The sequence below is a fragment of the Oncorhynchus tshawytscha genome, linkage group LG26, assembly GCF_018296145.1.
Source record: "Oncorhynchus tshawytscha isolate Ot180627B linkage group LG26, Otsh_v2.0, whole genome shotgun sequence".
In the NCBI taxonomy this organism is placed as follows: Eukaryota; Metazoa; Chordata; class Actinopteri; order Salmoniformes; family Salmonidae; genus Oncorhynchus; species Oncorhynchus tshawytscha.
In genome coordinates, this window is record NC_056454.1 from 12,327,385 (window position 1) to 12,388,374 (window position 60,990).

Sequence of the window (60,990 nt, forward strand, 5' to 3'; positions counted from 1 at the left end):
TCATGTCAGGTAGTCCTGGGGCATGGTCCTAGGGCTCAGGTCCTCCGAGAGAAAGAGAGAATTAGAGAACGCACACTTAACTCTAAGGTAACTCTAACGAACTTATCCTCTGCAGCAGAGGTAACTCTAGGTCTTCCTTTCTTGTGGCCGTCCTCATGAGCGCCAGTTTCATCAAAGCGTTTGATGGTTTTTGCTACTGCACTTGAAGAAACTTTCAAAGTTCTTGAAATGTTCCGCATTGACTGACCTTCATGTCTGAAAGTAATGGACTGTCGTTTCTCATTGCTTATGAGCTGTTCTTGCCATAATATGAACTTGGTCTTTTACCAAGTAGAGCTATTTTCTGTATACCAACCCTAACTTGTCACAACACAACTAATAGGCTCAAAAGCATTAAGGAAAGAAATTCCACCAATTTAACTTTTAACAAGGCACACCTGTTAATTGAAATGCATTCCAGGTGACTACCTCCTGAAACTGGTTGAGAGAATGTGAAGAGTGCAAAGCTGTCATCAGTGCAACTAAAATATATTTTGGTTTGTTTAAAAATATATATATTTTTAGTTGGTTACTACATGATGTGTTATTTCAGAGTTTTGATGTCTTCACTTCATAGTGTACACATTGTCTTCTACAATGTAAAAAAATAAAATATCCCTTGAATGAGGTGTGTCAACTTTTGACTGGTAGTGTGTGTGTGTGTGTTACACACATTTAATAGGATGTCTTTGGGAGGGGCTTTCCTGGTAAACAGTACAGATGGTGTAATAGGAATTTCCAAGTGAACAATAGAGAACAGCAGTCGCAGATTTAGTCAACAAAAAATCAACAGGTAGACAGAAGGAGAGCAAATGTCTAACTGGCCTCTTGGAGACGGGCACTTTTCTATATACTAATCAGACAGCACCAAATGTTCTGTAAACACCAGCCTGAGAAGCGTGTAGGAAGTCAATAACAAAGTCAGTGACTAAAATAAAGTGCATTTAAAATCGGTGTGTTCGCAGTCCTTGTACCTCCAGTCTGCGTCAATCATTATCAACGGCTACTACAGAGAATAATCCTTAACATTCCACAAGTCTAGTGACCATTAACCCGCACCTTGAGTTTCACAAACAGAACACTGGAAATGATGTGTATTACAGGAAGGGGAACTGTATAAATATGCTTAACATTGTGTTAAAGTGTTGTGGTTTTATATAGAAGTTTGTATATTTTCAGCCAGTTGTTTTGACTTGTGAGCACTACTTTCAAAACGATCTTCAATGTCATCCATTTCGTATATGTTACGTCCAGCAATTCGTATGACCTGTTACCAATTCCAATTTCTACAATATTTTACGACTGTGTAAGTGCTTTCACTATGAAAGGGATGAGCGTGAAACTCAATTGAACCAAACATTTGACCTATTGATTGTAAGGATTACTTGGCTTCCTACACCAGGTGGCGATTAGATGTTTTGTTATGCATGTATAAACTGTAAAATTACACATGGAGTTCAAAAACATAACCTTGTCTATTTTTTTTTTAACCTTTTCAAGATCCTGTTCATTCTCCTTTAATCGCTATAAACTAAATATGAACTTTATTAATCTTGGAGACATCTTAAAGAGTTTCCTGAACAGGTGATGTCGCTCTCTGCCCAAATTATTATAGCTTACAATTAGGGCCTCGAGTTTTTACTGGCCAGGTGTCATGGTCGGGAGGATAAACTCAGAGCTGTAAGCTTACTTGCCCTCAATCCACTCTCTCAGAATATCTCAAGGACCATCTGGATGTGTACATGTCCCAGTATCCCAAAGTACGGATCGTCCGTCTGAAGGAGAGGCAGGGCTTGATCCGAGCTAGGCTGGCAGGAGCCGCCATTGCCAAAGGTAACCAACCACATCCTGCCGTCACCGCTTTCTCATTCATTTGTTTGATGTATAAACAAAATATCCTATACAAATAATCTCAATCCTGTCCTCCCATGTATGTGGCAGCCAAGCGTCCCTGTGGGTTTTGTGTTTGTCTTCAGCGGTTTTGTTTGCATTTCTCACAGGTGACGTTTTGACCTTTCTTGACTCTCATATCGAATGCAACGTGGGCTGGCTGGAACCTCTGCTGGAGAGAGTGTACATGGACCGGAGGAAAGTGGCCTGCCCAGTCATCGAAGTCATCAGTGACAAGGATTTGAGGTAATGTGTTATTACCATTATACATTATGCCTGCGTCCCAGAGCCCCATGGGCCCTGGTCAAAAGTAGTGCACTATATAGGGACTAGGGAATCCTTTGGGACGCTTCCTGGGCCATATGGACAAAAATGCATATCAGGATAAATTGACTGAATTATCATGATAAATTGAGCGATAAATGTATAACATTGATGTGCATCAGTTACTTTTCTAGGTGCCTCTGAATGTTGTAGCTATCAATTGTCCCATTTAGTATTAGCAGCCTTATTCCATTCTCTAGTGTAGGCTGCTTATCGTAATTATGAGTAAAATGTCCTCGGCGTAGTCGGTTCGGTCGGCGTTGATCATTTTCGGTTTATGGTTCTAGTTTGAGTTATTATTCAACCTCATTGTCCACATTTTGGTCTGTCGGTACGCTGTGGGGGGCACAATGTCTCATAGTGATATTTCTAAAGGTCTATGCACCTAGTGGGCCATTCTCGCTCGGACAAAGCTCACTTAGCTGACTATGTCCCTAGTGTTGCAAAATGTGCGACGGGAATGGTAGCTTTGTGTGTTACCTACACGTAACACATTAGAACGCTTTTATTCACAGCTATCCGTCTGACACGTTTTCAACAACCTTTGACCGCAAAGGTTCATATTGGAATTACCTGTCTACATTGGTGTTAAAAAGAGAGAGTGATCACCATAGAGTTCTCAGCTTCTTTTTATACATCCAGATCTGATGCAACATCCTGTTTACTGGAAGTCGGTCCTTGTAATGTTGATTTCAGGCTCCTGTGTGATTTAATCAGATTCATCTGAGTTATGTGCATTTAATTCCCTCATGCATTATTCCTCCAGTAGTGTAATATTTGGTTGATTATGTTTTGTGTTTTTACAGCTATGTGTTGGTTGACAACTTCCAAAGAGGCGTGTTCAAATGGCCCTTGGTGTTTGGGTGGAGCACGTTATCAAAGGACACCATCAAGAAGAATCACATGAAGGATTCAGATCCCATCAGGTAGTGCTGTATTTCCTTACACCCCTCGTGACTGTTCATTCACACAGTGATGGTTGCAGATGAGTTCAACAACATAAGGGCCCTGTTCCAAAACCATCGATCTATACATGATTGGATAGGTCAAAGCTAGGTTACGCTTACTTATTACTTTCACCAATCCAACCAATTGAGATCAGTGATTACTTGAAGGAAGGGGCCAAGGTCTGACTCATATCCTGATTCCTTTGTGAGCGTTGATAAGACCTAGGAGGAATGTTGTTTTTGTATTCTTCACTTTCTCAATCTTTTTGCTAACTGGGTTGTATTCATTAGTGTACACTGTAGCAAAATGTTTTGCAACAGAAAATTAAAACAAGTATTTGTAATTGGACAAGTTCAGGTAGTCCTTCCCTGTTTCAGTCCATTTTCTTCCGTTTGGTGCCTAATGAATACAACCCTGGACTGTGTTTTGTTCCTCAGATGTCCTGTCATGGCAGGAGGCCTTTTCTCCATCGATAAGAAGTACTTCTATGAACTGGGCTCTTATGATCCTGGCCTGGATGTATGGGGTGGAGAGAACATGGAGATCTCTTTTAAGGTAAGTTGTAGAACTGGGCGATATGGACAAAAGTCCATATTGTGATAAATTGTCTGAATTGATGCAATAATGATAAATGGAAGGTTTACTTTTAACATTAATGTGCACCCCAGTTGTTTTTGTAATGGTAATTTAAACCAGAGTTTGCTATACTGCTACTTATTGTAATGAACGATATCAGCAAAATGCCTGGGTTAAATGTGTCTAATTGCCGGTTTATCATCCCAGCTCTAGTCATTTGGACACATTTTCCCATGTGTTATTAGCGATTAGTCCGTTTGCAGATCAATTTGAACAAGAGGTTTGTTATTCGACAACCTGTCCCAGGATTACACCGTTAACTCTGACTCATGATCAAGGCTGCTTCGCAAATGGCATCCTATTCCCTACATAGTGCACTACTTTCGCCCAGAGCCCTATGAGAAAAAAATAGGGTGCCATTTGGGATGCTTCTCAAATGATCTGATCACGCCCTATGTTTTTTTTTTTTGCAGATTTGGATGTGCGGAGGTGAGATCGAGATCATCCCGTGTTCCCGAGTGGGCCATATTTTCCGAGGCGAGAACCCGTACAAGTTTCCCAAGGACAGGCAGAAGACGGTCGAGCGTAACCTGGCCAGGGTGGCAGAGGTGTGGCTGGATGAGTACAGGGACCTGTTCTACGGCCATGGATACCTCCATCTGCTGGATAGGAGTATCATCGACATCGGCAACCTCACAGACCAGATCGAACTCAGGAAGAAGCTTGAGTGCAAGAGCTTCAAGTGGTACCTGGACAACGTGTACCCAGACATGGTCGCTCCATTGGTCAAAGCTGAGGGGCTGGTAGGTGTACTATTTTTACAGTAGTAAATAATATTTAATGGATAAGGTTTACAGTATGATGCTCAAAGCGTTTAAATGGTATGTGCCTTATTGCTGCAGTTTATAACTACATTTGACACTTCTAATCATTGTCTTTTTAAGTGATTTAAATTTTTTTATTTATTTTTAATTCATCAATAGGAATCTAGTTTTTGCTTTTAGGCTGTTTACCTTAGACTATATCGCATTGTTGCTCTTTTTCGGGGAAACGATTGTTACTCTTTGTTTGTTTCTCCAGTTAAATTATCCCTCATCTCGATGTTGAGAGACAATTGTACTTTTTTTCTGGGGGGGGTTGTTTTCTTGTCTCCTCTCAATGCCTCTAACTCAGACAGATGTCAATTGTCCTCTTATCTGAACAAAGAGTGGCTGTTTCGTCAGGCTTGTGACAGTTCTGTCAGCATGAAGGCACAGAACGAAAGAGAAGCCTTTCCACTGTCAATATGATGCAGTGACACTACCTATGTAAGCAAATTTTATGACTGCTCTAGGCATTGTCATGTGATGTTATACCTGTGATCCTCCTTTGCTAGGTTTTCAATCGTGGAGTCAGAAAATGCCTCGCTCTGCAGGATGGCTCCCTTGCCTTTGAGACATGTGATCTCAGCAAGCTGGTAAATACTCCCAGCTTCCCCATTTGATATGAAATGCTTTTGTTTAATGGCTATAACGCATAGCTCCAGATGTGCTCACTATGGAATTCCTGTTTAATTCAACACACACCCAACCGGTCTTGAAAACCCCCGTAGTTGTCATGAAGTCTAATTTATGATCGACACTAAGTATGCGTCCCAAATTACACTCAATTCCCTAGATGGTGCACTACCCTACGGGCCCTGGTCAAAAGCAGTGCAGTATATAGGTAATAAGAGAGCCTGCATCCCTAATTGCAAACTCTACCCCTCTGTCCCTAAACCTCAGAGTCAACACTTCAATTACACCTGGATGAGGCACGTTCGCCAGAAGGATGTCTGTGTCACTGCTCATGGCAAAGGGACCAGTCTGGCTCTGCAGGCGTGTGACAACACCAAGCCACAGCTAAGATGGCTCCACAAGGCCACCAACTCTGCTCTGGTAGGTTCACTTTACAATGGTTGTTTTCTGAATCTTGGTTTTGAGGTAGAGTATTAAGTCATTCCTGAGCCAAGCCGCTTATAAGTGTCAGCGTTGCATGCAGCATATTTCCAGTGTGTGAGGAGGAAATTCAGCAACTCTTTGGTGGATGGCAGATGTTGAGAACGGCTTCGTTACTGTTGAAACCAACTGTTCTCGTCCCGTCGCTTTCATCAGGGTTTTTGCACATGAATTCGCAACACCTTGGTTGGAGCGGGAGGTAGCCAGCAGTGTTCCTTTCAGTTGCTGGATGAAAGTTACCATTATGCTGATGGTGATTTCAGCGGTATTCCCCCTGTGTTCTCTTTGCTCAGGTGGAGCACCTCATAGCGGAGCATAGTTCCCGGCGTCTGTGCCTGGAGGCTGGGGCTCTGGATGACAGCATACAGCTGAAGGAGTGCCAGTCTACCAGTCCCTACCAGAAGTGGCAGTTCACACATTACCACACTGTGTGATGGGAGTACAGGGCTACAGCACTGTTCCTGCATTAGAGATTGACACTAAAGTACTTGACTGTACTCTATGCATTTGGATGTGTTCAGTGTATTTCTGCAATGGGATATGCATGGTGCTGCTGGTATGTTGGTGTGAGGGTGGTGTTGGGACGTGCAATGCTTTTTTACTTCTCCTTTTTATCATGATCAAGCTTCACTTAGAATTTTTAATTTTTGCATGACTGAGGCCCCGGAATGATTAGAAAGGACAGCTGTTACACAGTGTAATTACAGTTTTGTATTTGATGGCATAGTTTACTGGTGTAGGCTATACAAATAAATAGTAGTTGCATACTCGTATACAGTGGCTTAAAGAAGTATTCACCCCCCCCTTGGCATTTTTCCTATTTTGTTGCCTTACAACCTGGAATTAAAATATATTTTCAAGGCAAAACTGCTCCAGCTCCTTCAAATTGGATGGGTTCTGCTGGTGTACAGCAATCTTTAAGTCATACCACAGATTCTCAATTTGGGATTGAGGTCTGGGCTTTGATTAGGCCATTCCAAGACATTTAAATATCGCCCCTTAAAGCAACACTTCAGTGGTTTATCAGTATGCTTAGGGTCATTGTCCTGCTGGAAGGTGAACCTCCATCCCAATCTCAACTCTCTGGAAGACTGAAACTGAGACTGTATTTAGCGCCATCCATTCTGACCAGTTGCCCAGTCCCCGCCGATGGAAAAACATCCCCACAGCATGATGCTGCCACCACCATGGGGATGGTTTTCTCGGGGTGATGAGGTGTTGGGTTTGCCCCAGCCTTAGTGTTTTCCTTGATGGCCAAAAAGCTCAATTTTAGTCTCACCTGACCAGAGTAACTTCTTCCATATGTTTGGGGAGTCTCCCACATGCCTTTTGGTGAACACCAAACGTGTTTGCTTATTTTTATCTTTAAGCAATGGCTGTTTTCAGGCCACTCTTTCGTAAAGTCCAGCTCTGGAATGTACGGCTTAAAGTGGTCCTATGGACAGATACTCCAATCTCCACTGTGGTGCTTTGCAGCTCCTTCGGGGTTCTCTTTGTTGCGCCTCTGATTAATGCCCTCCTTGCCTGGTGTGAGTTTTGGTGAGCGGCCCTCTCTTGGCAGGTTTGTTGTGGCGCCGTATTCTTTCCGTTCTTTAATAATGGATTTGATGGTGCTCAGTGGGATGTTCAAAGTTTCAGATTTTTTTTGTAACCCAACCCTGAATTCTCCACAACTTTGTCCCTGACCTGTTTGGAGAGCTCCTTGGTCTTCATGGTGCCCCTTGCTTAGTGGTGTTGCAGACTCTGGGGACTTTCAGAACAGGTGTGTGTGTGTGTATTTACACTGAGATCATGTGACACTTAGATTGCACACAGGTGAACTTTTTTTTAAAACAACTAAAAGTGTGACTTCTGAAGGTAATTGGTTGCACCAGATCTTATTTAGGGGCTTCATAGCAAAGGGGTGAATACATATGCACACACCACTTTACCGTTTTCACTTCACCAATTTGGACTGTTTTGTGTGTGTCCGTTAAATGAAACACATTTAAATTACAGGTTGTAATGCAACAAAATTGGAAAAATGCCAAGGGGAGTGAATACTTTTACAAGGCACTGTGTGTACGTATGTATGTGTATATAAGCTCTGTGGTTTACTCAAATTACTGTGAGCTTGTTTATAGAGGGTGTGACTCTCTTTAGCTTTATAGCCTACAGTTTACTTGCCGTTAGTCAACACCTCCACTAACTTTTCTGTGTGCGCCAGCTCATGCTTTTCACTAGTGTACTGTTGGTTTTACATGCATGTTCACCAGCTTTGCAAAAAATGAATTCTCATGCCTTGGCAAATCAATCACGAATGTGCCTTTTGATTATTTACATGAGTATTTGTTTCCTGCAGATGTCCTATATACAGTTGAAGTTTCAGGAATTGTATTTCACAATTCCTGACATTTAATCCTAGTCCCTGTCTTAGTTCAGTTAGGATTACCACTTAATTTTAAGAATGTGAAATGTCAGAATAATAGTAGAGAATTATTTCTTTCAGCTTTTATTTCTTTCATCACATTCTCAGTGGGTCAGACGTTTACATGCACTCAATTAGTATTTGGTAGCATTGCCTTTAAATGGTTTAACTTGGGTCAAATGTTTCAGGTAGCGTTCCACAAGCTTCCCACAATAAGTTGGGTGAATTTTGGCCCATTCCTCCTGACAGAGCTGGTGTAACTGAGTGAGTCAGGTTTGTAGGCCTCATTGCTCACATGCTTTTTCAGTTCTGCTCACAATTTCTTTTTATAGGATTGAGGTCAGGGCTTTGTGATGGCCACTCCAATACCTTGACTTTGTTGTCCTTAAGCCAACTCTGGGAGTATGCTTGGGGTCATTGTCCACTTGGAAGACCCATTTGTGACCAAGCTTTAACTTCCTGACTGATGTCTTGATGTTGCTTCAATATTTCCACAATTTTCCTTCCTCGTGATGCCCTCTATTTTGTGAAGTGCACCAGTCCCTCCCGCAGCAAAGCACCCCCACAACATGATGCTGTCACCCCCGTGCTTCCCGGTTGGGATGATGTTCTTCGGCTTGCAAGCTTCCCCCTTTTTCCTCCAAACATAACAATGGTCATTATGGGCAAACATTTCAATTTTTGTTTCATCAGACCAGAGGACATTTCTCCAAAAAGTATGATCTTTGTCCCCATGACCAGTTGCAAACCGTAGTCTGGCTTTTTTTATGGCGGTTTTGGAGCAGTGGCTTCTTTCTTGCTGAGCGGCCTTTCAGTTTATGTCTATTGGACTCGTTTTACTGTGGATGTAGATACTTTTGTACCTGTTTCCTCCAGCATCTTCACAAGGTCCTTTGCAGTTGTTCAGGGATTGATTTGCACTTTTCTCACCAAAGTGCATTCATCTCTAGGAGACAGAACGCATCTCCTACCTGAGCGGTATGACGGCTGCATGGTCCCATGATGTTTAGACTTGCGTACAATTGTTTGTACAGATGAACGTAGTACCTTCAGGCGTTTTGGAAATTGCTCCCAAGGGTGAACCAGACTTGTGGAGGTCTTGGCTGATTTTTTTCTTTTTTTAAAATCTTGATTTTCCCATGGTGTCAAGCAAAAGAGGCACTGAGTTTGAAGGTAGGCTTTGAAATACAGGTACACCTCCAATATACTCAAATGATGTCAATTAGCCAATCAGAAGCTTCTAAAGCTATGACATACTTTTCTGAAATATTCCAAGCTGTTTAAAGGCACAGTCAACTTCGTGTATGTAAACTTCTGACCCACTGGAATTGTGATACAGTGAATTAAACTGTCTTAAACAATGGTTAGAAAAATTACTTGTGTCATGCACAAAGTAGATGTGCTAACCGACTTGCCAAAACCTATAGTTTGAACAAGAAATTTGTGGAGTGGTTGAAAAATGAGTTTTAATGATTCCAACCTAAGTGTATGTAAACTTCCAACTTCAACTGTATTTTAGCACTCCATTTGACCGCACAATTGCCCATATCTGTTTCAGTGCCAGATGGCTGGATATTTTATGCCACTTTGATTTAATGTAAATAGATCTGTTCTGTCCGTGTACCATTTTTACTGTTTGAAATATCATTTTGATGTACAAATTTAAATGCATGCAGTGTGCATGAGTCTGTGTTGGCATTACATATCACAGATAGCTTTGCTAAAGACATCTGACATTTTCTTTGAGATAAAATAGTATTGCATTATGAGTCAGCTCTGGGTTGAAGTTTTCCCTAGGTACAGATCTGTGATCAGCTTCCCCTCCCCAATTCTAACCTCAATGATTAGTGGGGAACATTTCAAACTGACCCAAGATCAGTGTCTAAGGGCAACTTCACCCTTCACTTTATGGCTCGCCTGGTATAATAAGAGCTGCTTGTTTTTTTTACCATGGTTTTAGGTTTAGTGCATACTGTGTACATTTCTTTAACAATAGAGGGAACTGTTGATACCAAAGATGAACGATGGGATTTTCTTTCTCCAAACTCACACACATCAATGTTAATTTCCTTTTAATGAATAGATATTAAAGTTTTCTTTTTCCACAAAAACAGATATTCCAGGAGAACATGTACGCTGTACTCATGGAAATATTACAGTGTTATAGGGGTTTAACATTATTAGTTGGTTCAGTGCTTATAGCCTAAGGTGTGTGTGTGTGTGTGTGTGTGTACATTTTAAATAGCAGAACTTTACATATAGGGTTGATCACCTAAAATTCAGATTTGCAGTGCTTAGCAAAGTGTATTGAAATGTTTACAGGCCAGTCGCCCCTGGGGAATGCAAGTTGTAATGTTTTGCTAGTAGGATTATTAGCTCCCCAAGCCTCTTTTAAAAAAATGTTATTTTTATCTGCTTATCAAATACCTGCCTTACATAATCAAATGTTCCCTGCTAATTTTCTAATTAAATAACACTACTATGCATATTGAGCTCCTCTCAGCAGTCATTCCAAGTCTCTGAGAACTCTTTACATGTCAATCATTCTTTTGGCTTCAGTAGGGACTTAACATTACAGTGAAATGTCAATATTTGAAATCTGATACACTGAAAATCTGTTAGGATTGTGTATTAGACAGACTTAACCAACGTCGACAGGTGATCGTTATTCCAATTTGCATAGCGACTGGTTTAGCATGCCCCCATCCAGCTCCATGCAGTTGAAGTAAAGCTGCACCATCTTCAAGATATTAACTTGATGTAACGTTATAGATTCATCCTGGACTCAAACTCGTCGATCTTCTGGCGAGTGTTGCCTTTGCGTATCTTCCTGTAGGAGACAGTGCTATATTTGGAACTGGTGTTGTGGTCGGAGGATTTCTGATGACGGGGCCGGCCAGACTTCTGTCCTTCTGAGGACTGGGAACTTGTACCCTGACAGGCCAGGGAATCCTGGGAACCTTTGTCTGTGTCCTCCTCATCCTGACTCGCACTGTTGGGCTCGTCACCAGAGGAGCATGGGGCCTCTGCCGCCCTGTATAGCTGAGGTTCCTCCGGTACAGGCGGGGGAGTAGTAACAGGTGTCTGCTCCTGTGTATCTTTCACCTCCATCTTGTGTGAAGCAGAAGCTTAAATGCAGAAGTACACATGTGTCACTTGTTCTCAGAACAATTTTAATGTTCTGAGTTCTCTCATTATAGTGTACTAAATAATATAAATGTGGTTATATGGTAATTTTACCAAAAATATTCATTGTGGAATGAATGCTGGATTATCGATACTGACAATTTTACTTTGATTGTATGGAATATTCTCCGTATAATGCTGAGTTCCTTACCTTTGTTCATCAATGTGTCCTGTCTTGTATGTTTTTGTGGCTCTGCAAGTGTTTGAGTTGGGATTTGTGCCAATGTTTCTGTCTGGACTGTCTGGGGCTTAGTTCGGCCACTGGCGGTGTGATGTGGCCCAGTATCACCCTTACCCGAAAGGGTAGAGCTCCGATGTTCTCCTCCTTCCGTGATGGGATCTTTCCCTGTTCCATTCTCCATGACTACACCGGCTGTCTCAGCCTTGAGTAGGCTCACCTTCCCATTCTGTGGTTGAGCTGATTTCTCAGTGGACCCACAGACCAAGGGACAAGACCTTCCTTCCACATCTAATGGAGCATCACCCTCATCATAGAACACAGAGTCATCTCCCTCCTCCTCCTCCACAGCCTGCTCCAGAGACTGGATGGCTCCCAGACTCATCCCACTGATGATCTCCACCACCTGGGATGCCACCCTGTTTGTATTCCCCTCCATCCCGTCCCGGTCCAGTGGAGGAGGATTGCTCTTTTCTCTGTCCATAGTTATTTTTATCTCCCTTTTGTGGTGTTGAAATAATCAGACTTCTCCGACTTCGTCAATTGTCCACCTCCTTTTGATTTTTCCCGACGAGCATTTTGTCATCGCAGTTGCCAGACAGTTTGAGCATCTTCAGCCGGCCAATGCGGTCATCCATTGTGGTCATCCAATCAAAATACTCATTCTCGGTCCTAGTTATCCCGTTGGCTAGTAAGGGAGAGTACCATCCTGCATTTTAATCAATGATGTGAGGCGAGAGCTGTTTTTTTTTTTTTTTTTTTTTTGTGCTAGTGTGCGATGTAATTCTTTAAGCATGTTTGAGCCAGTGAAGAACAGAGGTTTTGTGTTGGCCCAACAAATGGCTCTTTGTCTGTGTGACTTGGACAAGTGAACTGATTGTACTGATTTGTTTAGTATAATCCATCCTGAGTGACCACCTCCCCTGTGCCATTCTGAGACCAGATGAACGTTCTCCTGTAGGTTTACTCATGTGGAAAGCAGGGTAAGCTACGGCGTTGAGGGCACATGTTGCATGCTTAAGGGTCCCTTAAGAGATGGCAACAAGAACACCTACCATTGCTGGTTAAGTTGCATCATTTCATATCACGTATGACAGTAAGTCGCTTTGTATAAAAGCGTCTGCTAAATGGGATATTGTCACTCTTTTTATGCAGCTATAAGGTTTACATTCTGTATGCTCTCTAATTCTCTTTTTAGCAGCTCTTTTTTTGTTTACTGTCTTCTCATTTGACCCTAAGCTAACAGAATGTAAGAATAGTCTATCAGTATAGAGCTGTAGCCTGACCACCCTGTTAACCTCAATCTAAGCCGTAAGTACCCCCCTCCCACCTCTTCTACGTTAACATATGGAATTTTTAAAGATGGTCATACAATGGATCATTTAGCTATTTGATTTTAAATTAAGACCCCTTTAGGTCCCCCCCCAATTTTTTTTAAAAGTTATTTGATTAAAATAATTTGGCCTTTACTATTATAGCCCATAGAATCACATTGAACAACACATTCATAAATAGCAACAAACAAATCATGAGGAATGTTTAAGTGTCTGTCCTATATCTAGGAGATATACGAAAGCTCAGGAAATGTGTGTGTGTATACATTTTTTTCGCCGCAAAACTACTTCCATTTGTTACTACGGGTTACCTTCACAAGTGTCGGGACTCGTCTGGAGGTCGTAGAGAAACAGAACACCATGTTTTTATTAAGGGGTTAATCTGGTCTCCCCTGGTCTGGAAGAATAAGCATGGAGTGCTTAGTGAAGTGAATCTTCTGGTGTAGGTCAACAGTATATGTACATTTCCTTTAACTGTCCTACTTATATTTCACAGACACACTTATCAACAGCAACGTACAGGAGCAAATGGGGTTCAGGTTCAGTGCCTTGCTCAAGGGCACAATGAGATGTTTCTCCTAGTCAGCTTGGGAATTCGAACCAGAAACCTTGTGGTTACTAGTCCAACACTCTTAACCACCAGGATACCTGCCGCCCCACTTCAGAACCCCACTGGCATCACATTTGGCAAGATATTGTGAACCTCATTCTCCTTTTACAGTGTGGCATTGTACTGTATGTTCTGATATAATTCAAAGTCCTAAGCATTTAATGCTTGCAATGCCATCTAGTGGATGTTAATCAGTTTTTTTTTCACACAGATGTACTTAAATAATAGAAGGCAGTATGAGAGAGAGAGAATATGTAAATAGTTGGTTCCTAAACTGTCGCTATGCACTTTATTTGTGTAAAATTATACAGTCACTTGTCTTCACAGGGAATTTTAAACGTCTTTTGAATCTCAATGAAAGCAGCAAATGGCACACATCAAGCATACATTCAAAACAGTTGAGTATCATTCCATGGCGCACTGTTAAAATGCCATGAATTAGAGAGAAGACGGTTCTTATTTGTAGTATAACTGAAAGTAAGTTGTAGATAACCTGAAACTTGGGTATGGGTACAAAAATAGTCAAGAAAGTAGCTCCTTCTCTGCCCACATCCTGTTTTGAACTATGAAGTTAGCTACCTGGTTAAAAACTCACTTTTTAGGTGACAGACTTGCCGCTAAATTCTTTCATTGCATCCATCAAATATGCAAAGCATAACACTTCTCAAGTTATATACAAGCAAAATATTTAATTGAGGAAAATCATGGCTTTTCATGCATAGTTGTCACCCTACATACAATGGTAACATTTTTGGAAATGGCAAGTCAATCTTTGTTGCACTGTCTGCACACACATGAACTGAGTTCCTGTGTTCTATATTCCAAATAATTGTTACCGTTAAGGATTAATGCTGTTTTCTCATTACGAAAATTGTGCATCACGTATACAGTATCTATAGATAACTGAAGGCCTTTGTCAAAGGGATATTTCTCTTTATCCCAATAATGTTCACTGAGTGGCTACTCCTGAGCCAGGGGCACGGTGTCCATATTGGCAATGCTTCAGTCTCAGCAGGAAATGTTTGTATTGAACATCAGACACAGACCTACTGTAGTGTTTGTTCATAGGTCAGGTGTCCTCCTCCTCCACTGAGTGGTTGAATCCAGGGATGAACTTCAGGATGTGTTTGCGGACACTGGCTCTCCTAGCCTTCCTGGGGAGTGTCCCGAACAGGGAGGAGGCTCTGGAGGGGTCCCAAGAAGAGGAGGAGAGGGAGCCACTGCTGCCAGCCAGGCTATCGCTACGGGGACGGCTGAGGCTGGCCAGGGCCCTGGGCATTTCCTGGGGGAAGTCTGTGGAGAAGAAGCAGCTATCATCTGGACTGGCCACATTGCAGGGGCTGGGAGAGCTCAGATCCCCAAACACACTGGCCAGGTCACTGTCCTCTGTCATCCCACTCCGGCAGCTACTGTCACTGGAGAAACGGTGGCCACAGTGGTCACTGTGTCCAGACGGCGACAGTAGAGACATCAGGGAGTCCATAGAGGGGTGTAGAGAACTGTCATTCAGGTTACCTGGAGACAAGGGAAGGGCAGTTAGTTGACTTCAACCACAGTATTCATATGCACTGTGACGGATGTGGTTGATTGACAGGACATTTTTATATCAATTACTTCTCAGTTAATGCGTCACAATGACAGTAAACGAAGCTCGTTAATGCACCTCAGCGTTTACTTGTCATTTTCACATCAGCTAATGAGACAGGAAGTTCTGTGGTTTCACAGCTGGGCAAAACCCCTCACCGTGCGTAAGGCGTTTTTCCTGTAATGTGAGTGCTTGCAACTCCACCCATTTCTCTCCCAGGGTATGCTGTGTGGACAAAAAACATAGAATGACATGATAATTAAACATGATTGACTCCGCTATACAGTACTGAACATAGCCTCTATAATAGTGTGTTTCCCTGTGACCCAATTAATCTACATTATGATTTGTGCATGGAATTGTGTAGTATACTTAAGCAATAAGGCCCAGGGAGTGTGGTATATGACCAATATACCACGGCTTAGGGCTGTTCTTACGCACAACGCAACGCGGAGTGCCTGGATCTAGCCCTTAGACGTGTGGTACAGTATATTGGCCATATACCACTAACCCCCGAGGTGCCTTATTGCTATTATAAACTGGTTACCAACGTAATTAGAAAAGTAATGTTTTTATCATACCCATGGTATATGGTCTGATAGACCATGGCTTTCAGCCTTCAGGGCTTGCACCACCCAGTTTATAAATAGCTATATGGAACCGGTCTATAGTTTTGTAATGTGTGCTCTTTTTATGGGGGGTGGAGTTATGTGGTACTGCACAGTGCACACCACCCATATTTCCCACTATGATCTGTTATTGAAGCCAAACATCCGCCCTGTCAGAGAGACACACCTTGAGCAAGCTCATCTTCTTCTCCAGTTCAATCCTCTTCACCACCGTCCCACACACCGTCTCCATCCTGAGATTACACAGAGGCAAGATGAGCACAAGCAGACATACACATCCTACTGACCCTTCTAGAGGATAGAGTAGCTTTATGTTTCCTAGAGGGAGCTATTCAGCAAGGTTGAAACCAAGGCTAATGCCAATATCAAGGTTTTAGAAGCATTTTTATATGTTGAATGTTTTTCTCACATTCTTCGGAGTTACAGACATTAACCCTTTGGGTATCATCGCTGGTTTTACTCACTGTAAAAAGTTGGTGGATTCTCGAATCAGGTCAACGATGCGCTGATGGGTCGACCCCTCAATGCTGACCCCATTGATGGTGACGATAACGTCACCTACATGCACAACGACAGCGAGAGGAAGATGGAGAGAAAGCGAGAGCGTGGGAGATATGTTCAAAGGGTTAACACGCAAACAACCAATCTTAATCTCGGCTGTGGTGCTGGAAGTTTGACTGACCCAAAAATCAGCATGGTAGAATGATTATTTCTTGCTAAAGATATTGTAACGAAAACGTCGACCACAATAAAATGCGTGTGGGAGAGCTAAAGAGAGACAGCGAATGTGAGTAGTTAGGCGTCGACTTGTTGGCCTTTCTATACGTGAAAGTTAGATGTATTGTAATGAGTGTAGCGGGGACATCTCTCTGTGTGAAAACTATACTTGCACAGCGTTGAAGCTGAGTCTGGGCCATAGGGAGAGGAAGTGGGTGGGTGTCTCACCGGTGGTCAGGCCTGCACTCTCAGCCGAGCTATCGTCCTGCACCTTGCACACAAATGTGCACATCTCCACCGCAGTGCTGTTCTTCAGCTGCACACCATATGTCTACAACAAGGGGAGTCACACTGTCACTAGGCCGGACTAACAATGCAGTGAAAGCATTTAAAAAAAACGTATTTAAAAATGTATTTCTTAATCAATTCTAAAAAAATATTTAATTGAATTTGAAAACGGATGAAATGTCTTACCTGAATTTCAAATCCAAACGTCTCATTGTCTTGCTTTTGCATTATGACAGTAGTCCTATATGTTCAGGAGAAATGGGGTTACAGACTTGTCCTAACTTGGGTTATTAAAGCACAAATTGTATATTTATCATAGTGTTAACAGTGTAAATGTTATTACAGATGACAGAGGGCTTGTATTTACCTCTGAGGGTCCGAGTAATCCACCAAGGAGTTTGAGCGGGTTCTGTTGGACTGGAGAGTCAAATGTATATTTCATATATGTGTTCAGTATATATTTTAGAAATACAACTGTGAAAATAGCTATTCTCAACCTGGTCACAGCACATGTATTTCATTCCATGTAAAATAGACTAGATGGACACCAGTCTCTTTTATATTCTCGGTAAGAAATTTGACATATTTTCATTGTAAACATATACATCACAGGTATTTTTCATGCTTAGTGAACTAGTTTGTCCAAAAAATTTAAATTTGTCAAAAGGCTTTTTGTCCTTGCAAGTTCTCGGTTTTGTTGTGGTTGTACAGTACATGTTAATGCAAACCTCTCTGATGCCACTCTGAAACCGTTTTATGTCGTCTCTACTAACATCAATGACCTCTAAGAATACTTATAGCGTACGTGACAATTGATATACAGAGTAACTGTTAACTCTATCCTGTTTCTCTCAAAGCTTTCTCGCTTACCTGTTTCCAGTCTCTTGGCAGAGTCCCAGGAGTAGTCCCCCCATTCTGACTGGGTTTGTCATGGCGTCCCCTCAGAGAGCCCCGATACCATAGATGACCCTTCTTCCGCGGAGAGACCTCCATAATGTAACTGTCCTGGCTGCCCTGTCGCTGGAGCCCATTGAAGTTCATGGTGGAGTGGAGCTCGCTCCCTCTTCACAGCGCCATAGTGTAGCTCTGGTACAGCTAGTACAGTAGAGTAACTCTGCATGTGTTGTATGTGGTGTGTCCCTGCCACTGCTGCGCAGCTTAAAGTAAATGTGCCAAAGCGGAAATCCACACCATGCGATTATGATGCTCCTGTGTTAGCCGATCACAGCCCTTTGCTCACTTTCTTTCCACCCTTTTGTGTGTCTTTTTATTTTTCTTGTGTACTGTTCGTCTGCTCTGCTGTGGCCAGGAAAAGGAAAATCGGTCATACTTTTTTATTCTCTTTTCAAACAGCCCCCTTTTTTTGTGCAGTCTGTGCGATTTGATTTATGGTCTGTCAGAAATCAGCAATGCATGAAAAACTGCCACCTCTGTGGTCTAGACTAGCATCAGCACCTGCTTCCACTCACTCCAGTTTCTGTTTTCTGAATGGGTTGGAGTCAACCTGAGCCTCTCTGGTCCGCCAAGCAAAGAGATTTGTCTTGTGAGGACAGACAAAAGCAGGCTTTCGCTCGGGGCTAGAGACTTGCTTTACAAACACACAGCATGGGTCAATGGCTAGAAGGCATCAGACATGGTTTGATCCAAGAGGAAATCACACACAGGCCAACAGTCAAGACTAAAATCAATGTCAGATATGTGAAGTGTTGACAATTTTTCTATTGTTCTTTGATAGTGAAGTATTTTTTTCCTCATACATTTTTACAAGATGTATTTTATGATCGTACAGACAGTACCTTATCCATTCAAGCACCCCAGAACTTTGTGTTTGAGACACAAAACAAATTCATTAGGAATTAGTCAAATAGGAACATCAGAATGTCTCACACTTAATTTTTTTATTTTTAAAGTTCACCCTATGGATGGGCTCTGGTCAAAAGTAATGGCTTATGTAAGGAATAGGTTTCCATTTGGGACAGGCCCAATATGAACCCTCTGGTAATACCCTCCTCACGAAACAGACCAATGAACAGCAGTGTTGCCTCATTGCATTCCCCTCTGGCCCATTGAACATGTGACCCTTAGCAGTGCCAGCGACCAAGCTCCCACGGGACTGTCTGGCCAGTAGAATCTCCCTCCACTGTAACACTGTACAGACAAGGAGATCTTCCCAAATGGCACCCTATTCCCTATATAGTGCACTTCTTTTGTTCAGGGCCCTGGTCAAAAGTAGTGCACTATGGCAGCCCAATTCTGATATTCTTTTCCACTTATTGGTCCTTTGACCAATCACTACAGATATGTTACAGCTGATCTGATTGGTCAAAAGACCAATTAGTGGGGGGAAAACGATCAGAATTGGTCTGCCTGTCTAAATGCAGCCTAAGTAAGAAATAGGGTGCCATTTGCGACGTGTCACATGAGTTGCAACAAGAAATGTAATTATAATGGTTGTCACCCTTAACATATTGCAATACCTCACCATCAAGACAAATGTGTAGAACAAACAAAAAGTCCCAACATATCCGCACTAATTCAAATTTTAGATGATGCCGATCGGCTTTAAGTTGCTGGGATATTAATTTACCAATTATCTGAATGTAGGAAGTTTACAGTCAGTTGTTGAAATAGGCTTTGCCTAGTTGGAGATTCACTCCTGTCCTGCCCTTCAGTGTGAGACTGGAGCAGTGGAGTTTTATAAAGTGTGTGTACTACTGGAAGTGGTTTTACGACACAGTTTTATCTCAACTCTGCAGAACATTCAAATCAATTATTTTGAGCACATTAACACTTTCTCAGGAAGTCACTTCACCATTGAGAAAACCAAAGCCTGACTTCTGAAATGTTAAAATTTTTAAAAAAGCCACATCTAAATGAACACGTTATGACTGTCCATGTTCTCAGTCACTGTGCCGTAGAATCGAGTGGAGAGTCAGTTAAACCCAAGCACAGCACATTCAGGAGCGGCTGACTCATCTGAGTAGTGCTGCAAACAGCCAAGGTGGCAATGCTTACTTCCTCCAGTTAACGGACAAAAAATATGTCTATATTTGTTAAGTGCGCTGTAATGCTTTCTGAACCACAGATTCATTGCAGGGAAAAATAGATAGTTTACCTGAAATGACAATTTATTGTGTATGCCAACGAAAATGCTCTCATTTAGGAAGATCAAATCGTGCCCTGATTCTATCATAATCTGTCATGGGAATTACACTTGGTAAAAATGATGAAATATTAAACTACTCAGAAAAATCTCATGTTCAATGAAAAGTTGTTTATTGATTCACGTATTCATAATAAATAGTGTAAAACAATCCAATGACACATCATATTGACAGATATCATGTCTGAGTTCACAACACTAAATAGCTGTATTTTATTTATTTAACTAGGCATGTCAGTTAAGAACAAATTCTTATTTACAATGACAGTGAAATTGTTGTTCTGCCTTGTTCAGGGGGCAGTACGACAGATTTTTACCTTGTCAGGTCTAGCAACCTTTCGGTTACAAGTCCAATGCTCTAACCACTAGGCTACCCTGCCGCCCCCAGTTACTCTTGTCAACAGAGAACGATGCTAATTGATTGGAGGATGACATTTCCCAGCATTAATCCTTCTTTATGAAAGTAACATCGCATTCCCAGAGCAGGCAAAACATCCAATCGTGTCATACACAATCTTCAAAAAAGATATTTGACCAGAAATTACACAAATACTCTTTTCTTTGGAATGACTGATGGTCTTAACAGAAGCAAATCTATTCTGATTTTTTTTTTCTCCACTTACGGGTCTTTTGACCAATCAGATCAGCTCTGAAAAACAGCCTGTGTGAAAAGATATGATATGATTGGTCAAAAGACTAATTAGTGGGAGAAAATATCAGTATTGGGATGCCTGTGTAAACTCAGCCATAGAAACTGACTCGCCTGTAGGCCTCGACACATGACAAAAGCATGACTGTATTCCAACTTAGACAAATAACATTTGTTTGTCCACAGGATACAGGCAGAGCACTAAATACTGCAATGTCAATATAGATTTGAGTTTTTTTGTTACATAATTTGTCAAATAATTACACAGATATTGAGTGAAACAAATCATTGTTTTTACATACAAAATGTGATTGTAACATTGACTAAATGATACGGTTATATGTGCAGCAGAGCAGCGAACCGGTCATTTACACCCCATGAAGCAACTACAGAGGCTACATTGACCATGCTTCATAGATACAGTACTGCCACCATCCCATCCACAACACAACAGAGTAAATCTACATACAAGTAATTAAAAGCCAGGGTATGGATCAGTAAAGTGTATTATTGATATGGATCAGTAAAGTGTATTATTCTAAAACAGCACTCATCTTAAACAATCTCTGTAATGAATTGGAGACTTTGTTTTTTTTTTAAGTCAAATGACACCACAGACAATACATATGTACATTGGCAACATGTCTGTGCTATAATTCTGATTGAACATGCTTCAGGCCTAAACAAACAGAGCACCAGGCCTTCCCTGTGGTGTACAGTAGACACCCACACAATATTTCCATTCCTAAGCCTGTTATGGAAAGGGTTCACAAGCCAGATCTCACAATGGTATTAGGGTTCACATGAGCAGCCTGAACAGTCCTTGTTGAAACGTACGGCTGTGCTGACGACTCACTGTAAAATTCCTCTTTTAGTAGATAACCAACAATGAATTAAAAACACATTTTTGACTGAAAAGCATTACAAGGGGCTTATCATATTCCAGGTGATTAACAAATGTCAATAAAAAGTGACCGTGTTTCTTGATAACACAAAAGCTCTAGCTAAAAAACAATTTCATGTGAACAATTTGAAAATGTTCAGTCATGTATATTATCTTGGGTAAAGGGTGAACTGCTTGAGTAACTTATAACAACAATGTACTGCATGAAAAAACTTATCTAAATGAAAAGATATTAAAATAAAGTACAAAATGTATATATTTTCACATTGGCCTTTCAGTGTCTCTACATAGTGCAGCATTCAATTACAGGCCTTGGATATACAGTATAAATATATCCCTATGAAAGTGTTTCCATAACTATGTATTAAACAACAAAACCATCTAAATATACTGAACAAAAATATAAATGCAACATGTGAAGTGTTGGTCCCACGTTTCATGAGCTGAAATAAAAGATCCCAGAAATGTTCCATACGCACAAAAAGCTTATTTCTCTCAAATTCTGTGCACAAATTTGTTTACATCCCTGTTAGAGAGTGTTTCTTCTTTGCCAAGATAATACATCCTCCTGACAGGTGTGGCATATCAAGAAGCTGATTAAACAGCATGATCATTACAAAGGCCACTCTAAAATGTACAGTTTTGTCACACAACGCCACCGATGTCTCAAGTTGAGGGAGGGTGCCATTGGCATGCTAACTGCAGGAATGTCCACCAGAGCTTTTGCCAGATAATTTAATATTAATTTGTCTACTATCAGCCGCCTCCAATGTCATTTTAGAGAATTTGGTAGTACGTTGAACCGGCCTCACAACCAAGGACCATGCCAACCCCGGACCTCCACATCCGGCTTCTTCACCTGCGGGATGGTCTGAGACCAGCCACCCGGACAGCTGATGAAACTGTGTTTGCATAACGAAAGAATGTTCTGTACAAACTGTCAGAACCGTCTCAGGGAAGCTCATCTGTGTGCTCCTTGTCCTCACCAGGGTCTTGACCTGACTGCACTTCGGCGTAAGACTTCAGTCGGAAAATGTCACCTTCGATGGCCACTGGCACGCTGGAGACGTGTACCCTTCACAGATGAGTCACAGTTTCAACTGTACCGGGCAGATGGCAGACAGCGTGTATGGCATTGTGTGGGCGAGCGGTTTCCTGGTGTCAACGTTGTGAACAGAGTGCCCCATGGTTTCGGCAGGTTTATGGTATGGGCAGGCATAAGCTAAGGACAACAAACACAATTACATTTCATCAATGGTAATTTGAATGTAGAAATACCGTGACGAGATCCTGAGGCCCATTGTCTTGCCATTCATCCATCACCTCATGTTTCCGCATGATAATGCATAGCCCCATGTCGCAAGGGTCTGTACAGAATTCCATGAGCTGAAAATGTCTCAGTTCTTCCATGGCCTGCATACTCACCAGACATGTCACCCATTGAGCATGTTTGGGATGCTCTGGATCAATCTGTATGACAGTGGTCCAGTTCCTGGCAATATCCAGCAACTTCGCACAGCCATTGAAGAGAACTGGGAAAACATTCCACAGGCCACAATCAACAGCCTGATCAACTCTATGCGAAATAAATGTGTTGCGCTGCATGAGGCAAATGGTGGTCACACCAGATGACATTTATGACAGATGACACTAGTTTTCTGAGCCACGCCCCTACTTTTTTTCAAGGTATCTGTGACCAACAGACGCATATATATATTATCCCAGTTATGGGAAATCCATAGATTAGGGCCGAATCTATTCGTTTAAATTGACCAATTTCCTTATATGAACTATAACTCAGTAAAATCTTTGAAATTGTTGCATGTACATTTTTGTTCGGTGTAGTTCTCTCTCCTGTAATATAACAAAAGTTGTGCTTCTCAGAGAAGAAGCGGGTGTTAGGGAAAATACATCTAAATCATACATTATTTGTGCGGTTGTGTTTAAAAGAGACAATCTGTGTTTGCTACATAGTTGTTTTTTTAAACTTTTATTCAATTGATGATATTGACTCTTGAAGAATATAATTTATACATTTTGTCATGAGCTTAGTAAGACTGTCGTACCACATCAGAACCGAAAATGCAAGCTTGTTTTACTCCATTGTTTGTAAACAAATGCAATTGTTTGCATTGTATAGCCTCAAAACATGGTGAAAACTATAATTTTGATATCATGGATGATCCGTCGTTGCATCCACACCCGTCTATGAATTGGAGAGTAGTTACATTTCTCCATCTCCATCCCTCAGCTGTTGACAAAAACAGGGGTGGGTTGGCAGCTTTGTCATTGTTACACCTGCAGATTGCACCCTTAAAAATCATATTGGACTATGTTTGACTTAAATACATAGTATAGTTGAAATAGGCATTATTTTCAAGTCTTATATAAAAAAATATATATAGATGACAAATATAATAGGTTGGGGGAGGGAGGGGCAGCTCCCAAGTAACAATTATCTTTATGGGTATAGACCTTGTGTGTCCTGTACAAATCAGGCATAGCAGTGAGTGTGTTACTCAGTAACATTTAGCATTTACAGTCATTTTGCATGTTGCCTAGCACTACATACAGTATAATATGGCACAAAGCGTTCAATATGCAACTTCAAGCTTTGGGCACTTAAAAACATCTGAGGTAGCAGAGGAAATCGGTACATTGTAAATCATCCATCTTCTTCTGATAGGTCACAGTTTCATTTCCTGTTCCTCTGGATTGGTTGATCCAGTTCCAGGCAGTCACACACTGCAGGGCTGGACAGGAGTGTTCCCTGCTGAACCGCAGCAGGCTCTATTGGCATCACAAAGCTGAGCATGCTCACTGCTGGGTCGTATTCATTAGTGCACACCATATAGGACTGGGCGATATGGCCTAAAACGCTTATATACATCTTGATTTAAAAAAAATATTTTCTTTAAATAAGCTTTGTTGCACAATTAAAAGGTCAAGACACCGCATTTCAAACGGTCAGGAATAATCTAATGAATTCAAGACTTTTGAAGTTATACCTAGGCTAAATATAAGCCTTCCACAACCATAAGACCCATTAATAATTACATTGTTTTATCAAATATTATTTAACCTGTTTGTTTGCAATAATCACTGATCTGGCTTTCAAGTCTATGAAAATGCCCTTTTTTTCTTTTCTTTACCTGAACCATGCACTAAAAATGACCAACTTCTCTTAACAGGCATTATAGAAAATTAAAACAGGTCTCATAAACAATCTCTCAAGCACAAGCCCACGCGCTAGTGAGTAGCCAGCTAATCTCTACATTTAAAGTCTAGCCAATGTGGATCTATTTACTTGCTAGCAAGGTAGCTAGAACAGTTGAACTGTTCTGAACACAACCTCCTGTCCGTCTCCAACTGTTTGAACAGCATACTAGCCTGTCCACTTTGTTCAGATGTTGGAATCAAGTGGCCTACCTTATATAAAATGCAGCTTCTTATGCTCATTGCACATTTATAAAGACAGACTAGGCTCCTAGCGGAACTTGGTACCAAGTGTGACAGAAAGTGTGCGTTAAATGTTCCACAATCATGTTCACTGATCCTCCAGTTCTAGGAGGGTCTGGGAGTCGAGACATAAAAAAGGTATCGTTAGAAAAGGTAACTTCTCCTCTGTTACAGTAAAATAATGTCTCATTGTGTTTGGGTGTCCATGTGACCAATTCTGTAGGACCAACCCTCAAATGCAAATAGAACATCTTTAATGTTCGACGTGAATGGCATGGGGAAAGGCTTGTGTGTGTGTGTGTGTGTGTGTGTGTGTGTGTGTGTGTGTGTGTGTGTGTGTGTGTGTGTGTGTGTGTGTGTGTGTGTGTGCAAGTGGGAAGGTGCAAACAGCACAGAAGGAGTGAAGGAGATGAGACCAAAAAGACTTCACGAGAACAAGCGGACATGAACGCTCATAAAACAAAACAAATCTTGATTCTTGCAATACAGGCATTTGTAACACCGTGCTAAAACCTACATTTACTAACCACAACAAAACCTTTTGTAATGAGAATGTCTTATTGGATAGGTTTAGGTAGTCCCTCCCCATTTGATTTTGTTTGGTTTCTAATTAATACGACCCAGCTGAGTGTTTGTTTCAGCGTGGTCTTGAGGATGCTTTGCTCCAGACCAATAACAGTACATTCTGGTGCGCCAGCCAGTGGGCTAGCTAATCTTTGATGTCCTTGAGTACAGTCACCTGAGAGACGGTTTTCTTGACTCTCAGCGCGGTGAGGCGAGCTGCAGCGTTGGCATACCAGCACTCGCGCATCAGCTTGCCTATCACACGCAGTGCCTGGTGAATCAAGAAGGATCATGTTCAATCAACAGGTCAAAATTTTACATTTTTGGCTATTTAGCAGACACTCTTGTCCAGAGCAGAGCAACTTGGAATTACAGTAAGTGCATTCAAATAAGTTAGGTTAGACAGCCCCATAGTCATTGCAAGTAAAACCTTCCTCAAAAACAGCAGTTCAATTTACAGAGGTACAATTCTAAATGCTAACCAAGCTAATATACAATAAGTATATTGTATTCCCAATCTGACTTCAGTCGGCCCTATGGCTCTGTAGTGGAAGCTAAATTATTATTATTTTTTTTTTTAAATCTAGGGTTGTAAAATTTGTCCAAAAATTCCTAGGCTTCCCGTTCTGAGGATTCACGGAGTTCCTGTTTATTCCCTACCGATTCCAGGAATCTTCCAACCGGGGTTTCTGGAAAAGCTGGGAAAGTTGCAACCCTATCCCAGTCAAAAAAAAAAAATCTCTCACCTCACAGCTCTGCCACTGGTTGGGAATGTTGGGTCTCAGTTTCTGGTCACAGACCATCTTTCTCATGTCCTCCACAGAAGGATCTGAAGGCACCATATCATAGTAAGGCACCTGAAAATCTTCTTGAAGTCCTGTGGGTGGGGGGGAAACAAGCACATTTCTTCATTTCCCTGGCACAAATGTACCATCCTTCATCAGTTCCATGGCAATATGAGAAATTGTGTTTACTTAATATCAGTGGTAAAATTATAATTGAATGATATTCATTAAATGATGAATCACTGAATAAAGTATATGCATCGCCTACCCAATAAACCAGTAACTACATCAATCACTACTCCAGTGTCATTTCTCTGAGTGCATTAGCTGCACAGACTAGACTTCCCGACTTCCATTTCATTTGCTTAATGTTGCTTTTGTACTAAGAGTTAAATAACTTGAAGGTGTCGCAAATGGCACCCTATAGTGCATACAGGGAATAGAGTATTAGCTTCAGCTTTAAATACTGCCATTTCTAGTAGCCTTCCATTGTATTTGCTTCCGGTCGCTTTTGTACTAAGAGTTTTAAAAAGACGTACCCCTGATGGAACACCGCCTTGCCAGTTCCCAGAATACAAGGCCCAGGGAGTAGATGTCTGCCCGCTTGAATGACTCAAAGCTGCCAATATTGATCGTGTCATCCAGCAGTTCTGGGGCCATGTACCTGCCGAGGGAGGATGAACTCGTTAACTACTAACCAACAGGGTATTAGGGGGAGTGAGTCAACACTGACGCATCTGAAGACACTCAACGTCCTGGCAGAGATACACAGACAGGCAGGGTTGGAAATCATCACCATCCACCCGCCAAATGAGAGTATAGTTTGTCATCGGCGGGTAAGAATGTACTATAGCTATATTTCACACGCCATGTTGGCAGGTGGTCACACAGAGCATTTGGGAACTGTTTTTTTTCTTCTATCCAAAGCCCACACGTAGTGGTTTGTCGAACTGACAAGAAAGGCTACTAAAAGTGTGACTGTCGTTGTTTCTTGGACAGTGTTCACATGCTAGGTTGTTTATCAAAGTTAGTTTGAGTTTGCTGCAACTGTCTGCTGCTAGGAAGACATCGCAGTCAGAGATAATTTTTTTCTTCTCCATCACAGACAAGCAAGTGCCTTAGTTGCCACAGCTGGTCCCTTAAAGGGCCAGCTGAACATTTTTGTCTCACCTAATGACTGTGCTTGATTGAGGATGGTTCACTCCCAAAAATGTTTATTCATTAACCTTTAGTCGTTGCTCTCTCCTGGATTTATTATTGTGCTTCTACATTTCTACTTATGAGAACATCATGTACTTCTTGTACTGAACTATAATATTAAATAAGCTGCATCACTCAGCATTTTGTGGCAGGGCAGGCACTTTGTTGATTCTTGATGTTCAGCTGTAGAACTGTTTGGATTAATGGATCGAAATGATTCATTTTAACATACATTGCTTAAAAAGAAGCAGGTCACAAAAATGAAAGGAAATTAAGAAATATAAACCATTACTTCTTACTAGTAATACATTTTTGGGGGGGTGATTTGTGGTGTAATACATTTTGGACAGTAAAAGAATCTTCCACCAGTGGCTGTTGGACCAAAAAGTTAATTTCCCACCCTGCAGACAGGCAGCAGGCACACAGAGATACACAGACAAAGACATTTTATTATTATTATATAGACAGAAGACAGGGCTCCATGTGAGCAGCGGTCCAATCACTATATTAACAGTTAACAAACGGCACATGGTGTCCTAAAAATAGGAGCTCTGAATGATGGAGGTAGCGCGTGGAAGAGGATACCTGTCGGCTAGCCATCAATTTCATAAACAAACGAGGGCAAGGGAGATGTTAAGTCTTGGATGCATCCCAAATGGCACCCTATTCCCTAGTGCACCATTTCTGACTCGAGCTGTGGCATTTTGGACACACTCAAAGTCAACGTGAGACCTTCCTGATCGTCGGCCAATATTGCTCCCTCCATCTCTCTAAAAAGGATATGAAAAGATAATACTAATAATTGAAAAAGTTGATCAAAGTGACCAATAGACAAGCCCATGGTATTTTCTCTCAGTTAAAAGCTGCCTAGTTACCTCTTTGTTCCTACTCTGTGATTGGACGGTATATCAATGATGTTGGTACTGGAGTCGTGTTTCACAGCCAATCCGAGGTCTGCTATGACAGCAGTCCCATTCTTCTTCACCAGAATGTTTTTAGACTTGATGTCTCTGTGGGCAATGGCAGGTTTCCCTGTAAAACACATCACAACTCATAGTTTTATTACATGTCATTTCAATAACTTGCTAAAGTGATACATGGGTGTATTGTCACTGTTGTATGGCCCTTGCAAAATACATGTCTAGTGCTATGAATGGATGCACACATTACAACATAGTTATTCAGAGTTGGGTAGGTTACTTTCTAAATGTAAACTGTTACAGTTACCTGTCCAAAATTGTAATCAGTAATGTAAGTTTTGGACTGCCCAAACTCAGTAATGTAATCTGATTACATTCAATTACTTTTAGATTACTTTCCCCTGAAGAGGCATTAGAAGAAGACAAACATTATGTTACCAATTGAACAACATCTATTGCAGGATAAAGCAATGTTAAAGTTAACAAAGCTGGCCATATATGGATGTTAAATTTTACTTTATGGGTTGGTTATGTAGGCTTCCTCTAACCCATCGCTTTCTACTACATAATAATAATAATACAATTAAGTTCTATCTTTACATTAAAAACCAAAGTCTATCAGAATTCCAGTCATTCCAGTAAATGTTATACCCCTTGATCTTCAAGAATAGGACTTGGAAATATGGAAGTATAGATTAGCCAAATTGTTTTACCTGAGCATAACCCTAAAACTAAGGACTTAATAGCCAGCCCTACTCTGTTGTCCATGATTTTGTTGTCATGGAGGACTGATTGGGCTCATCGATTCAGGTTGAAAAATAATGCTGCCCTCATGGAATGGCATGCTTTGAGCACTACTGAAAAGTGCTACTTACATGTGAAAAATGAATGCCATATGCTGCATTTGCTATAGGCCTATTGCTTACCTATTTGGTGGTGACAATTTGATATCTTGATAATGTACAGCTTTTTAAAAGGGCAAATCCACAGATGAAACAATAACAAAATGGTCACCCCTGTTTTGGTAAAAAACTGAGGGATGGGCCTGGAGAAATGTAACCACTCTCAGATTAATAGACAGAGCTATGGATGCAAGGACTGACCATACATAATGTGCTGATGCTTTGATGGTGACACTGTCTGATTTTTTTTAGAATTCAAGGCACACTTAAACAGCATGGCTACCACAGCATTCTGCAGCGATACGCCATCCCATCTGGTTTGCACTTAGTGGGAGTATCATTTGTTTATCAACAGGACAATGACCCAATACACCTCCAGGCTGTGTAAGGGCCAGATGACCTGGCCTCCACAAACACCAGACCTCAACCCAATTGGGATGTTTGGGCTGAGTTGGACCACTGGTTGTCCACTGGTTTCAAAAACAATGATTGATAGGCAGCTTAAACTTCTTGAACTCAACCATTATTGGCTTCAAATACACTTTAAGATTTCTGAACAAACATCCACAACAACCACAATCCATAAGTCGCAAATAGCTAAATGACAGAGCAGCAGTGTGATTCACGTTAATGCGCCATGTAGATATCAATAATACGGGTTATCTGTGTCGCCGTAGACTACACCACTGCTGTCATCCTTAGCTACAAGCGTTTATTCAAGTTGGATAATCTTCTGATGCCGACAGCAGTCGCACCATTGGAAGACATAGTTTGGGCTGTAGCCTACAAAAGCCTGATTACAATATTTACAGTTACCAGTTTTTTGTAATCCCTTACATGTAACGGACTACATGTACATGTAATCCGTTACTCCCCAACCCTGGTTATATTTCATGTCTATTCAATAACTTGCTAACATTGACTGATGTTTGCTGTCACTGTTATATAGCCCTTGCAAAATAGATGCTAACAATAGATTAACAGTAGTACTGTGCAAACATGTTAAAGAAAAATAATTCAGAAGAAACAATTTGTATAGAAATAAGGCTCTTTGTGAATGCAACAAGCTCACATCCGCAAGTAACTAGCAACACAAATAAGTGTGCTTTGGAAAGTAGCTTTTCTATGGTTGTTCTGTTATAAAAGGAGGCCCTCGCCAAGTCCCTGTAATTATAGTTCTGGCCTTTGGTGAATCATTATTTCCACTACAAGAATACATGCCAATCCTGTGGGATGTTCAATAGAATATCTAAAGTGGAAATGGGATCAGTCCAAAACTAGACTGACAGATACACAGGTGTTCTATAGTTATTGAAGCCTATACCACACTACAAATAAGCCTTGTTGTGCGTGGTATATCTGTGGACCTGTAGGATACAGAGACTAAATATGCTACATTATATCAATCACTCTGAATCTAAAAATGATAGTCATCTTAAATTCCCATTACGGGAAGGTAAAGGTGCCAACACCTCACCCTGAGTGCCAATGATCTCCATGTGGAGGTGTGCCAGGCCGCTGGCGATGGACAAGGCCAGAACGATCATGCCATCCACAGACACTGTGTACCTGTTCAGGTAGTCGAACAGGGAGCCGTGCTCATGGTACTCGGTCACCAGCCACAGCTGGGTCCAAGAGCCGTTATCTGCAGAAGACAGCAAAAGGGCATGGTCATACACCTGGGGTTAGTGTACAGTCATACTTGAGAACGCTTCTGGTCACACCTTAAAACAATATACATGACATAAAATGTAGTTAGGGCCAGGAGCTTTTCCTGCTGAAGTCACGACATAGTCAAAATAGCATATCAAGGGCAGTTATATCAAGGATGCGTCCCAAATGGCACCCTATTCCCTATATAGTATATAGGGCGCTGGTGAAAAGTAGTGCACTATATAGGGAATAGGGTGCCATTTGGACCAAATATGTCAATAAGTTCCTTTGTTATCAGCTGCAATGAATCCCAGGATATTCTCGTGTCGGAGCATGATGGTCTGATAGATCTCTGCTTCTCTGAACCAGGACCTCTCGTCACGGGATGAAAAGATCTTCACCGCAACGTCCTCCCCTCGCCACTTCCCTCGCCACACCTCCCCGAAGCGGCCCTTCCCAATGGTCTCCTGCAGCACGATGGTCCGAGCTATTGTCCTTTGTACTAGCAGTGGTAGCCCTGTAAAACAAAACAAAAATCAGTTTAAAATGCTAAGTGCTAAGTTTAAAATGCTAAGTTGGTTATGAGGTCCATCTATCAGAGCACCATTACCTGCTCTCCCCTGTGCATGCTTAAATAGAATCCCCATTAGAGACCCATGGACTTGATGGGGGATGCCCATTGTAGCGATCATGTTTCTATGACTGTACATTGAACCATACATGTATAGACTCTCTCTTACCAGAGCCTGAGCCGGAGGTGCTCATATCGTAGATGAGGTCTTTAAGACACTTATCGGGGGACATAAGACTTTGGTCATCCAGGGGCTCCTCCGCATCATTCTTGTGGGCCCGGTTGTAGGCACAGGGCTGGCTCTGCACCACACACACACCCAGCAGGATGCTCACACAGAGCAGGGTAGAGGGTACCAGGATGACTGCTGCCAGCTCCAGTCTGCCCCAGCCGGGCTCCTCCGAAGGCCTCTCTACATAGCCTACACAGACACAGCAACATACTGTAAGTACACTATGTAAGAAACAAAGAGGGTCTTACAATAACAAGACTTGATCAGTAGATGAATGTGCAATGGCCCCACACATTTGGGGATATAAGGTTTAAAAAGGTGGATGGGGATTTTTACATTAGGGATAAAAAAAATTAAAAAGACTTCCTGAACCCAAATCATACATAGGCTAATACTTCATTATTTCCATGTCCTCTAGTGGTGATTTCCAACCACTTTACACCCATTACTACCAATAATGTAGTCGTTATACATGCTGTTGCAGCTTCTGATCAAAATGTGAAATCTCTACCAAAACAAATTAAAATTGTATTTGTCAAATGCGCCGAATCTAACAGGTGTAGACTTTACCCTGAAAAGCTTACTTACGAGCTCGTTTTCAAATGTAAGAAAATTAGCATATAGAAAATAGTAACACAATAGGTAAGGAAGCTATACACAAGGAGTACCAGTACCGAGTCAATCTGCAGGGATACAAGGTAGTTGAGGTAATACGTAGGTAAGGGATCAAATGTATTAGGCAATCAGGATAGATAATAAACAGAGTAGCAGCAGTGTGTGTGTGTGACGTCAATGCGCATGTGTGTGTGAGCGTGCGTGTCTGTTGGAGTGTCAGTATGTCTGAGTCTGTGGGTAGAGTCCAGTGAGTTTGCATCGAGTGGGTTAATGCAAATGACCTGAATGCCAAAATAGAGGTTCTCAAAGTTGACCCATTTTGCATACCACACCCTACATCCATGTCTTCATCACTGAAAAAACAGTTGAGTTTGATATAATTTGAAAGCTTACAAACTTGGTTATCAAACAGTTGTATCATTTGACTAAATGATTTTTTTAATGAAAAAAATGTGTCAACATGTATGTTGTAGCCAAGAACCTATTTTACATCATCTGAGGTGTCCGTGTTGTGCCCGTCATCGGTAGAATGAGCCTATCCCAAGTTCAGACCACTGCAATTTAGCCGGTACACTATTGAAATATAAATTAAATGTAAATGTTCACTTCTAAATATAGCTGTGAGCAGCAATGACCGGGACTCACAGGATGACAGAAAGGACAAAGCAAGCCCTCTAGCATGTAGGCGCTACCTTCCTTTATGGACAATCAGAGGAAGCATTACCATGTTTATCTCTCAATACCACAAGGGTGACACTAGTGAAGTTTAGTCTAGTATTGATTTTCTATACCAATTCTGTGGTCAATTTGGCTAATGGTTTAAGTTAAGGAAATCTTTTCACTGTTATTTTCAAAATGTCTTCATCTGCATAATTTTAATAATTCATTTTCATGAGACAAAGTCTATCCTATGGTGCCACTGTTGCCAATGACGTCTATAGTCCCACCAACTGGTCTGGTGCAGCTAAGGTTGCAGTGAATTTATATTCACACAGCTTCTAAGGACATATACATAAGACAAACATACCAAACATGGCCTCATGTCCATCGGTTCAGTTCTCATATCCCTGGTGTGATATGGTGCCATCTAGTGGTGTAGCGTGGACCACTTTTAATGCAGCAACTAATCATTCTCAAATTCATTAGGCTAATTACACTGAACCAAAATATGAATGGAACATGTAAAGTGTCCCATGTTTCATGAGCTGAAATTAAAAAACCCTGAAATGTTCCATACGCACAAAAAGATTATTTCTCTCACATTTTGTGCACACATTTGTTTTACATCCCTGTTACTGAGCATTTCTCCTTTGTGAAGATAATCCAGTCACCTGACAGGTGTGGCATATCAAGCTGATTAAACGGTATGTCATTATACAGGTGCACCTTGTGCTGGGGACAATAAGAGGACACTCTCAAATGTGCAGTTTTGTTACACAACACAATGCCACACATTCTCTAGCATTGAGGGAGTGTGCAATTGGCATGCTGACTGCAGGAATGTCCACCAGAGCTGTTTCCAGAGAATTGAATGTTAATTTCACTACCATCAACTGGCACCCCTGCTCAGTTATGTGAAATCCATAGATCAGGACCTAATCTGATCAACCAATCTGATTTATGGTTCATGAGAAAGATTTTTTAAGTATACATTGTTTCATTAGCATATGTGCATCTATAGTTACAGTGCGGCCATATTTGAATGCAACAAAAACAAATCTCAAAACCATTAAACACTGATGTAGTGGGTCTAAATACAAAATATGTGGAGAATCTGACGTATGGTTCAGGGGGAGATGATTGCAGGCGATTTTCAGCCTTCGCGTTATATATGCAAAGAATGTGTTAATAGTTTCCCTGTTTTAAAAAAAAACATAAATACCAAATTCAGCGTGGTTCATCTTAGGGATGTCCATGATAGCAATGATAAGTTTCAAGTTGATACGCCACTGTGGAGTGGATTTAAATGGACACATAAAAATCAGATTTTTGATTTGTAGATAAGTCAGCCATCTTTTTACCCAAACTAAGTTAATACGTATCATGGGTCTACATTCCGAATTTGGTGCCATTTGGTCCTATGGTTTATGAAAATAGGTTTCATAAAGGTTTTCCCAAATGTCCAAGATGGAGGAAAATCTATCCTGATAGACATTATGGGTCCTTGATGCAAATTTCTTCAGCATGAGGAAAGACACCTACATACATAGTTTCAAGTCTCTAGGTTACACGGGCAGATATGAGGGTTTAAGAGAGACTGCTTATACAAGTGCCACCTATTGGCCAATCGGTGCCACTTTTTTTTACCAAGTAACTCATGGCATCTAGTTTCTGTGTGCCAAATTAGAATCTAAGAATAACAATAGGTTCATAACTTCGCTGTGAACCCCTAATTACTACCAGAAAGATGGCCACCGGCCCACCCTCTGTTTAATTTAAACTTGAATGGGAATGTCAATTCTATTATCTATATTTCTATGATTTCAAAAGGTTTCCTATGGAAGATTGACAGTTTAATTTAAAACGATATATATTCTCACTCAAAATCAACATTGGCTGATGTGTTGACCTCCAACCATCTTTGTGGTACAATTTGAAATGTGAAATTAAAATGTTATTCACATTTTAGTACATTAAATCAAACAAAACATGACGCCCACCCTGTATTCAAGAGCATGCGGTGGCTCAACCGATGGTGAGCACAACAACTAAAATAGGGTCTACAACATACAGTCAGTGGCCAGTTTACTAGGTAACTGCTCCGCCCACAACCGTAAGGCTCTCCAGAGGGTAGTGAGGTCTGCACAACGCATCACCGGGGGCAAACTACCCGCCCTCCAGGACACCTACAGCACCCGATGTCACAGGAAGGCCAAAAGGATCATCAAGGACAACAACCACCCGAGCCACTGCCTGTTCACCCTGCTATCATCCAGAAGGCGAGGTCAGTACAGGTGCATCAAAGCTGTGACCGAGAGACTGAAAAACAGCTTCTATTCTCAAGGCCATCAGACTGTTAAACAGCCACCACTAACATTGAGTGGCTGCTGCCATCATACTGACTCAACTCCAGCCACTTTAATAATGGAAAAATGTATGTAAAAAATGTATCACTAGCCACTTTATATAATGCCACTTAATATAATGTTTACATATCATACATTACTCATCTCATATGTATATACTGTACTCGATACCATCTACTGCATCTTGCCTATGCCGTTCTGTACCATCAGTCATTCATATATCCTTATGTACATATTCTTCATCCCCTTACACTTGTGTGTATAAGGTAGTTGTTGTGAAATTGTTCAGTTAGATTACTTATTGGTTATTACTGCATTGTCGGAACTAGAAGCACAAGCATTTCGCTACACTCGCATTAACATCTGCTTACCATGTGTATGTGACAAATAAAATTTTATATGATTTATTCCTGCGACCATTCACTTTTCAGCCCTGTTTACATGTACAGTAGGGGAGTGCAGAGTATTCAGACAAAATTAGTAACGGATATGGAGAATCTTCCGAATACGATTTTTACACAAGTATGTTTTGTAATTATCCATGATCGTGATTCTCAGCTGCCAGCACGCATGTTTCTTTCACTCAGTGTGAAGTGCTGTGTGCTATAAACAACTATTGGCTAGTTCTTCTGTCTGTAAAGAAAGGGGCGGGGTATCGGTTGAGCCTGCTGCAATGATTGGATTATAACAAGCCGCTCTGGCTGTACCTTTCCTTGTGGCGCTGCACTGCATCGCAGCGCTAGCTGTGCCACCAGAGACTCTGGGTTCGCGCCCAGGCTCTGTCGCAGCTGGCCGTGACCGGGAGGTCCGTGGGGCGACGCCAAGACAAGATAGTAATTACTAACAATTGGATACCACGAAATTGGGGAGAAAAGGGGGTAAAATTGAAAAAATTTAATAAAAAATAAATCTTGGTGATATGTCCAGTCAGGTCCATAATTATTAGCACCCTTGATAAAGACAAAAAAAAGATAGGGTAATATTGGCACCCTTGTTTTCAGTAACCTAGCACACGCCCCTTGTGAGGATAACTTTGTCGCCGTTTCGAATCCAAGTGCTAATGTTTTTTATCAATCTCCAGGCAGTGCTCTGACATGACATGAAAATAGAGCTCTTTGGCCACGCACACCAGTGGTGGCATCAAAAAAATAGAAGCATATGCAGAAAAGCACCTCATACCTAAGGTCAAATATGGTGGGGTATCTTTGACGTTATGGGGCTATTTTGCTTCCACTGGTCCGGTGGCCTTTGTTAAGGTCAACAGCATCATGAACTATACCAAGTATCAGGACAATTTAGATAAAAATCTAGTTGCCTCTGTCAGGAGGCTGACACTAGGCCACAAATAGATATTCCAGCAAGACAATAGCCCCAAGCACACATCAAAATCCACAAATACATTTTTAATTGACCACAAAAATCAACATTTTGCAATGGCCATTTCAGTCTCAAGTCCGCTTGAACCCCATTGAAAACCTGTGGTTTGAATTGAAGATAGCAGTCCATAAGCACAGGCGATGGATAACATGGAGGAATGGTCTAAGATCCCTCCCAATGTGTTCTCCAATATCAGAAACATAAGGGGATGGTGATAGAGTATTGAAAACAGGGATGCCAATCATTTTGACCCCTATCTTTTTTTAGATTTTCTGTATTAGGCTACTTGTTCAACCACATCTATTTCTCTGAGAAATTGTATTAGTATAACATTTCCATATTTTCAGGAGCATACAATATAGCTCAGTATTTATATTATTTATTTTATACAGTCTTTGTTGCTCATCTTTATCAAGGGTGCCAATAATTATGGACCTGACTGGATCTTGACTCTGAAATAATCCATGTACTGCCAGACATAATCCTAATGCAGTGCAAGTATAACCTTGTCATTATGTTTAAATAATGAGCAGTTGACATTTTACGGTCCTTCATCTTTTTTCAGTGGGTGGATGGGGACAATTTGGTTAGGAACAACCATTTCAGGGACAACATCTCCTTCTCAAAACCTCACACTTCGATAACATTAAAATGCTAGAATTCCCATGGCACTACTAGTGTAATAAAGTAATACAAAATGATGTCATAATAAAGTAATGGAAAATAATGCACTAAAGCAGTATTCTTTCTATGTTGAACAGTTATTTTTCAAAGTTGAAAATAGCCTTAATATCAACAATACCGAAACTGCACTCAGCGTAGAGCTGTTGTTACACAACTTGCACGTCATTTTAGCTGCTTGCAACAGAGTTGCTTTTCTATTGCTTTGTGAAACAACCCCTGTAATATTCATCTGTGTCAACATACTGAATTGTAATTGGTTGCATTCTACCGTCATATCATACTGCACTGATTGGTTAAGACTACCCAAGTCATGAGGTATTTTCTGTTGATCATGACCGAAGACATATGAACGCGCCAGTTATAGCTAGCTAATAAAGAGCTATGTTGTTTTATAAAGACCCTGTCATGCTGCATGTTATACAAAGCGTGCAAAACAAGACACCCCCCTGACACTAATAAGCTGCTCATCTGAAACTTTAACTTTCATCTGGATCTATCCAACCTTGATTGGCTGTTGCTTGCAACTAGTTGCGCAAATCAAACCTTTGTCACATGATCCATTCGAAGGTTCAGAATTTCGACCAAGTTGTCATGTCAAAGCGGTCAGTGCTGTGCAGCACAACCTACGATCTGCGTTGACAGAACAGAGACTAGCACCACAGATAGAACAATGAGACAGATATTTCACCGGATGTATAGATGTGAAGCATCCGCTTGGCGTTTCCACTCACTACCAAATGTGGTAGTGAGAGGAAACCTCACTAGCCGGCAATGGGAGAAGATAGATTTTACTGTATTGAGATGGATTTTGGCTGACATTCTGCTAATTGAACTGTGAACTGTGTTAGCTATCTTAGTTCGTTGCTAGTGTGGTTAGCTTGTTGCTAGCTAGCTAGCTGTCTTGGTGATTGCAATGTCATTTTGGCTAGCTAGCAATATTTTACAGGCTGCATGTCTTATATATCCTTGCTGTTACAATAACTAAATGGTTGGATAAACAAATCATTTGTGAACCACCAACGTAATGCAGCAGATGACATGGGGTGAGTTTGGAATTCTCAAACAAGCAGCTTCAATTTGATTGGCTCTTGCATGCAAATTTAATCGCGGTTGAGTTGCGGTCAGTAGCCTAGTGGTTAGAGCGTTGGGCCAGTACCCGAAAGGTTGCTGGATCAAATCCCCGAGCTGGCAAATTAAAAAGCTGTCGTTCTGCCCCTGAACAAGGCAGTTGGCCTACCGGGGAACAGTGAGTTGTCACTGTAAATAGGAATTTGTTCTTAACCGACATGCCTAGTTAAAGAAAAGGTTACATTTTTTTTAAATGAGTTGCTTCATGTAACAGCAAAGTTGCTTGAGATGTCACTTGCAACCATAGGAGGTTGGTGGCACCTTAACTGGAGAGGAAGGGCTTGTGGTAATAAATGCAACTAAAATTGTATGAAGTTGCTTTGTGTTACCCCAGGCGAAAGCTCAAGTGGTGTCATGTTTGTTTGACCTGGTGGCCTTAGCTATCCCCAATACAGCAATAGTCTTTGAGTGTCCTCATCTAGTAAGATGTCTTGCAACATCCACAGAGTGAGAACTGTACACAGAGTCAGATATGTGAACACAAGTCGACAACCCAAGTCAAGTATTTCATAAGATGTCTTTCCCTTTTACCTAAAAGCCTATTCTATCACATGTCCCAGTAGAGCAAAGAAAATCACTCAAGGAAAAGTGCAAAACAACAGGAAATCAGCCTCTAACCTCCATTGCCCTACTGGTTAAAAGATACTGGAATGTTTTTCAACATGCATATCAGTTGGATGCACTTGGGACATATCTACTTCCCCATGTGCTTTGAGTAGGATAGGAGTAGGATACTTTTTGTCTAATATTGGGAGGCAATTTTGTTAGGGAAGCAATCTCATGTCATTCATAGTTTTTGACAAATTCAAACCTTATCCAAATCACAATACCTCTATCTCAATGTTTATGAGACGGTATGAAAATAGGTACATTTATAGAAATCAACATCAGCTTTTTGAAATAGAGTACCTCGTTTCATTTTTCCCCAAAACACAGACGGCTCCAATGGTTTACCTCAACATGGAGGCAGTCATTCTGACAAGACAGATGCAGTATTTTACATGCACAGACACATGTTACTATACATTTTCTGTATGTTTTTACATTTCTAAAAGGAATCTTTGAAGAGTAGCCCTTGGTGGGCTAAAAGAGATCCTAATCGAATAAAACATCTAACATTCCAACTGTAATGGGCTAACGTCATCTCATCTGCCCTTTGCACTTTCAGTCATGTGGTCTACTCTTTACAAAAATAACCATAAACATAGCAGCAGTGGTGTAAAGTACTTAAGTAAAAAAATACTTGAAAGTACTACTTTAGTAGTATCTGTACTTTACTATTTATATTTTTTTGACAACATTTACTTCACTACATTCCTAAAGAAAATTATGTACTTTCTACTCCATAGATTTTCCCTGACACCCATAAGTACTCGTTACATTATGAATGCTTAGCAGGACAGGAAAATTGTCTAATTCACACACACTTATCAAGAGAACATCCCTGGTCATCCCTACTGCCTCTGATCTGGCGGACTCACTAAACACAAATGCGTAGTTTGTAAATTGTCTGAGTGTTGCAGCGTGCCCCTGGCTGTCCGTAACTTTAAAAAAATACGAAAATGGAGCCATATGGTTTGCTTAATAAACTCAGCAAAAAAAGAAACATCCTTTTTCAGGACTCAAAGATAATTAGTAAAAATCCAAATAACTTCACAGATCTTCATTGTAAAGGGTTTAAACACTGTTTCCCATGCTTGTTCAATGAACCATAAACAATTAATGAACATGCACCCGTGGAACGGTCGTTAAGACACTAACAGCTTACAGATGGTAGGCAATTAAGGTCACAATTATGAAAACTTAGGACACTAAAGAGGCCTTTCTACTGACTCTGAAAAACATAAAAAGAAAGATGCCCAGGGTCCCTGCTCATCTGCGTGAATGTGCCTTAGGCATGCTGCAAGGAAGCACAAGGACTGCAGATGTTGCCAGGGCAATAAATTGCCATGTCCGTACTGTGAGATGCCTAAGACAGCGCTACAGGGAGACAGTACGGACAGCTGATCGTCCTCACAGTGGCAGACCATGTGTAACAACACCTGCACAGGATCAGTACATTCGAACATCACACCTGAAGGGACAGGTACAGGATGGCAAAAACAACTTCCCGATTTACACCAGGAAAGCACAATCCCTCCATCAGTGCTCAGACTGTCTGCAATAGGCTGAGAGAGGCTAGACTGAGGGCTTGTAGGCCTGTTGTAAGGCAGGTCCTCACCAGACAGCACCGGCAACAACCCACCGTTGCTGGGCAAAAACCCACCGGTGCTGGACCAGACAGGACTGGCAAAAAGTGCTCTTCACTGACGAGTCGTGGTTTTGTCTCACCAGGGGTGATGGTCATATTCGCGTTTATCGTTGAAGGAATGAGCGTTACACCGAGGCCTGTACTCTGGAGCGGGATCGATTCGGAGGCGGAGGGTCCGTCGTGGTCTTGGGTGGTGTGTCACAGCATGACAATGCCACCAGCCATACTGCTCGTTCTGTGCATGATTTCCTGCAAGACAGGAACGTCAGTGTTCTGGCCATGGCCAGCGAAGAGCCCGGATCTCATTCCAATTGAGCACATCTGGGACCTTTTGGATCGGAGCGTGAGGGCTAGGGCCATTCCCCCAGAAATGTCCTGGAACTTGCAGGTGCCTTGGTGGAAGAGTGGGGTACCATCTCACAGCAAGAACTGGCAAATCTGGTGCAGTCCATGAGGAGGAGATGCACTGCAGTACTTAATGTAGCTGGTGGCCACACCAGATATTGACTATTACTTTTGATTTTGACCCCCCCTTTGTTCAGGGACACATTATTCCATTTCCGTTAGTCACATCTCAGTTGTTGAATCTTGTTATGTTCATACAAATATTTACACATACATGTAAATAAATGCAGGTGACAGTGAGAGGATGTTTCTTTTTTTGCTGAGTTTAAGGAATTTGAAATTATTTATACTTTTATTTTACTACTTAAGTATATTTTAGCAATTACATTTACTTTTGATACTTAAGTATATTTAAAACCAAATACTTTAGGACCTTTACTCAAGTAGTATTTTACTGGGTGACTCACCTTTACTTGAGTCATTTTCTATTAAGGTATCTTTACTTTTACTCAAGTATGACAATTGGGTACTTTTTCCAACACTGCATAGCAGTAACACTTCATTTGGATAGTAACATTTTAACTAACCATTTACTAACCCTAGCCATAAACTTACCCCAACTTTAACCCTTATTCTATACCTCACCCTAATCGTAAACTTAGCAAGCAGTTGCTTATCAACATGTTCAACTTCATTAAAAAAAACAAGTTTTCCCATCTCAATTTACTATAGTAAGTGCTAAATAAAAGGTAACAGGGTGGACCATGTCATCTTAAAATCAGCCATAAACCCCCTTGTGACATGGGGAATGGAAGCTTGTTGTGTACAACAGGGAGTGACAATTGAATGCAAGCTTAAATATTTCTAACCTATGGGTAACAGGATTGACGTTACGCTCGACCCGCTCAGTTTTGAAAATGGCCAAAAAGAGTAGAACCAGTTCATCTGATTTTACCCTATGATTTGACAATTGGATGTTCAATGTCTCTTTTGAAAAAAAAATATTTAAAAGGAATACATTAAAATGAGAGTTTAGTTCACATAACAGAGTTGACCTTAAAATGAGGGACAGACCTAAATAAATGACGGGTCGCCACTGAGCTCGGGTAATTTGGAAGCAGTTGGACCACTCTGCTTCAGTACATATAATCAATCTGGTAACCAGGGGAACTGTTATTAAGGGCTGAGAACAGGCACTGATGAATAGAGGGTAGAGTGTAGTCATTACATCTCTTAAACAGAGCGGCCTCAGTAAGTGTACCGTTTCTTTTCCAAAACATCAGCAGGCAATTCAACATCCTAATCCAATCCATTCATAACCAAAGGTGATCAACAATTGATGAATGTTACTTTCGCTATGTGTTTGATTATTTTTCACATTAAAACACCAGGGTCTAAAATGATAGTGATGATTGGTATGCAATGTACTTAAATGTATATTGGATTCTTGTAATGCAGTTATTACTAACCCTGGACCTGAAGAACTAAAGGATTTTCAAGCCCAGCACTAAAAAACCTGTTTCAACGACTCTAAGCTCCTCATGACACTCACTGTATATAATACTTGTATAGAGCAAGTCAGATGTGTCAAATCAGAGGATATGAAGAGTACAAGATCTTCTATTCTAGGATATTGGGCTATTTAGGGATTCCAAAAAAGAAAGAAAGAAATATTCTGAAATCTGTCTTGCCTACTACTTAAAATGCATACTGTGTACTAATTGTACGACATACTATTTATAACATTCTGTTTAGTATAAATTGAATGCATTAAGCAATAAATAACAGCATACTAGGCTCCTCCTTCTGAGAACGTGTCATCTAATACGCAATTACGTCAATTCCCGCCATTCATTCATTTTGGTACAGAGCGTCAGCTATTGTCAGACATACATGGGCCTCAAAATATGATTCTCTTCCTCAAGTGTGCAGCGAATTCTACTAGGTGAAAATCCAAACGGAGTGTGACATCCTGGCATTTAAAGCACAATACATTTTCCAAAATTTCACATACTATAAAAACATTATTAAAATTGGACTGAACATCACATTTCCATCCCATGTGTGATCAAAGAAGACCTCATTCACAATGTAATCAAATTAAAGAAATTAAAGAAACGATGTTTAGCAGGCACTAGTTTGCATCAAGCCTGTCTTGAGTATTTGGCCATAGGTGCTCATCAAAAGCGCAGTAAATATCCTCATTGTTCATGCACCTGGGGGAAAACCTTTTGTCACGACGGATCTAAGCCTGGCATACAATGCCTTCAGAAAGTATACACCCCTTGACTTTGAAAGTTTCTTCAAGTGCAGTCAAAAAAAACCCATCAAGAACTATGATGAAACTGGCTCTCATGAGGACCACCACAGGAATAGAAGACCCAGAGTTACCTCTGCTGCAGAGGACAAGTTCATTAGAGTTACAGGCCTCAGAAATTGTAGACCAAATAAATGCTTCAGAGTCCAAAGTAACAGACACATCTCAACATCAACTGTTCAGAGGAGACTGTATGAATCAGGCCTTCATGGTCGAATTGCTGCAAAGAAACCACTACAAAAGGACCCCAACAATAAGAAGAGACTTGCTTGGGCCAAGAAACCCGAGAAATGGACATTACACAGATGGAAATCTGTCCTTTGGTCTGGAGTCCAAATTTGAGATTTTTGGTTCCAACCGCCGTGTCTTCGTGAGGCGCGGTGTGGGTGAACGGATGATCTCGCATGTGTATTTCCAACTGTAAAGCACGGAGGAGGTTTTATTGTGTGGGGTTGCTTTGCTGGTGACACGGTCTGTGATTTATTTAGAATTCATGGCACACTTAACCAGCATGGCTACCACAGCTTTCTGCAGCGATATCCCACCTGGTTTGCGTTTAGTGGGACTATCATTTGTTTTTCAACAGAACAATGACCCAAAACACACCTCCGGGCTGTGTAAGGGCTATTTGACCAAGAAGGAGAGTGATGGAGTGCGACATCGGATGACCTGGCCTCCACAATCACCCAAACTCAACCCAATTGAGATGGTTTGGGATGAGTTGGAGTGCAGAGTGAAGGAAAAGTGCTCAGCATATGTGGGAACTCCTTCAAGACTGTTGGAAAAGCATTCATCATGAAGCTGGTTGAGATAATTCCAAGTGTGTAAAGATGTCATCAAGGCAAAGGGTGGCTACTTTGAAGAATATAAAATAGATTTAGATTTGTTTTAACACTTTTTGGGGGTTACTACATCATTCCACATGTGCTATTTCAGAGTTTTGATGTCATCACGATTATTATACAATGTAGAAAATAGTAAAAAATAAAGAACAACCCTTGAATGAGTATATGTTCTAAAACCTTTGACCGGTAGTGAGTGAGTGAGTGAGTGGAGTGTTGTTTCTCTTTGCTTATTTGAGCTGTTCTTGCCATAATATGGACTTGGTCTTTTACCAAACAGGGCTGTCTTCTGTATACGACCCCTACCTTGTCACAACACAACTGATTGGCTCAAACACATTAAGAAGGGAAAAAAAAACGCAAATTAACTTTTAACAAGGTACACCTGTTAATTGAAATGCATTCCAGGTGACTACCTCATGAAGCTGGTTGAGAGAATGCCAAGAGTGTGCAACGCTATCATCAGGCAAAGGGTGTCTACTTTGAAGAATTTCAAATATAAAATATATATTTTTTGGTTACTACATGATTCCATATGTGTTATTGTTGTCACTATTATTCTACAATGTATAAAATAGTACAAATAAAGAAAAACCCTTGAATGAGTAGGTGTGTCCAAACTTCTGACTGGTATTGTATATGGAAAATAAAACTAAAATATTTTAGTTAGACAATTATACAACCCTCTGAGTCAATACAGGTTATAATCACCTTTGGCAGTGACTACAGCTGTGACTCTTTCTGGGTAAGTCTCTAAGAGATTTCCAAACCTAGATTGTGCAACATTTGTCCAATTCTTCAAGCTCTATAAAATGTGTGGTTGTTTATCATTGCTAGGCAACAATTTTCAGGTCTTGCCATAGATTTTCAAACCGATTTAAGTTCAAAACTCTAACTAAGCCACTCAGGAACATTCACTGTCTTCTTGGTAAGCAACTCCAGTGTAGATTTGGGCTTGTGTTTTAGGTTATTGTCCTGCTGAAATGCAAGTTCATCTCCCAGTGTCTGGTTGAAAGCAGACTGAACCAGGCTTTCCTCTCTGAGCTTGCCTATGCTTAGCTCCATTCCATTTATGTTTTATCCTGAAAAACCACAGTCCTTAATGAATACAAGCATACCCATAACATGATGCTGCCACCAGTACACTTAAAAATATGGAGAGTGGTACTCAGTAATGTGTTGTATTGGATTTGCCCCAAACATAACACATTGTATTCAGGACAAAATGTTAATTGCTTCGCCACATTTTTTTGCAGTACTTTAGTGCCTTGTTGCAAACAGGATGCATGTTATGGAATATTTTTTATTAAAAGCTTCCTTTTTTACACTGTCAATTAGGTTAGTATTGTGGAGTAACTACAATGTGGTTGATCCATCCTCAGTTCTCCTATCACAGCCATTAACCTATAACTGTTTTAAAGTCACCATTGGCCTCTCCGGCAAATGATTTAGGAAGGACACTTGTATCTTTATAGTGACCATCCAAAGTGTAAATAATAACTTCACCATGCTCAAAATTTTTTTAAAAAAAGAAGGGGGATATTCAATGTCAGCTTTTTATTTTTACCAATCAACCAATAGGTGCCCTTCTTTGAGAGACATTGGAAAACCTCCCTGGTCTTTGTGGTTGAATATGTGTTTGAAATTCCCTGCTCGACTGAGGGACCTTACAGATAATTGTATGTGTGGGGTACAGAGATGAGGTAACAAAGGGGTTGAATACTAATTGCCTCAAGACACTTCAGCTTTTCATTTCTTTTTTATGTTTAAAAAAATCTAACAACATAATTCCACTTTGACATTACGGGGTATTGTGTGTAGGCTTAGTGACAGAATAAATCTCAATGTAAACCATTTTAAATTCAGGCTGTAACATTAAAAAAAGGTGGTAAATGCCAAGATGTGTGAATACTTTCTGTAGGCACTGTTGGTCTGGATTGGGAGGGAGGTACGCTCATTGGGATGGCAATCATACATCTTCCACCTGTATTGTAATTGTGTATTGTATTTTATTGTACTTATATATTGTAGTGGCCCTGTATGTGGCTCAGTTCATAAGAGCATGGCACTAGCAATACCAGTTTTCCCACTGGGGTCACATACCAAAATGTGTAGACTCTAAATGGCATATATTACGGTGGTACTGTATTGGCCAATGCAATTTTAGTAAAGCAGTGGTGAAAAGTGGGTGTATAAGTTTGTGTGTTGTACTTAGTCAATTGAAAATTGCCTTTCTGATTATCGGTTTTGAATTTGACTAAAAGTTTTGAAAATTTACCACATACTTGCAAAAATTACACCAAAAGTGATAATAAATAAAAGAAATTATCAAAGCTTCGTAACTACCTGGATGCAGATGCAGGGTCTCGTTGTTGCAGAAGTCTGTGAAGCAGCAGTTCCTCTTGGAGACGTTCCGGGAGCTGTAGCAGAAGACCTGTCCCCTCATCTCAGCCGGGGACAGACAGGACTTGACGGCCTCCTCCTTCCCGTTGATCAGCATCACAGAGTTCCAGCAGGCCCCGTCCGCGCCCGTCTCACAGGTGTTGTTGTTACATAGCTGGCACACACACTTCAGAGCTGGAACAACAGGGTGACATCATCAGACACCTGGCTTAAGACATGTCTTCGTACAACTCTTACGTTTGTGATTTTCTAGAGCCTTTCTTGCCAGGCTTCGCATACCACTTAGACTTCTGAAGAACATTAACAGCTGTATAACTCATGTTTTAGGACAAAGCCATATCAGCTACAGCATGGAAAACGGTATTTTTTTAAATCAATTCAGTGGCGGGGGAAACAAGTATAATGCCTGTTCATTTAGAACCCAGATATTAACACCCAGATAATCCTGTGCTTTTCTTGGAGATTCTACACACTCCTGTCCTGATTTGATAAAGCGATGAGGACAGCATGGCTTTCCTACTTATAAGGAGGTAGGTCTATACTATCGGTCTGTGTCCATCTTTTATAAGGGCAGAGAGGTTTGCCTGGTTGGACCTGTAGGGAATCTCTCAGATCAGTCCCTGCTGCATGTCTGAGCGAAGCTTGATTTCTCTGAATATCAGAACGCCCTCAGATGTTCGCCAACACTACTGATGGGAAGATTAACAGGCTAATCCATTCCAAATGTATGTTATGTTCAAAACAGTGAAATGTGGTAATGACTTCACTTGTCCATGTATGCCTTTACAAGATTCCTGAGTGACTTCATCATGAAGTTGGAATTTCACTTTTTAATAAGAGTATGAATTCATTTTTTGTATATACACACACACAGTCACAAAAGACTTTGGACCAGTTTCCCAGATTGCGCATATTCCTGACAAAGCGAGAAAACTTTTTGCTGCAGAAGTAGGCATCAAATAGGTCTGGCTACCTGACACTGACTAAATGATGACCAAAACACACCTTAATTGCAGGGTCAGTCCCTGATAAGATGTACTTTATTGTCTCTTAACTTAGTGAACGGAAACGTGTCTTTATGCTCACAACTCAGACACACACACACACACACACATACCCGAGGGTCTGGAAGCAATGGGTCAGCTGCAGTGCAAAGCCACTAGAGCAATGGCAGGCAATGGTATCTAGGATGATGCCAGCAACCCACCGGTTGCCAGCGCACTCCAGATTTTGCCCGTCTAAGGTGGGATCGAAACTAGGCTACCTGCCTCCAGATTTTGCCCATCTAAGCTGGGATCGAAACTAGGCTACCTGCCGCGCCATCTACCATTGAGTGTTTACATTATACACTGCCCTTCCCATTAGCTATCGCGAAAGAAGAGGGTTGTATGGCAAGCATGGACAGGCACACGAAGATACAAGAGAGTTTCTAGCATAAGAGGCACACTATTGTGAACAGTTGGATGTCTGGTCATTTATACCTACTCATAAAGGCAGCAAATTACACAGTGCCTATGTACAATAAAGATCTAACTAATGGGGAAACCAGCTCTGACATGCAGGCAACCTGTGGCTCTGGATACTATGTCTTGATTGCCATCTGTGGTTCACAATCATGACAAATCACACTGCAAAAAACCGCACTGCAATTGTTACTACAAGCAACTCATATACTGTAAATGGTTTAATGGTCACCTCAATTATCTTATAGTGATGATTGGGTCTCACTTGTTGTTCTTGCTTATCCCCATGGGCTTGTAGAATTTTGGATAATTATTAATTGTCATGCAAATGACCAGAATTACCGTAATAATTGTTCATTTTTGTTGAAAAATTTAACCTTGTAATGCATCTTAAAATGTGTTAGACATACACTCCCCTCCTTATGCATTTGGACAGTGAAGCTAAAATGTTTCCATTTGGCTCTATACCCCAGCATTTTGGATCAAATGTTTCATATGAGGCGACATTACAGAACATCATTTTATTTAAGCGTATTTTCATTCATATCTGTTATACTGTTTAGAAATGAAAGCACATATCTAGTCCCCCTATTTGAAGAAGTCATAAGTATATTTGGACAAAATTCACTTAGGTGTATTAAAGTAGTCAAAAAGGTTAGTATTTACTTCAAGTTTAATTTATTTGCAAAAAAGAAAAACAGGTTATAAACAACAATATAGACACAAAAAAAAGTATATATATATATGCTTTTTTTTTTAAACCGTGTGCAGGTGTGGTTGGAAGCAATATACCACAGGAGGTCAGTGGTACCTTAACTGGGGGAGGACAGGCTCTTGGTAATGGCTGGAGCAGAATCAGTGGAATGGTATCAAATACATCAAACACATGGTTTCCATGTGTTTGATGCAATTCCGTTTGCTCCGTCCCAGTCATTATTGAGCCGTCCTCCCCTCAGCAGCCTCCACTGCAATATACAATACATAAGTACAAAAAACGTTTGTTAAAACACATAAAACCTACTAATTATAAATGTAAAAAAGTATCAGTAGTCACAAGGAAAAAAAACTATTAAATGTGTGAGTGTGCGAGAGTTAGGCTATATGGAGGATGCCATGATTAAGAAAAATTATTTATAATTCATTAATAATGATGAGTGAGAAAGTCACATAGGCTACAACCAAACATGCCAACCTTTGTCCCTCTAACCCTCTCATCAGTCATGAAGGTTGCTTCCACATAAATGTAAACGTGTTCAGAAACATCTTCACGTGTGCTAGCAATGCAGAGGTCCTGGGTTCGAGCCTCGTGTGAGCCGAATCTAAAAGAAGGAGCGGTCCTCACTAAGCAAGCACCGTGCTGTCCTTTACTCAAGTAGAGCCTTCTTCGAAATCGCAGCTATCAGCAGAATAAGTGCCAATGCCAGGATTTTAGATCATAGTACACTATAATATGACATAGCTTCTGTAGTCTCTTAAACAGTCTGCACCATCAAGGCACCGACCATACAACATTATGGTAAGATATGGTCCAACCAAAACCCTTGAAAATGCCTGGTATTAGAAAATGAGGGAAGATGAATGAGTAATATATAACTATTTTCTGTAAACAGGCCTAAGTAAGAAAAACAACTCCTACTTTATCAGGGGCTTCACTGTTGAATGTAAAGAGCCTCTAATCATGAGATAACATTACATCTACCCATCATAGTACTGTAAATAAAAAGTTTTAAAAGCACCGTAATAATAATAAATAAACATGTAAAAGGTATTAACATTTGTGTTCGGTTCATTTTACAAAGGTGGAATAAATTGAGCCTCAGGAAAATACAATTCATTTTAACACTATAGAGTAAATTAGGTTTATGACATAGTAGCCCGACACAAGTCATATTGCACATGAACCTGTGAACGTCTATCAAGTTGATTCAAAAATAAACCACGTTTAAGACTGATCTTTTAACATTAGCTATTTTTCAGATGATTATAGTGTAGATATGGCATACTGTTCAGGGGTACAAAACGTGTTCACAAAAAGATATGTAGCAAACTGTATCGTACATGAACGGCAGTCATCATATGACGGAGTCTCCTCAAACTATCAGGCTGTAAATTTGAAGTCCAACTATCAAACGTTCCAGCAATAAGCAGTACTCGACTTGGACTGAAATAGGTCCCGGTAATCATTTTGGGTGCCGGTACGGTTTATATTTAGGTGCAGGGGCCGCACAATGCTTTTGAGCTAATATTCTATAAAAGGAACAGGAGCTCAAGCAGTATAACGTTTGATATGCCAGTACTCCGGTGAGCTCCTTCACGTCAAGCACTGAGCATCAGACACAGCAAAAGAGCCTACAATTACCGCCTAAACAACCCATGATACATGCAGTGGTCGCACAGTTTCAATAAGAAACCCAGCGAACGTTTGTCATATAGCCTACCTGTGCTCAGCTGTGCGACAGATAGAAATATCAACGCCGCTTCAACCGTGGGGAGCCTGGTACGAGTCATGGCCGGAGGAGCACCATCTGCTTGGTTCGCGGACGCCTGTCTATACCGTTTTCCTAGAGAAAATCATTACTTTCGTGGTAAATCCGTCATGTGCACACTTCGCATTGCTCCACTCTAAATAACAAGTGAGAGAACTGAATACGCAGCAGGGTGATTTGCTCCGCCTCTGTCGACTGGAATTTAAAGGGATTTAACGCTCCAGCCCACCGATAAAGACATGCGAATGAGATAGTGCTGAACAAACGCCCCTTAACTGTCGAATGTCTGAGAAGTCAATGTCAATGACAACCATTTAATCGTGGAGCACACTTGTTTGTCATAAATACACATTTGCGCCTACATTTAACAAGTTTACCATTTATAAAATTGTGCTTGGGTTAAGGTTTTCCCAACAAAATCATAGCAGTACAATTAAAACATGTTTGTGAGGACTGATGAACCCACCTCTGCAACTGGCACCACAATCAGCTGCATTCTCCTTTACCTATTTAGGCATTTCAGAAGACAATATTGCCTTGCTGCAGTAAAGCAATATTGTCATCAGTCAAAACATCTAAGATAAAATACGATATAAAAAAATACATCCAAGTCTAAGATAAGCAATATTTTGTTCTCCCATTTCACGATCTATAAACTAGTTTATACATCGTTTCAACGTTTATTCGTCACGTCAGTGGCGGTTCTAGCGTGTATGGCTAGATGCTGTACAGATGCCGAAGCGGTATGATCCCACCTCCTCTGACAAGGACTGGGCCTCAATCTTTATCACAGGGTCTTTGGTTTGATCCTTCACCTCAAATCAGTGCCTCTCTCACTGCCTGATACCTCAGTGGCTCGACACCCTTAACGTTACTCTCCCACCTTGTCTCAGTCCACATCTTCAAAGTGATGTCCACATGTTTTTTCAGGATGGCCCATCGCTGTGTGGAGGCTGAGAACAAGGCGTACAGTTTGTATAAGATGCCAAAGTGGCATCGACAGAACTTTTAGCAGCATCAGCCACAACCAGGTCCAATGTGTGAGCCACACATGGCACAAATAGAGCTCTTGGATTCATTTCCAGGAGTCTGGCTTGGACATGGACACCTTTGTTTTTTCCTCTTATGATGATGGGGCCAACATGAGACTGTCCTCTGCAGTCCTCAAACGGAATTTTTAGCTCCTCTAATCTTTTGAGAATCAGGGATGCCAAATATTGGCCCGTGGACTCCCCTGCTTCCAATAACCCCATAAAAATGCTCCTTTATGTGGGGCTGCTCCTTCAGTGAGACAATTCTAATCACAACTGACGACTGTTCAGTGTGGCTGACATCTGGGGTGCAATCTAGAATGAGAGAGAAAAATTGTCAGCTTGATATCACTCACCATAATTGAAATGACTTTGCTGCTCAACAAATCAATTGAGTTCCTTCTCTATTTGGTGGCCAAGGTATCTGGCATTCTGTATTTGGTGGTCAAGGTAGCTGGTGGTGTGACTTGAGGTCCCTTTTTGGAAACGGTTAAGGTGCTCTTTCATGACTGGATCAAATTGTGCCATCAGTTCAACCTTTACATCAAATGGACATTTCCTCAGAGTACAGTGTTTGTGTGTCCCCTTAGTGCCAGATTTCTAATTGCCGGAGACTGCACAATAGCAGTCAGACGTGTCAACACCTCTCTCTTATCCTCCATAAGTGCTTTCCCCTTTTTTGATCCTCATTGCCAGGTCTTTCCATGTTTTCATGCAGTTTTGGTGTTCTGGACTGTTGTCGTGTGAAGTCAAAGAACTTGCATGCTTCCAGTCTGTCAGTCCTGAGTTTGCTAAATTCATTTTCTTCTTAGAAACGAGTGTGCAGCAGAAGCAGAAGAGGCTGTTGTTTCTTTTAGAATACACCAACCAACTTCTAGGGATTTTTTCACCACTCACCAAGGTCTTCCTGAAATACTGGTGGTGGCAACGTCTTCCAACACTCTCATTCCTTGGGAAAACAAAGTTAGGTGGTACCTCTCTTGGTCCTCTGCAAACTAGTTGTGCCCGAATCAGTCAGAACCAAAGGCCAGTCAGCAGGGTCTGTAGACAGTGGTTCATCCTCAGCAGCAGGGTCTGTAGACAGTGGTTCATCCTCAGCAGCAGGGTCTGTAGACAGTGGTTTATCCTCAGCAGCAGGGTCTGTAGACAGTGGTTCATCCTCAGCAGCAGGGTCTGTAGACAGTGGTTCATCCTCAGCAGCAGGGTCTGTAGACAGTGGTTTATCCTCAGCAGCAGGGTCTGTAGACAGTGGTTTATCCTCAGCAGCAGGATTTGGTGGGGATGCTGCTACAGTACAGGTATTTCTAATGGAGAGCACATGGGCATTAGTTTACACACGTTATTCACAGCATTTATAGTGGTAGAACATCCCACATACATACCCAGTAATAATAAAATCACTGCTACCTACAATATGGAAACCTCAAACTTTGCAAAAGGGAAAATATTTATTTTGTTTACGTTATGCAGGGAAGCACCCACACACACACGTGCATGCACCCACACACACACACACACATACGTGCACCCACACACACATACGTGCACCCACACACACACACACACGTGCACCCACACACACACACGTGCATCCACACACACGTGCACCCACACACACACACACACACGTGCATCCACACACACACACACACGTGCATCCACACACACGTGCACCCACACACACACACACACACACACACGTGCACCCACACACACACGTGCACCCACACACACACACACACACACACACACGTGCACCCACACACACACACACACGTGCACCCACACATACGTGCACCCACACACACGCACCCACACATACACACCCACACACACACACCCACACATACGTGCACCCCACACACACACATACGTGCACCCACACACACCCACACACACGTGCACCCACACACACCCGCACGCGCACACACGCACGCGCCCACACGCACACACACACACACCCGCGCACACACACGCACGCACCCACACACACGTGCGTGCACCCACACACACACCCACGCGCGCACCCACACACACGTGCGTGCACCCACGCACCCACACGTGCACCCACGCACACACGTGCGTGCACGCACCCACACCCACACACGTGCACGCACCCACACACACACACGCGCACCCACGCGCCGGCACCCACACGCGCACCCACGCCCACACACACGCGCACCCACGCACACACACACGCGCACCCACGCACACACACACGCGCACCCACGCACGCGCACCCACACAGGCGCCCACACGCACGCGCACCCACACACACGCACGCGCACCCACGCGCACCCGCACGCGCGCACGCACGCACGGGCACCCGCACGCGCACCCGTACGCACGCACGCGCCCGCACCCACGCACGCCCGCACCCACGCACCCACGCGCCCCACGCACCACGCGCACCCACACACGCGCACCAACCCGCACGCACGCACCCGCACCCGCACGCGCGCACCCACGCACGCCCGCACCCACACACACACGCGCGCGCACCCACGCGCGCACCCACGCGCACCCACACACGCGCACCCACACACGCGCACCCACACGCGCGCGCACCCACACGCGCGCACCCACGCGCGCACCCACACGCGCGCACCACACGCGCACCCACACCGCGCCGCACACGCGCGCCCCACACGCGCGCACACACGCGCACCCACACACGCGCACCCACGCACCCACACGCGCGCACCCACACACGCGCGCACCCACACGCGCCCACACACGCGCACCCACACGCGCGCACCCACACGCGCGCACCCACACGCGCGCACCCACACGCGCGCACCCACACGCGCGCACCCACACACGCGCACCCACCCACCCACACGCACCCACACACACACACGCGCACCCACACGCACACACACGCGCACCCACACGCACCCACACACACACACGCGCACCCACCACACACACACACACACGTGCACCCACACACACGTGCACCCACACACGCACCCACACACATACGTGCACCCACACACATACGTGCACCCACACACATACGTGCACCCACACACATACGTGCACCCACACACATACGTGCACCCACACACATACGTGCACCCACACACATACGTGCACCCACACACATACGTGCACCCACACACATACGTGCACCCACACACATACGTGCACCCACACACATACGTGCACCCACACACATACGTGCACCCACACACATACGTGCACCCACACACATACGTGCACCCACACACATACGTGCACCCACACACATACGTGCACCCACACACACGTGCACCCACACACACGTGCACCCACACACACACCTGAAGAATCCTGCTGGGGAGAAGTGGAAGCGATCAATACAAAATCACAGAAAACCTTTGTCACCTCAATGAAAGTTACCCAAATCAATAATGTGCTAGTTAGGTTGTAATCGTTTTGCTGCAGGCTACACACAATTTAATATAATTTCACACAGTTTCATCATGACAATGTTATGTAAGCTAGTTGGACAGAAAACGGAATACTTTAGCCCCATGTATAATAGCATAGCAAGCAACATAGTGTAACAAACACAAGTGTTATACTAGCCTCACAATACTCATAAAGAGATGACATAGCTACATACCTTTATCTTTGGCGCGTTTCTCCTCTTCTTCTTTCCTCTTTTTCCTAAACTGGGCACCTGATGGCTTAGACCTTTTCTCATTCATGTGTGTTGATTTGGCACTCAAGCATCAATACATTACCCATCCCCCAACACTGTCAACCAAGAGTCAAGACTACATTTACCCATCCCCCAACACTGTCAACCAAGAGTCAAGACTACATTTACCCATCCCCCAAACACTGTCAACCAAGAGTCAAGACTACATTTACCCATCCCCCAAACACTGTCAACCAAGAGTCAAGTCTAAACCAATTCACCTTGGTGGTGTGCAGACTGGTTATACATTATTCTTAACGATTTCACAGACAAAAAATGAAATAAAAATGTAACAATATGTATGTGAAACTATATATTCACAGTTCTATGAATTAATTATGGTTTATTTGGTAGCATTTCATAGTGTGACTGTACAGTACTAATGTGATTAGTAAAATCAAAGTTAGATGTGCGCTATTTGATAGATTCCTCCGCTCCCCCTTCCTCGGGCATCCAGTGGGGAGACCGGAGGTCAACCTAACCTACCTACCCCCCCACACACAGTGACATGATATTATTGGCGTAACGTGCAAATGAGCAATAGAAAACCGATCGCACAAATGTCACCATTCCGATTATTTTTTGTTCCCCGTGCCTCCCCCGGCAAGATGCCGCCCCACGTGCACAGTATACAACAGGTGTAAAACAATACAGTGATAATTATAATAAAAACCACACAAGAACTATGAGAGTTAGAAACATGAGAATTCAAGTATATACAGGTCAGTGCCAGTACCTCATTCAATGTGCAGGGGTACTGGAGTGCTTGAGGTGGGTATAGACAAAGTAGTAACTGGTAGTAGGATATACAGAGCTTTCAGAAAGTAACTTTTTACTATGTCATTTAAGTTAGCATTGTGGAGTAATTACAATGTTGTTGATCCATCCTAATTTTGATCCTATCACAGCCATTAGACTAACTAACTGTTTCCAAGCCAGTATTGGCCTCTCTGGCAACTGAGTTAGGATGGACACCTGTATCTTTGTAGTGACTGTGTGTATTGATAACACATTGAATAATACATCAAATAAATAATCATTTTAGCAACAGTGTAGGTTTTGTGTCTAAGTGGGCACAAACCTGTGGATGTGCATAGAGTCAGTGAGGATAGTCTGTGGGAGAGGGAGAGCAGTAGCTGTTACCCACTGGGCACACCCCCTCATTTCAATGTGGAAATGTGTGTAATATTTGGTTGAGACGATCAATGAGATTTCAACCTTTATTCACCCACTCATAAAGACAGCCAGAAGTTTGTGCTTTCAACCATCTAAAAGCACAGCAAATTCCAATGGAAAAACATCTAAAAATGTGTCATCACCACGCTTTCAACCATTTATATAACAAAATTTAAAAATTGGGAATACAATGTCAGATATTTTCTATTTATACAACAATTGAACGTGTTAAAGCACAACCAAATTACTTGGATTGCAGTTGAGATGACATTAAAAGTACACGGTGCAAGTGATCAATGCTGTACAAGATTCTGTGCAGATTATTTAAGCAATTGTGAAGATCTCCTTAGACCTGCGACCTTTGCATGCTCTTGAACATGCACGCTTTCTATGATTACGTAAGACTATTGTTACAGTAACCTCAACATGTGGCAATGGATTTGTAACTCATTTTAAGGTTGAATAAATACAGTTACATTAGCTTGTAACATAGGCTATTTACTGCATTTAAAAAGTAATTTTGAATTGTGTTTGGTTGACAAAGAAACCAAATATCAACATTTCTAAGGATCTCATGCTTGGATAGTTTCATTTGAACCACTGGCTTAATCGTATTCTTTAACTTGTATTTTTGGTTTAGATGGAGACATGAATGCAACATATTTGTTAACTTGTCAAGTTAATAGGTTATTTACTGTATTACAAAAGTGATATTGAATTGTGTTTGGTGAAACCAAATATTAACATGAAGGAGATGTAGCTTTTATGCCACTGACTAAGTCCGGCTTTAATTCCAGTTGGTCTACAAATGAATCATTGATATGTTGGATTCACATCTCCATCTCAACCAAGAATCAAAGTTAAAGAGTAGGACTAAATCAAATCAAACTTTGTTGAAAGAGCATTTAAGGTTAGATTAGATTTACATAGTCTAGTCTTTAACTTCAATAGATTTTTGGTTGAGATGGAGACATGAATCCAACATATCATTTATAGACAAGCTGGAATTAAAGCCAGACTAAGGCAGTGGCACAGATGGAACTACCCAAGCAGAAGATACATCTCCTTCAAATGTTGATATTTACAGTAGCTGCATTGACAACCAAACAATTCAAATTCCAGTTTGTCTACTAAATTAATAATTGATACAGTTGAAGTCGGAAGTTTACATACACTTGGATTCATTAAAACTCGTTTTTCAACCACTCCACAAATTTCTTGTTAACAAACTATAGTTTTGGAAAGTCGGTTAGGACATCTACTTTGTGCATGACACAAGTAATTTTTCCAACAATTGTTTACAGACAGATTATTTCACTTAATCACAATTCCAGTGGGTCAGAAGTTTACATACACTAAGTTGACTGTGCCTTTAAACAGCTTGGAAGATTCCAGAAAATGATGTCATGGCTTTAGAAGCTTCTGATAGGCTAATTGACATCATTTGAGTCAATTGTAGGTGTACTTGTGGATGTATTTCAAACTCAGTGCCTCTCTCAGTGCCTACCTTCAAACTCAGTGCCTCTTTGCTTGACATCATGGGAAAACCAAAAGAAATCAGCCAAGACATCAGAAAAAAAATTGTAGACCTCCACAAAGTTTGGTTTATCCTTGGGAGCAATTTCCAAACACCATGGGACCACACAGCCATCATACCGTTCAGGAAGGAGACGCGTTCTGTCTCCTAGAGATGAACGTACTTTGGTGTGAAAAGAACTAATCAATTCCAGAACAGCAGCAAAAGACCTTGTGAAGATGCTGTAGGAAACGGGTACAAAAGTATCTATATCCCCAAAAAAATCCAGACTACGGTTTGCAACTGCACATGGGGACAAAGATCGTACTTTTTGGAGAAATGTCCTCTGGTCTGATTAAACAAAAATAGAACTGTTTGGCCATAATGACCATTGTTATGTTTGGAGGAAAAAGGGGGAGGCTTGCAAGCCGAAGAACACCATCCCAACCGTGAAGCAAGGGGGTGGCAGCATCATGTTGTGAGGGTGCTTTGCTGCAGGAGGGACTGGTGCACTTAACAAAATAGATGGCATCATGAGGATGGAATATTATGTGGATATATTGAAGCAACATCTCAAGACATCAGTCAGGAAGTTAAAGCTTGGTTGCAAATGGTTCTTCCAAAAGGACAATGACCCCAAGCATACTTCCAAAGTTGTGGCAAAATGGCTTAAGGACAACAAAGTCAAGGTATTGGAGTGGCCATCACAAAGCCCCGACCTCAAACCTATAGAAAATTTGTGGGCAAAATTGAAAAAGCATGTGCGAGCAAGGAGGCCTACAAACCTGACTCAGTTACACCAGGAATTGTGAAAAACTTAGTTTAAATGTATTTGGCTAAGGTGTATGTAAACTTCCAACTGTATGTTAGATTCACGTCTCCATCTCAACCAAAAATAATAATAATAATCAAACTTTAAAATGCACTTTAAAAGTCCTATTCTTTAAATTCAATTATTGGTTGAGATGGAGACGTGAATCCAACATATTAATGACTAACATTTTAATTCAACCAAACCTTGAAACCTTAGGCCTATACATGTATGTATCGTCTATTTTTAGTTGAACCCTGGGTTGAATTGAAACAATAGCTGGTGATAACTTTGCAAATGCTCTACTTTGGAGGCCTAAATAGACTCACTGATGATAGTAAAAAGTATGGTTACATTTCGATAGCAACAGTAAATATATTTAGTTATTTAAAAAAATCTCTCGAGAATCATTCTCATGATAGCACATTGGTAGTAGTGTGTGACAAATGTCAAAGATAAGCAGGGCTGGATGGGAGACCAAATGAATAACTATAGATAGATCAACTGTCCAGTAGGAGATGCAGCCCAGACTATTGTTTTTTTTCTGATAGTGGATATAACGTTGAAGATTGACATAGTTTTAAAAAAAGGTACAAATTCAACATATTTGTCTGTTGAAAATTGGTTACAATGGGGACCTAATCCTGTGGTTGAAATGTTTGTTGATTCAACCAGTTTGTGCCCAGTGGGTAGCCATTTAACAGGCTTATGGCCAGGGGATAGAAGCTGTTTAGGAGTCTGTTAGTCTGAGCCTTGATGCACGGGTACCGCCTGCTGGACGGGATAATGGAGAACAATCCATATCTCAGGTGGTTGGAGTCTTTGGGAACTTTTCGGGCCTTTTTCATATACCGCCTGGCATGTACATCCTGGATGGCTGGAAGCTCGCCCCCAGTGGTGCGATCTGACATCTGGTCAGGATGCTCTCAATGGTGCAGTTGTGAAAGCTCCTGAGGATCCATGCCAAATTGTTTCAGCCTCCTGAGGGAGAAGTGGTGTTGCCGTGCTTTTTTCAAGACTGTTCTGGTGTGAGAGGACCATGTTAAAGTACTCAGTGATGTGGACACTGAGGAACTTGAAGCTCTTGACCCTCTCCACTACATCCCCATCAATGTGGATGGGGGCGCGCACCCCCGTTTCCAGGAGTCCACGATCAACTCTTTGGTCTTACTGACGTTGAGCGAGAGGTTGCGGTCTGACCAGCTGACCATCTCATTGCCATTGGTGAACAGGTCTAACACTGTCACGTTGTTGGCAAACTTGATGGAGTTGTGCATGGCCACACAGTCGTGGGTAAACAGGGAGTACAGGAGTGGTGTAAGCACATAGCCCTGAAGGGCCCCCGTGTTGAGGGTCAGCCTGGCAGAGGTTGTTGTTGCCTACTCTCACCACCTAGGGTCAGCTCATCAGGAAGTCCAGGATCCAGTTGCAGAGGGAGGTGTACAGCCCTAGGGTCCAGAGCTTCGTGACTAGCTTCGGGGGCACTATGGTGATAAACCAAATGTTCGGGTGCCTGGGATGGAGGTGATGTGTGCCATGGCCAGCCAGTCAGAGCACTTCATGATTAAAGATCTTAGTGCTACAGGACGGTAGTCATCGTGGCAGGTAGCAAGAGTTCTTGGTAAAAGGAATGGTGGTGGTCAGCTTGAGTCATGTGGGGATTACAGACTGGGGAAAGGAGAGGTTGAAATGACAGTGAAGGTACCTTCCAGCTCTGGAATATCGTTTATAAACTGCTTATAAACCCTATATCATGTTTATAAAGGGTAGCTTGATGCAAAGGGCTGTATATACCAACTAATTGTCTATCTAAAACTAATGGACAGACAAACCTGATATATTTGTAATTCACCAGGTATACCAACAACACAACACAATTGTTTTAATGAATTGATAAAAACCCATGGATAATGCAATCTGCAAATAGGGGCTATACCTGTAAAATACTGTTTCTACTGTTACAAATGTGTAGGGCTTCACCTGAGCTGAAACTTGCAGCTATCAGTGTACAAAGCCATTACACCCAAGGTGTCTGACTGAGCCACTGAATGAAATCACAAGTGATTTATTTCAGCCTCTGCCTTTACACTCGTCATGCCAAACCACATGGTACAATAGCCAGGCCTAATGGCTAAAGAG

At 41.8% G+C, this 60,990-nt stretch overlaps 4 protein-coding genes across 5 annotated transcripts in view; 1 reads left to right on the forward strand and 3 right to left on the reverse strand.

The window, feature by feature from the left end:
- LOC112225172 (polypeptide N-acetylgalactosaminyltransferase 5) overlaps window positions 1–6,766 on the forward strand; it is a 10,078-nt gene extending 3,312 nt beyond the window's left edge. For both annotated transcript variants that reach the window (XM_024388855.2, XM_024388856.2), the window contains exons 3-10: window positions 1,753–1,872; window positions 2,040–2,175; window positions 3,060–3,179; window positions 3,639–3,756; window positions 4,251–4,580; window positions 5,153–5,233; window positions 5,541–5,693; window positions 6,047–6,766. In XM_024388855.2, the coding sequence (XP_024244623.1) occupies window positions 1,753–1,872; window positions 2,040–2,175; window positions 3,060–3,179; window positions 3,639–3,756; window positions 4,251–4,580; window positions 5,153–5,233; window positions 5,541–5,693; window positions 6,047–6,187 (1,199 nt within the window). In that variant the 3' untranslated portion in view covers window positions 6,188–6,766. The remainder of the gene's footprint in view (window positions 1–1,752; window positions 1,873–2,039; window positions 2,176–3,059; window positions 3,180–3,638; window positions 3,757–4,250; window positions 4,581–5,152; window positions 5,234–5,540; window positions 5,694–6,046) is intronic.
- A 3,449-nt stretch (window positions 6,767–10,215) lies between these two features.
- Window positions 10,216–12,203, reverse strand: LOC112225173. Its single transcript, XM_024388857.2, has 2 exons — window positions 11,498–12,203; window positions 10,216–11,288 (listed from the first exon to the last, which is right to left on the reverse strand). The coding sequence occupies exons 1-2, from the start codon at window positions 12,006–12,008 to the stop codon at window positions 10,927–10,929; spliced, it is 873 nt and encodes a 290-aa protein (XP_024244625.1). The 5' UTR covers window positions 12,009–12,203; the 3' UTR covers window positions 10,216–10,926.
- Window positions 12,204–13,727: 1,524 nt separating this feature from the next.
- LOC112225174 (cytohesin-interacting protein) lies at window positions 13,728–18,091 on the reverse strand. The gene is made up of 8 exons (XM_024388858.2): window positions 17,558–18,091; window positions 17,055–17,104; window positions 16,874–16,928; window positions 16,628–16,730; window positions 16,147–16,240; window positions 15,849–15,915; window positions 15,212–15,278; window positions 13,728–14,983 (listed from the first exon to the last, which is right to left on the reverse strand). Exons 1-8 carry the CDS (start codon window positions 17,726–17,728, stop codon window positions 14,538–14,540), a joined length of 1,053 nt encoding a protein of 350 aa, XP_024244626.1. The 5' UTR covers window positions 17,729–18,091; the 3' UTR covers window positions 13,728–14,537.
- A 5,286-nt stretch (window positions 18,092–23,377) lies between these two features.
- Window positions 23,378–50,831, reverse strand: LOC112225175 (activin receptor type-1C). Its single transcript, XM_024388859.2, has 9 exons — window positions 50,579–50,831; window positions 46,621–46,851; window positions 31,627–31,878; window positions 31,173–31,403; window positions 30,711–30,878; window positions 28,287–28,443; window positions 26,751–26,875; window positions 26,173–26,303; window positions 23,378–25,697 (listed from the first exon to the last, which is right to left on the reverse strand). The coding sequence occupies exons 1-9, from the start codon at window positions 50,646–50,648 to the stop codon at window positions 25,572–25,574; spliced, it is 1,491 nt and encodes a 496-aa protein (XP_024244627.1). The 5' UTR covers window positions 50,649–50,831; the 3' UTR covers window positions 23,378–25,571.
- Between the last annotated feature and the right edge of the window lie 10,159 nt (window positions 50,832–60,990).

Coding starts and splice junctions, on each gene's coding strand:
- LOC112225175 (XM_024388859.2), bottom strand. CDS start 50,648: ATGACTCGTACCAGGCTCCCCACGGTTGAAGCGGCGTTGATATTTCTA. Junction 31,404..31,626: donor CACCTCCGGCTCAGGCTCTG/GTAAGAGAGAGT, acceptor TTTGTTTTACAG/GGCTACCACTGCTAGTACAA. Junction 25,698..26,172: donor ACCAGTGGCAGAGCTGTGAG/GTGAGAGATTTT, acceptor TTGATTCACCAG/GCACTGCGTGTGATAGGCAA.
- LOC112225173 (XM_024388857.2), bottom strand. CDS start 12,008: ATGGACAGAGAAAAGAGCAATCCTCCTCCACTGGACCGGGACGGGATG. Junction 11,289..11,497: donor GGACACATTGATGAACAAAG/GTAAGGAACTCA, acceptor TCTGCATTTAAG/CTTCTGCTTCACACAAGATG.
- LOC112225174 (XM_024388858.2), bottom strand. CDS start 17,728: ATGAACTTCAATGGGCTCCAGCGACAGGGCAGCCAGGACAGTTACATT. Junction 15,279..15,848: donor AGAAGATGAGCTTGCTCAAG/GTGTGTCTCTCT, acceptor TTGTCCACACAG/CATACCCTGGGAGAGAAATG. Junction 14,984..15,211: donor GGAAAAACGCCTTACGCACG/GTGAGGGGTTTT, acceptor CCTTGTCTCCAG/GTAACCTGAATGACAGTTCT.